General features: G+C 45.4%; 1 protein-coding gene and 1 non-coding gene across 3 annotated transcripts; both read left to right on the top strand.

Annotated features, from left to right (window-relative positions):
- Window positions 1-24,426: 24,426 nt before the first annotated feature.
- Window positions 24,427-70,175, top strand: LOC126528911 (uncharacterized). Of its 2 annotated transcripts, XM_055069810.2 has the most exons (8): window positions 24,427-24,545; window positions 25,761-25,940; window positions 35,029-35,105; window positions 45,379-45,533; window positions 49,660-49,686; window positions 56,342-56,415; window positions 61,978-62,073; window positions 69,974-70,175. In XM_055069810.2, the coding sequence occupies exons 1-8, from the start codon at window positions 24,482-24,484 to the stop codon at window positions 70,156-70,158; spliced, it is 858 nt and encodes a 285-aa protein (XP_054925785.1). In that variant the 5' UTR covers window positions 24,427-24,481; the 3' UTR covers window positions 70,159-70,175. The 2 variants fall into 2 exon arrangements, with proteins under 2 accessions (XP_054925785.1, XP_054925786.1); XM_055069811.2 differs by lacking the exon at window positions 61,978-62,073.
- Window positions 63,186-63,258, top strand: TRNAS-CGA (transfer RNA serine (anticodon CGA)). The gene has a single exon. It is a non-coding gene; the product is annotated as a tRNA-Ser (tRNA).
- Window positions 70,176-72,089: the final 1,914 nt, after the last annotated feature.

Here is a 72,089-nt window from a genome sequence, read left to right as displayed (position 1 = left end):
GACACGGGGCCCTTAAGAGGAAGCTTTAGCTCGGGCCCAACTCCGACGCGGCCTATTCAAATGCATGTAAACGGCAAAAACGTTTTTATGAGATAACCCCTGGACCGATTTTAATGACATTTGTTGCATTTGAAAGAGAAATCTAAGTTCTAGTGACTGTTGCAAGCGGAATTTCGATTTAGGGCTTGAATTTGGTGAAAAAAATTCAAATATTTGACCATTTGCAAAAAATAGAAGCGCGAAGTTTACAAATTCGTAGCTCTGCATAGAGAACTGATATCGCGGTTCTCCAAACGGCATCCATTAAATCATTCAAAGCGGACAAATTCGACATGTCATTTTACATGTTACGTGAACTTGTTACGTTGGTTACAAGAGTTCTGCAAAAGTTGTATTTTCCTATTACTAAATATATTTATATTCATGTGTAACATATCAATTTTGTCCGCTTTAGATGTACTATTAGATACAATTCACATAATTGTATTATCATTTTTTGTTATTGAGTTACAGAGTTGTAAACTTGATAGTTTCGTTTTTTGAAAATTTTCGATGTTTGCCAATTTTAAAAAACAATTGACGACCTAACTCGAAAATTCGAGACATACAGTCACTAAATGTTAAGTTTTGCTTTTAAATGCAACAAATCTCATCAAATTTGGTGCAGTGATTGCCGAGAAAAACGAATTCTCCTTTTACATGTATTTAGACAGGAGCACCCGAGCTAAAGCTTCCTCTTAACGCTATCGCGTAATTACATGACAGAAGTGTAGCACAATCGAAAGACGGCCGGAGAAGCTCGTGTCAACATTTACGCCTCGTCGAATCTGCACAATGCCGCCTCGACGCCTACTAGGCACGACACCTTAGAAATGCTGTGCAGAAGCTGCCGCACTTGTCCCTGTGTTCACCCGCAACAGGAACAATAGCAGAGGGAGGAGGTGGAGAGAGTGTTAGCGAGGCAATAGAGAGAGAGGAGGCATTTTTCTGAGCTACAGCTCTGCAACCCAGAATGGCACCGAAGCGTGCTCTTAGTGCCGACGAGACGAATGCTCGCATAAAGCGTCGAGCGGAGCAAGAACAACAACCAGAAGCGGAGCAGGCAAGGTAACATTTCAGATGCCGTCACGACTGTCGTATGCCATCACTATATTATGGTGATGTAACCAGCGCAAGAGTGGACACTAGTAAGGCGATATGGACAAGCGCTGACTTCCAACTCCGCTTGTCTTTGTCGTGTTACTTGTGTCTCGTGTTCCCTTTTGTGCTTGTTACTTCAGCATAGAGTACCAACTAGCCCGATCTCACACCTTGCTTCGGTCAATGTATCACCGCCAAATAACGTCAGTGAACGCAAACAGCAGACAAAGCTGCGCTTACATCAATTCCCACAGTGCGTGGTATCTTCATATCTCTATGTCATTTATTTTATGCCATTGTTTGGCATTAAATCAGGAGATCTGCGTTCGCGCGCGTATGTGCGTCAGATTCTCTAAAAGTGCCAACGGCCATGAGCGAAGGAGACCGCTACCTCGCGTATGCGGCCTGAAGTCATTCAACTCTAAAGTTAAAGTTAGAGACGTGGTAGTCCGTGTACTTGTTACATTTGACATCAATGAATAAGCACGTGAAAGTTATAAGCAAGTCCGAAATGCCTATCCATTTGCCAACAAGTGCGAGGGTTGCGTGCCGACTTGTGTTACTCGGTATTTACCACTGCTTATGTGCCGCTCTTCCATTAACCACTTTATCGCCAAGCTGGGCCTACGGGCACGTTCTACTGGGTATGCTACACTCTTCACTGAACCTCCTTGACGCCTGCATGGATCACTGGGTATGCGCCGCTGGGCATGGAGCGACATTCAATGAGCCTTTTTCACATCAACTAGGGTCACGGGGTTTGTGTCCCTGGGTATGCGCTGCTCTAGGATGACGTCGTTGACGGTAACTTCGTGGACTGCGTGCCACGTGGAACTTCAATGCTTCCGCCTGGCGAAGGACGCTGCATGTTATCAACAATTATACGCAGTAAGAACAAGATAGACGTGCATTATATCGACGCGTGAAATATTAAAGATGAAACTGCAGCGTCTAAACTAGACGCTTGGTTAGCGTATTATTCAATTTTTCACTTTCTTTAGTTTTCCCCTATTTATTGTGAGTCCTTGCACGAAGTGAACTAAACACCGAAATACTTTCAGACGGCAACGATCACTCTTGGGCACTGCATCCCTGAGGCTGAAGTTGAAGGACCTTCCTGGAAAAGCCTCGCGTTGACGTTATGAAAAGGCCAGTCATCCAAGTCATAGCCACATGTGAGGCATTGGGCGAAGAAACACTAGAAATAGCTAAATTTTGCTTAAATATTAAACGAAAAAGAGATGTGCATGCTGGCTTGACGTCAACAGAGGACTTGAAAAGAACAATATCTGAATGCCTCGACGGCTGCCACGAAAAGCTGGAAAGCCGCTCAAAGACTATAAAAAGACAGAAGTTGGTTTCCTGCTTTATTAGGTCTGTTCTATGTTAAAGATAACTGCTCCGGACGCTAACATCTGGCTCCAGTGAAGTGTATGACGTGCTCTGTGCCCATGCATTTATTGTGGAGATCCTTCAATTCTAAAGTCACCTGAAAGGTGCTGGGAAGGATAATAATGGAATGAGGGCTTCTACTGCGAAGCATTTATTTATTTTATTATTACTTATCATTGCAAATTAGCGGTCGATTTCTTACCCTTACATGGCTCTGTTTGTACATTCTAGGTCACGGCAGGCCAACTTCATCGATGCCGTCCTGAGACAGCTGACACCGTGACGGCTGTGGGAGCTGTGACTGACTATCAAGCGGCACGTGTGGACACAACGACTGACTTGGCGTCGTCTACAGCGAGGCAAGCAGGGCAAGCGCGTTTCTTAACGTAGCGCCGTCTGTTCAACTATATCAAGCCTTCACGTCTGCTATCCACAGGCGCCTTCGGGCAATTTCTTTTCTTTATACAGCTCTGTACATTCTAGGTGAGTGCGTCAATGGCTGTTTAGACACATTATATCTTTTTCGGCAGGAAAGTTCACTTCTGTGTAAGTGTACGAGGGCAAATGATAAAGTCTTTGTCGCTTATTTTTTAGCCAAAGTGCAGCTGTAAATGCGAAGTCAACATGTACCATCCCAGCGGTGGACCTTTCTTGAACCGGCCCGGCTTTATCTGCCGGACGTCCGCGGTGTACGAGCAACGTAGTGTGGCTATCAGAACCACCGACAAGCTGCGGTCATCTCACTAGTAAAGTCTGGACCACCTACCATACAGTCCCGACCACGCCCCTAGTGATTTCCACATCTTAAGTCCGCTGAAGAAGCTCCTGGAAGGAGGGCGACTCACGTGCAACGATGAAGCAAAGTCAGCAGTCCGATGGTGTTTCCACAGTCAGGCCGATGAATTCTAGCACAGGGGTATCTCCCATTTAGTGCTGCGATCGGTCAAATGTCTGAACTGGTGTGGGGACTATGTGGAAAAATAGTGTAAGGTAAGTAGAATAGTACGTATAATTGTAAGTGCCTGTGTGTACCTTATTTTGGCTAATAAAAAATAGAGGCGAAGCCTTTCTCATTCGCCCTCGTAGAAGTTTTTGTGTAGACACATTGGCGTAGATGTGCTTACCTACTGGGTCCAGATCAGTTGCTTCAGTGGTCGAGGGAGAGTGGTACAAATGCATTTTGCATGGCTGCGCCCAAGGGAGCTAAACGCAAACTTGCTTGCAGGACGTAGGCTAACGTTGGTTGTCTGTTTCTTGACACACATCTTTCATATGCTGGGGACACTGAAGGCAAGCACAGCCCTGACAACATATACCAACTTATTACTGTAGTCAGGCACCTAGCAACATCAAACGAAATATTCAAGTAAGACGTCTTGGGGAAGATGAAATAAATTTAGGCGAATATTACAGGCATAAAGTGACGCCTTTCCAAAGCAGAAGAGGTTATGATGCTGTCAAGAATCATTCCGACGACGTGAACAAAGTTGAACCCATGGTAAAAGATTTGCCCCAAGAAAGCTAAACGAAATTGAATCCAAACAGGAGAAGCAGCCAAATTAGGTCGTTAAACGATCTTAATAATCGAATGTGGTCTGATGACTCAATTTTGAAGCGCATCCCGTAACAAATGTTGAAAAATGGAAGGATGCGGACGAGCCTGTCGCAGACTTTGTCAAGAAACATTGAAATACAAGCCGGGGAAATTGAACGCAATCACAGAATAGGAACACAAATGGGGGATAGCGCGCGCCTTCTCATTGTGAAACTTTCGGATTTCAAACTTTTGAATTTCAAATTCAGTGATGTACAGTCACCTAGTGTTCGGATATATATTTTTCTATGGGATATGTTTTTCATATTCCATGACTCTCCAACGTTTCCTCAGCTACGAGCAGGGGCCGCTGTGGCTAAGTAGTCAGAGTCGTAGTTAACAAACATATAGCGATGATCAAACGGCAAAAAGATCGGGACCACTGATAGTAGATCGATTTTTGAGCAAGGGGACCTCTACGGTCGAAAGAGCTTTTGTAATGCCATTGAGGGTAAAGCTATATATTAAAGCAAAGCTTTGTTCGCTTTCTCTTTTGACTTTCTCGCTTCTGCTGCTGCTGCTGCTGTCTTGGCGAATAACTCTTGCTGATTGAGTGGGTCATAATGAAAGCAACGCCGTCGTCATGCCATCGTCCTCGCTCCATTGTCATCGATGATAGCTGCTGGCGTCAGTCTTGTACAATTGGTCGGTAGTCATCATCATCATCATCAGCCTGGTTATGCCCACTGCAGGGCAAAGGCCTCTCCCATACTTCTCCAAATACCCCGGTCATATACTAATTGTGGCCATGTTGTCCCTGCAAACTTCTTTATCTCATCCGCCCACCTAACTTTCTGTCGCCCTCTGCTACGCTTTCCTTCCCTTGGAATCCATTCCGTAACTCTTAATGACCATCGGTTAACTTCCCTCCTCATTACGTGTCCTGCCCATGCCCATTTCTTGTTCTTGATTTCAACTAAGATATCATTAACTCGCGTTTGTTCCCTCACCCAATCTGCTCTTTTCTTGTCCCTTAACGTTACACCAATCATTCTTCTTTCCATAGCTCGTTGCGTCATCCTCAATTTAAGTAGAACCCTTTTCGGAAGCCTCCAGGTTTCTGCCCCGTACGTGAGTACTGGTAAGACACAGCTGTTATAAACTTTTCTCTTGAGGGATAATGGCAACCTGCTGTTCATGATTTGAGAATGCCTGCCAAACGCACCCCAGCCCATTCTTATTCTTCTGATTATTTCAGTCTCATGATCCGGATTCGCAGTCACTACCTGTCCTAAGTAGATGTATTCCCTTACCATTTCCAGTGCCTCACTAGAAGTGGCAAGGGAATACATCTACTTAGGACAGGTAGTGACTTAGGACAGGTAGTGACTTAGGACAGGTAATGAAAAACATTGTATATATTGTGAATTGGGGCAGCCCGCGGTGGCAAGTGATGCACATAAGCTCGAATGTGAGCTTCTACACCAATTCGTCGTCATGATCATGTCATCACCTTCATGTCATTCTCATCATTCCTTCGTCGTCATGTCATCGTCATCCTTCCGCCATCTTCACTCCATTGCTCTCGCAGCGTCGTCATATGATCGTCATCATGCAGCAATTCACGAACAATCGTCGTCATGCCGCCATTGTCATTGGGTTTTCATTTATCCATTGTCATTGTGCCGTCGTCATTGCATCATCGTGGCAGAATCGCTGTCAAACTGACGTGGTCTTTCCCTTCTCTTCATAATATACTAGTGATTTCACTATTATCTCATTGTGACCATGTCTTTGTAATGAAGCCGTCGTCATCCTGTCGCGCCATTGCGTCGTCATCATTCCGCTTTTATATAAATGATTGCCAATAATTACCAACTATCCATGTCAATCGTTCCATCTTCAGCGTCTTCATGTCAATGTTGTCTTGACCATCGTCGTCATTCCAGCTCAATCATTTCCATCATCATGCCATCGTTGTCACGCCGCCGTCGTCTACATACCATCGCCGTTTCTACAGCATCGGTATCCCGTTGTCGTCCCGTTGTCGTCCACTGTCGTCACTTTGGCGCCATCATTCCATTGTCACCAGGGCATCACCGTCATACGAACGTCCGCATTCCATCATCGTTATGCCATTTTTTCACTGAATCGTCATCATGCCATCATCGTCGTTCCGTTGTCCTCATTTTTTGGTAGAAAGTAGAGTCTCGTAACGAGACTGTCATCGCACCGTCGCCCTCATTCCATCAAAGTCATTGCGCCATCGTCCTGCAGTCATCTTCATGCTCTCATGGTTGCGCCAACGTCGTCAATTATTCGTCGTAATTCCTGGCACGTGCATGGTCAAGCGCAATAAGTGTATATTGAGGGAAACGGTTCCCAGCCAAAATGTTTCCGACTGAGTCCTATGGTCTCTACATAGAAATTTTTACTAAGCAAATACGGCGTTCTCCATAAACACAAAAGAAAGCTTCGGTTGAACCAATTTCCACAGCGCCTGGAATCGTGACGTGATTTCTTATTTGTGATTCCAACGTCGCCATTAAGTTGCAGTTCCAGTGTCACCATGCTATTGTTTTCACGTCGTTTTCGTGATTCCGTCGTGATTGCACCATTGCACTTATTACAGCTCAGTTTTTCCAGTGTCATCCCGCCGCCGCCGTCATTCCGTAGTGGTCATGCTTTTGTCACCGTTTTATCGGTGTTCGTCGTCTTCCCAGCGTCGTCATCTTGTCCTGGTCATGCTGTCGTTGCAGCGCTGTCGTCCTCCTTTTAGCATCATGCTCCCCTTGTGATCGTTCTTTCATGATTATTCCGCGAAAGTCCTACCAGTGTAATAATCATCATCATCATCATCAGCCTAGTTACGCCCACTGCAGGGCAAAGGCCTCTCCCATACTTCTCCAACTACCCCGGTCATGTACTAATTGTGGCCATGTTGTCCCTGCAAACGTCTTAATGTCATCTGCCCACCTAACTTTCTGCCGCCACCTGCTACGCTTCCCTTCTCTTGGAATCCAGTCCGTAGCTCTTAGTGACCATCGGTTATCTTCCCTCCTCATTACATGTCCGGCCCATGCCCATTTCTTTTTCTTGATTTCAACTAAGATGTCGTTTACCCGCGTTCGTTGCCTCACCCAATCTGCTCTTTTCTTATCCCTTAACGTTACACCCATCATTCTTCTTTCCATAGCTCGTTGCGTCGTTCTCAATTTCAGCAGAACCCTTTTCGTAAGCCTCCAGGTTTCTGCCCCATATGTGAGTACTGGTAACACACAGCTGTTGTACACTTTCCTTTTGAGGGATAGTGGCAACCTACTGTTCATGATTTGAGAATGCCTGCCAAACGCACCCCAACCCATTCTTATTCTTCTGGTTATTTCAGTCTCATGATCCGGATCCGTGGTCACTACCTGCCCTAAGTAGATGTATTCCCTTACCACTTCCAGTGTTTCGCTACCTATCGTAAACTGCTGTTCTCTTCCGAGACTGTTAAACAGTACTTTAGTTTTCTGCAGATTAATTTTCAGACCCACCCTTCTGCTTTGCCTCTCCAGGTCAGTGAGCATGCATTGCAATTGGTCTCCTGAGTTACTAAGCAAGGCAATATCATCAGCGAATCGCAAGTTGCTAAGGTATTCTCTATCAACTTTTATCCCCAATTCTTCCCACTCCAGGCCTCTGAATACCTCCTGTAAACATGCTGTGAATAGCATTGGAGATATCGTATCTCCCTGTCTGACGCCTTTCTTTATAGGGATTTTGTTGCTTTCTTTGTGGAGGACTACGGTGGCTGTGGAGCCGCTATAGATATCTTCCAGTATTTTTACATATGGCTCATCTACACCCTGATTCCGTAATGCCTCCATGACTGCTGAGGTTTCGACTGAATCAAACGCTTTCTCGTAATCAATGAAAGCTATATATAAGGGTTGGTTATATTCTGCACATTTCTCTATCACTTGATTGATAGTGTGAATATGGTCTATTGTTGAGTAGCCTTTACGGAATCCTGCCTGGTCCTTTGGTTGACAGAAGTCTAAGGTGTTCCTGATTCTATTTGCGATTACCTTAGTAAATACTTTGTAGGCAACGGACAGTAAGCTGATCGGTCTATAATTTTTCAAGTCTTTGGCGTCCCCTTTCTTATGGATTAGGATTATGTTAGCGTTCTTCCAAGATTCCGGTACGCTCGAGGTTATCAGGCATTGCGTATACAGGGTGGCCAGTTTCTCTAGAACAATCTGACCACCATCCTTCAACAAATCTGCTGTTACCTGATCCTCCCCAGCTGCCTTCCCCCTTTGCATAACTCCTAAGGCTTTCTTTACTTCTTCTGGCGTTACCTGTGGGATTTCGAATTCCTCTAGGCTATTCTCTCTTCCACTATCGTCGTGGGTGCCACTGGTACTGTATAAATCTCTATAGAACTCCTCAGCCACTTGAACTATCTCGTCCATATTAGTAACGATATTGCCGGCTTTGTCTCTTAACGCACACATCTGATTCTTGCCTATTCCTAGTTTCTTCTTCACTGTTTTTAGGCTTCCTCCGTTCCTGAGAGCCTGTTCAATTCTATCCATATTATAGTTCCTGATGTCCGCTGTCTTACGCTTGTTGATTAACTTAGAAAGTTCTGCCAGTTCTATTCTAGCTGTAGGATTAGAGGCTTTCATATATTGGCGTTTCTTGATCAGATCTTTCGTCTCCTGCGATAGCTTACTGGTTTCCTGTCTAACGGCGTTACCACCGACTTCTATTGCGCACTCCTTGATGATGCCCATGAGATTGTCGTTCATTGCTTCGACACTAAGGTCCTCTTCCTGAGTTAAAGCCGAATACCTGTTCTGTAGTTTGATCCGGAATTCCTCTAGTTTCCCTCTTACCGCTAACTCATTGATTGGCTTCTTGTGTACCAGTTTCTTTCGTTCCCTCCTCAAGTCTAGGCTAATTCGAGTTCTTACCATCCTGTGGTCACTGCAGCGTACCTTGCCGAGCACGTCTACATCTTGAATGATGCCAGGGTTCGCGCAGAGTATGAAGTCGATTTCATTTCTAGTCTCACCATTCGGGCTCCTCCACGTCCACTTTCGGCTAACCCGCTTGCGGAAAAAGGTATTCATTATACGCATATTATTCTGTTCTGCAAACTCTACTAATAATTCTCCTCTGCTATTCCTAGAGCCTATGCCATATTCCCCCACTGACTTGTCTCCAGCCTGCTTCTTGCCTACCCTGGCATTGAAGTCGCCCATCAGTATAGTGTATTTTGTTCTGACTTTACCCATCGCCGATTCTACGTCTTCATAAAAGCTTTCGACTTCCTGGTCATCATGACTAGATGTAGGAGCGTAGACCTGTACAACCTTCATTTTGTACCTCTTATTAAGTTTCACAACAAGACATGCCACCCTCTCGTTAATGCTATAGAATTCCTGTATGTTACCAGCTATTTCCTTATTAATCAGGAATCCGACTCCTAGTTCTCGTCTCTCCGCTAAGCCCCGGTAACACAGTACATGCCCGCTTTTTAGCACTGTATATGCTTCTTTTGTCCTCCTAACCTCACTGAGCCCTATTATATCCCATTTACTACCCTCTAATTCCTCCAATAACACTGCTAGACTCGCCTCACTAGATAGCGTTCTAACGTTAAACGTTGCCAGGTTCAGATTCCAATGACGGCCTGTCCGGAGCCAGGTATTCTTAGCACCCTCTGCAGCGTCACAGATCTGACCGCCGCCGTGGTCAGTTGCTTCGCGGCTGCTGGGGACTGAGGGCCGGGGTTCGATTGTTGTATTCATATAGGAGGTTGTGGCCAAGTACTGCACCAGGGTGGCCAATCCTGCTCTGGTGAGAGAGTGCGTTACCGGTTCTGGTCACCGGGATCAGGCCGCACTCCAGGCCTGTTTGTGCAATTTTCTCAACACACGGTTTTTTTTTTTTTGTATTTTCCGGTGGAGAATAGCGCGGCACCGGGATTTGAATCACGGTCCTCTTGCACTGGAGACGGATACTCTACCGTCCCCGTAGGAGTTAAATTAAAAATTAATTATGGGGTTTTACGTGACAAAACCACTTTCTGATTATGCACGCCGTAGTGGAGGACTCCGAAAATTTCGACCACCTGGGGTTCTTTAACGTGCACCTAATTCTAAGTACACGGGTGTTTTCGCATTTCTCCCCCATCGAAATGCGGCCGCCGTGGTCGGGGTCCGATCCCGCGACCTCGTGCTCAGCAGTCTAACACCATAACCACTGAGCAACCACGGCGGGTCCCGCAGGAGTTGTACGCCTCATTTAACCTACAGTGGTGCCCTACTTGGTCAGTCAAGGTGGACCAATCTGAGCTCGGTTATACCGCATGGATGGCACTCGGCTAGAGAACCTGGTATTTATGACCTGCACATGTGAGTGTGAGGCCATACATATTTGAAGATATATATATATATATATATATATATATATATATATATATATATATATATATATATATATATATATATATATTTTATTTTTTTTTAGGAGGGTTCCCGTACAGTGATAAAATAAAGGACAAGACATTAAAAGAAAGAAAAAAAAGAAAGAAAACGGGGCGGAAAAAAAAGGAACATAACAGGTGATTTGAACTCGTGACCCTTCGATGTTGCCCGGAAAGATAGCTCAGTCGGTCGGTTCGTCAGGCCCCAGGCCACTTTCAAGCGCCACAGCTCCCCCTCCGAGCCTCACACCCACGTGGAAAGAGACTCATGTTGTCCGCGATAGTAGGCATACTTTCTAAGAAAAATGGCCGCTCAAGGAGAAGAGCGAACTCGAGCGGCTTTAGAGGCTAGGAAAACTGCCTTAAAATATAATAACCCTAATAGGACTACTTTCGAAAAAAAAAAGGAAACGGCCCAGAGGGCTATACTACGAGAGCTATGACTGATAGTTTTCTATATATATATATATATATATATATATATATATATATATATATTCATCTCATCTATGGGATCGCATTCGCGCGCTGTTTCTTTGTCTCTGCGTGTAGTACAGTTAAGAGAGCCAGTTTAAGGGCGGAGAAGAAGAAAGAAGAGAACCAGTGTAATCATGCCATTGTAATTGTGGAACCGTCAACGTGCCATTGTCGTCATAGTGCCGTTGTCATGTAGAGGTCCTCATTTGGTTATTACAATGCTGTCGTTGTCATCCTTGCATTGTCATCACTGTTGTCGGCATTCCGTCGTCGTCGTACCATTGTCTTCATTTCAACGTCGTCCCTCTTTCTTTGTCATTCGATCGGCATCAAAAGGTTGCAGTACTACATTCCTCATCCCGGCACTGTTTCAACTCATTGTCGTCAGTCTGTTTTATTGAATCAAGTATCGTCATATATTTGTGCCATGCTCTTGTCTCCATTCCATCGTAGAATTTGTGATTGTAGTATAGTCGTCGTTATGACCGTTTCGTTATTGTCTTCGCAGCTTTGTCATTTCGTTGTGATACCATCGTCGTCCACCCAGAGTGGTCATACCACCACCGTAATTCCTTCGTTGTAATGTGTGGGATCGCAGTCTGAGTGCCGCAATTTAAGTTTACATTGAGATAGACGTATGAGAGTGAATTTTTGTCTAACATTGTCCAGTGCCCTTTCCTTGCAAATGACCTATCAACAAAAGCAAGATTCTTTGCAGGAAATAATTACAGCTTCGCTTAAACCTATTCTACCAATGTTTCGTAAATGTTGAAGTAAATTTTTGTTTGCCTTTTGCCCCCATTTTGATTGGGCTGGATGAGGTCAGTTTGCTACTGCTCCTTTCCAAATAGACCACAAGTTTGGATACTTGCATGTAAGTGCAAATCAATAAGGTTGGCCTTCCCCATTGATAACTTTAGCGGTATACCGGAAGTAGTAAAAGGTTAGCTAGGAGCGTTTTAACAGACAAATATTTCAAGGTGGTTCACCATTGGAGGAGATTATATTCTACGAATTAACTGCTTTCTTACCATGCCGCAAGGAGGTGAGCGTCACTGGCAATGGATACAATCCAGCACCGCCTTAATTTTTTTCATTTTTTGTTGCTCAGAGCATTTACCGCTGCAGCGTTTCGCTTCACGCATAGGATGGATAACCTAAGAAACGTGTCATGCTAAGTGGCGCAGCTACAGCAGTGAGATTTATATGGCAGCACTTGTGCGTATAATCTTGGCTCTATGGCTGGGACGCAGCTTCCTCGAGAGGCAGGGCGGACGGCGTTTGGTTTGAAATTTCAGTTTCGTGGGCGCGTAGTGCTTTAATACATTGCAGACACGATCGTCAACGCGTTATGTATGCGCCGCCCTTGTCTGATTAAAATAGTCATTTCTGATGGGCAGGCATTTTAACGGGCCCACCCTGAAGTGATAATGACTAGCACTGCATGTCTGCTGTTTCTGTGACAAAAACATTATGCACTAAAAACCTCAATCTATCTTTCGTTCAACGGACGCTTTCTTGTAACTTTCTCACTGCAATTTTTCGCCACATTTCCCTGCTTGGGCTTCCGACTTGCTCACATCCTGGTCCCCGGCTTCTATTTCTTGTCAGCGACATTACTGCTTGCGTCGTGTTCTGCACGATATTTGGGCACATCGGCAGCGGCCTTTAATCATTCTTGGAAATGTTGATGAAGGGGCACATACACAGATGACATGACCGGTTGCGCATATCCCTACTGTAGCCAAATTCGCTATCGACCATGATGTAATCGCACACGACAAAAGGCAACCATCAAGTGCCTCTCGATTACTGCATGCTGACCCAAAATAGTGGACGCAGCTTCAACAAGCCAACGTACCACGCGATGTAAGATCTTCAAGTCTTTTGTTAAATAAAAACGGTTTTTATGAAAAGGGTCACGAGGAGGCGGTTACTTTTTCCATATAAATGCATATGGAGCCTCCAGAATTGAACCGGGGTATTTAAACAAAGAAATGCTGTTTTCAGGTTCATAATATACCAGTCGATAATAAGAATTTGCTTGAAACGTTATGCCCATAAGCGGGCTTTGGGTTTGAGTATGTTAATTATTCATATTTTGCCCGGACCATTGCAGACTAATAATTTGTCGGCAGAATCGGCGAAGTGCGAAATAAAGACATGCGCCAAAAGAAGTGCCACGCGGGACTAAACACTTCAACTACACAGTGAAGGGCGGTGCCGAACAATTTCGTTTGCTCACTCGTAAACGCTGAGGGGAACAACAATGCTATGCGGCCTTAGGAGCGTGGTCAGAATCAGAACCAGAATTTATTATTAAAAGTTGGGTCCCATTACATGTATTCGGTAAACAGATGAATGTCCCATAGTCAAAGAGTGTATCGGGACTTCCTGTTCAGTACCAATTATAATAATTAACATCTCACAGCAACAGTATACAGCATATAATAACGTAGTACACAAACAACTTTACAACTGTGGGTGGTTCAGTATCGCACAGGCTTAAACAATTTGCAAGCAGATAGGATGTTAATGTTGCTTTCACTGCTCCCAATAAGCTACGTAAGATATGCGCTGCCGTGCAGAGGGAAAAGCAGCAGGTAAAAGGCAAAAATAAAAAAAGAACAGATATTTGTCCTGTGAAGCACAATAAGAACAGCAATTTTACTGACGGTCGTATGGGCGTGGTTTATAAGGTTCCGTTTAGCTGCGACCAGCTCTACGTAGGGAAAACGGGACGGTGTATCAATCAGAGGCTAATGGAACATAAGAGGTCGTTAACTGGTGGATCGCCTTCTAATATTTCCCTACATTGGCAAGATTGTAACTGCACGCCAGAGTTAGATGAATGCGCGATATTCTACAGCCACAACAATGAAGATACGCGTCTTATGGTAGAGGCATGGCATGTCTATAATGATGGAAGCGCATGCGTGAGTCAGCCTTCGAATACTTTACATATGGAAGAGATCTCTCACGTAAACCGGCCCATGTACCCGACTGACACGTTGTGACACCATTCCAGAGCTTGCGCAGATGAGTTTTGTGTCTTCCTTTTTCTTTTCGCTTTAGTGCTCCCTTCAGTTGATAGTCGGCGTTCGTGTTGTTCACTTCTCTTCTCCTGTGTCCTGTCTGCACGCCTCACCTTTTTTCCATAATGTTAAGTGTAAGCTTATTCTACGTGAACCATTTCGCGACACGACCGAGTTCTTGATTTATTTTGCCCTGTAGTTCTTCAATAGTGCCCTCAACAAAAAATAAAGCCGTGTCATCCGCCTATATTAAAATTTCAGAGCACGGTAACACCGTTAGAAGATCGTTGATGTATAGGAAGAAGACGGGCCCAAGGACTGAGCCTTGCGGAACGCCCATCGACACACTGTGTGATGCTGACATGAGGTTATCAATTACAACATACTGCTTCCGCTCCGAGAAATACCTATGTAGCACATCCGATCCGATATACGACCCCCTAAAGCCATAAGTATAGAATTGATGCAATAATATTGTATGATTAACCGTGTCAAATGCTTTATATATATAGAATACAACAGCGGCAATCTTGCTATCATGTAATGCTGTATTAATCAATTGTGCAAGTGCAGCAATTGCAGGTAATGTGGATCGATGAGAACGAAAGCCATGCTGATTAGGACAAATATTGTTATGTTTACCGAAACATTCCTGCATGCGTGTACAAATTCTTCTCTCAAACAAAGAAATAAATATGCTCAGAACAGATGGTCTATAGTGGCTGGGGGCAGAATGATGTCCTTCCTTATAAATTGGTACTACCTTTGCTACTTTGAGGCCGTCAGGGTATATTCCCGCTACTAAGAAGTTATTAAACCTCTGCAGCAGATGAATACTTATATCTCAAATGTCTTTCAATAACCTGAAGGGAATTCCATCTAGTCCCGCCGCCTTTCTTACAGAAAGGTTTTTCACTACTGTTAAAATAAGCACCAACTCTGTATCATGCATCGCGAAGCTATCACTAACAGGTTGAATTGGTACGAAGGGTTCATAAGCTGGAGGAAACTGCGCTGCTAGTGACGGCTCTATGTTAGAAAAGTAGTCATTAAAAGCATCTACGGTAGCTTGATCGACTAGCTCGGGCAATACAGCCAGATTTGAGTGATTACCGATTACATCATATACAATAGTCCATATTTTATGCGTGTGTCTGTCGGTCTGCTGTACCATCGAGGAGTAATATTGTTTTTTTTTTTTTTGTTGTGTCCGCATAACAGATACTTTCCTGCAGCATTTAAATTGCTCCTGTAATAGGAGTTAGGCCTGTGTTCCTTCGATTTATTGTACCAGTTGTCTTTTTCTTTCAACTCAAATAAAATTTCATTGGTCATCCAGGGAGAGATGGCCTTACTGTAATTGTTACGCTTTATCGGGATGCTACTAAAATTTATCATATTTCTAAGGGTTTCTTCAAATTCCAGATATTCAATGTTAACGTCAATGTCATAAGATGTAAAAAATCAGATTCTTCAAGGTTTCTGTGAAGAAGCTTATAATAAACATTCGTACGCGTATGTTCAACCGGCGACTTCTGTCTGGGTCGATTGGTTTGTATAATAAGAAACATAGATAAATGATCAGCTACTACGTCAGAGTAAGATCCAGCACACACCCCAGTATCTATATTGCATAGAGCGTGATCTAATAGGGTGCTAGACGTGTCAGTAAGGCGAGTAGGTTCTAGGAAAAGACTGCGCAAGCCAAATGACTGGAGAAGTAGCGTATAACTGTTTTGCGCATCACAAGCTAAATCTATGTTAACATCACCAACTATAACAGTATTACTAGCAGATCCTCGAGATAGTTCTCCGAGAGTAAACCCAAGCCTGCTCAGGAAAGGTGTCATCAATGAGTTAGGAGGTCGGTAAACCCCACCAACAATTAAACCGAAATCAAGTCTTATAAACAGCGCTTACATATATTCATCAGTACTTGAGAGAGAAGGTAGAACTTGCAAACGGATGCTTTCGTAACAAAAAGTGTAACGCCTTCGCCTCGCGAACGAGAATCGCGGGGTGGCGACAACAGTTTGTATCCGTGAATATTGATTCTTTTGTTAGACATGAGCCATGTTTGCGAGACAGCAATTAGGTCACACGATGATTTATTACGTGAAATACATACAACTAACGAGTTTAAATTCCTATGAATACTGCGAACATTGCAGTGACATATAGAACATGTGTTAATGTTTCCGAACAACTTATCAACTTGGGAATATCGGAAAGCCGTACTTAAACAGAAAGAAAAACTATTCTTAGCTAACAAACTTTAGTATAATTAACACATGCGGGACAAGTCCGCTTCGCACGTTATGTGCACAACAGGCGAATCGTCCGCCTTTCGCGTAAGCACTTTGCCTTGGGAAATCCAAATGTATTTGCAGTTCTTCTCTTTCCATACATGTCGTGCCTTGCCAAACAGTATCTTGATCTCAATGCAGAGACGTGCGTTTACATTAATTGGCTCATGAGCCTCAAAACCAAGGTTGCCAGTATCCAGCCCTCATAGAAAACGTAACAATGTTAGGCCTCTTCTTGTCTTTTGACTGTACTCTGTGGGCGATTTCAACGGCACCCTCGCGTAGTTCAACGCCGAAGTACGTAGCGATTTCCTCCACTTCTTCCATTAGGACATCCTTTTCGACCACTGGAAAACCTTTGATCTCGAGGTTCGTATTTCTTCTATACTGTTTGATGTCAACAATCTCCTTATTTGCAGTATCACGTTCCCTTCGGAGCTCTTGAATTTGCTTTCTGGGCTGGTTATGCTGGAACTTTGCCACCGAAAGTTCACTATGAAATTCAGCAATGTCTTTCTTGAATTTCTCAGAGCCTTCATTAATGAGGGTGAAATAATCTCGGATTCCATATAGTTCAGCACGAATTTCAGTATTGGAACCCTACACGTTTACCACCCCAATTCTCATGGCATTCGCGAAATCACTCGGTTTCCCTACCAGATCCGTGAGAACCATCGCAACTACCTTAATGCTGCCATGTTGTTTCTCCCCGAGGGCCTTCGTCACGTCACGAAAGCCATCTGCCATTACCACACCAAGGTATCGGCCCAGTTAACCTGACGCGTTTGCACAAAACACGAACCTTCAGGAAAACATACCACACGTACACTGCATGTTCAACACTTGGCAGCAACAGCGGCGACAAGGCATGCGTGAGCTCAGTACAAAAGAGATACAACACGAACTTGCAAGATAAAATGGAGCCTCGTTGTCAGCGTGCATTCGCCGTCGCCGCTACTGCCAGAATGCTGGACAAGACAACCGCCCACTCGCTTCTAGCGATATCAGTTCTTGTTGCTGTTGCTTTGGGTAGATGGCGGTAGTGACGATTGGCGACACCAGAAAAACACTCGAAGGCAATGCCGTCCACGGCGACTGTGTCGGCGGAGAACAGCCTTGCCGCAGAGGAAGCCTCCCTCGGGAAAATCAGGAAGAATCACCAGCAACCGCCAACTGCAAAATACGATGGAGGCTCGTTATTCAACGTGGATTCGCCGTTGCTGCTACTGCCAGAATCAGCAGCTATTGAAAGGTGGGAAGCGATGGGGATAACATCTCTGCCCTGAGGTCTGACCGGTACAGTGCCCGTGGCCACTCCTCGTGCTGCCTTATCTTCCATCCTCTGGATGCGATCCACCGTCGAGACGCCCTGCTCTTGACCGTTTTATAGTACCATTCAGTTGAACGCAAGCACTCTGGGTAAAATTAAGGTGTACGTGACTTCAAGACGTCTAGCTCGGGATAGGAGAACGATAAGGCAAAAAAAAGCTAAGAAAATATTGGCCATTTCCTATTTCTTTTGCTGTTCCAACGCTATTTCTTATCTCAAACACCGCGTACATATTGTTTACGTGCATCAGTAAAGAAGAAAGCAAACAGTTTCTGTGTTTCATTAGGTGATAATTTCCCTCTAATCAAAGATGACTAGACAATTAGACATAACCGAATCTGCAAAGAACACAACAGACATTTACCATCTTTCACATTTCATCTGGCGTGCCTGCGTTTTCGGCAATATTGCGCCTTACGAACGCATAAAAATATACAACATTTAGGGCAAAAGACTTAGGTCTATGTTTCATGGTCCGTTTGTGAGGTAAAGAAAAACGAACTGCGCCGGGAAATGGAAACAGCAGCGCCGGAGGAGAGTTCAGAGAAAGGGCGATGAAGCACAGTCAGAGATTTGAGGGAAATGTCAGTGGCGGCGCCAGAGGGCATTGAGGGAAATGGCAACAGCGGCACTTGGGAGGAGGAGAGGAAAAGTACTGAAACTCAGTTGAAAGCAGTACAAAAAAAAATTTTAAAGCTTGGCGAATACCCGAGAGTTGGCGACAAAGTAGAATGAATTTAATTTATAAAGATAAGGGAGAGGAGGATAGAATTCACTCATATAAACCATTGACCATTACATCGGTAATGTACAGGTTAGCAATGCAAGCAATTAAATTGAAGCGGCAAGCATGGGCAAAGAATAATGGCATTTAAGACTTCAGAATAAGTAGGCGCCTGGATAATAACTTATTTCTCCTTACTCAGTGTATTTAAATATCAAAAGTAGGAAGGAAACCGTTACACGTGGCATTTTAAGATATTACAGGAGCGCATGACAACGTAGACCGCAACATTTTCCACAATATACAGGAAGCAGAAGTCTTGGACGCCGATTGTATACAGCTTTTAAAAGAGATTTACCTGGAAAATGACCTTTGTGTTTAATGGGAAGGGATGAGGAGCGAGTACAAAGTTGATATCATGAAGGGACTGAGGCAGGGGTGTCCTTTATCCCCACTGCTGTTTGTTATGTACATGCTGAGGACGGAAAGGGCGCTACGGGGAAGTAATATTGCGTTTAATCTTTAATACAAATAGGTGGGTACAATAGTGGAGCAGCAGCTTCCAGGTTTGTTTTATGCTGACAACGTTGTGTTGCTCGCTAATAAGGAAAGTGTCCGGCAAATACCTGTGAATACTGTGAATACCTGTGAATACCGCAGCGTCTGGCAAATACCCGTGAACAGGAATGTGAGCATTTAGGTCTGTAACTTAGCGTTAAAAATCGTCTTATGGTATTCAATTAAAACACTGAACAGACAGTGTCAATACAGGGCCAAGAAATAGCTCGCGCAAAAGAGTATTAAGACTTTTACCCGCCGTGGTTGCTCAGTGGCTATGGTGTTGGGCTGCTGAGCACGAGGTCGCGGGATCGAATCCCGGCCATGGCGGCCGCATTTCGATGGGGGCGAAATGCGATACACCCGTGTACTTAGATTTAGGTGCACGTTAAAGAACCCCAGGTGGTTGAAATTTCTGGAGTTCTCCACTACGGCGTGCCTCATAATCAGAAAGTGGTTTTGGCACGTAAAACCCCATAATTTATATAGTATTAAGACTTTGGTATATCGATAAACCAAGGGAATAGATGTGCCTATACCGCAGGCAAGAAAACTATAACAGTAAAGGGGAAGAAAAATGCCGCCATAAAGAAACACAAATCGCCATGGGGATACAATAGGTACGAGGAGTACTGGGGTATGTGGAAAGGTGTAATAGTTCCAAGACTTCCTTTTGTGAATGTGGTTGTTTGCCTGAAATCAGAGGTACAATCCAGACTCGATGGCAACCAAAGGTCAGTGGGACGCCTCGCATTGGGCGCTCACGGAAAGACTACAAATGAAGCTGTGCAGGGTGATATGGGCTGGAGAAGTTTTGCAGTGAGGGAAGCTTACAGTAAAATTGATTATTAAGCAATAAAGAGGAATACGAAAGAAAGTAAATGGGCTGGGAGAGTGTTGAAAAGGAGTACTGGGGTATGTGGAAAGGTGTAATGGTTCCAAGACTTCCTTTTGTGAATGTGGTTGTTTGCCTGAAATCAGAGGTACAATCCAGACTCGATGGCAACCAAAGGTCAGTGGGACGCCTCGCATTGGGCGCTCACGGAAAGACTACAAATGAAGCTGTGCAGGGTGATATGGGCTGGACAAGTTTTGCAGTGAGGGAAGCTTACAGTAAAATTGATTATTAAGCAATAAAGAGGAATACGAAAGAAAGTAAATGGGCTGGGAGAGTGTTGAGGCATTTGTACAGGAAAAACATAGAATCACAGCGGCGGAAAAGAACTACGAAGCTTGCCAGCAAGTATGCTGCCTGTATGGTGAGCAGCACAACAAAGAACGTCAAGCGCAAAGTCAGAGAGGCGGAAATAATTTAATCGGTGGCAGCAATTGAAAATAAACCTGCTATGAGTAACTACTTAACAGAAAAAAACGAAATCAGGAAAGAAACAATTTATGATACCTCAAAGGAAAGCTCATAACTTTTCAAAGATAGATAATGTTGTCTTAGAACACGTACTTATAAAGCGATATATAGGAAGGAAGATGAAGCATATAGTGGCTGCGCTAAAGCTAAGGAAACGATGGCCTCCTTGAAGATCTTGGGTTTAGCGAGAGAAGGGGGAATGTAACCATGTCCGCAACAGAGATTAGTAACAGGCGATTGGAAGATCGGTGTAAGAAAAGTAGGTAAACGACAAACAACAGAGGCGTACAAAAACAATGTTACCAATAGATTTGTTCAAAAACTTTGGTTATGAAAATTCTTTGTATTTTTTTCCTTATTTAACATAGGTAGGAAATTAGGCAATATAATAACAAGAGCTTAGTGCCGCAATCCACCACCCCATTCCAAAGGGAATGCTCATAGCGTCCATCCATCCATCCTTCCGTCCATCCAAATGTCCGCAGCAACGCAGTAGGTGCGTTGAGGGCAAGCGCGGTGGCGGCGCTGGGGAGGAGGAGGGAAATGTGGAGGGCGGCGCCCGTAGTACGTATCAGAAACAGCGGAAGCACCCTCCAAGTGTGCTCATACGCCTTGTATATGTCGCCGCGTGCGCTCAGAGCTTCAGTCCACATCCCTTTCAATGATGACGCACCAGGCCTTAGTCTCGGGCAGCGAAGACCGAGAAAGTACACCACTGCGGCAGAAGCTGTAGCAGCTCGAAATGCCACTCGTCGTCACTGCCGTCGAGAGTAAGAGGCTATAGATGAAGCTGCGGCAGTGGCCCTAATGCGACGCAGGTGCTCTGGGAATGCATAACTGGTGGAGAGAGAGGCCGCTGTCGCACGCGCAACACGAGCTGCCTTGAGAGGTGATGTCTATATAAAGTCTTACAGTACGACCGGCAGAAAGTTCGACAGCAGATCAACACGAATTTCCACAGAAAGTGCAGCAGCACATCATCAGAGCGTCCGTCATAAAGTTCAACCGCATGTCAGCAGAAAGTTCGACAGAAAGTTCAACACCAGATCCGCACAGCGTTCTTCAGAAAGTTCAACAGCCGATCAGCAAAAAGTTCAACAGAAAGCTCCACAGCAGTTCAGCGAAATTTCCAACTAAGCTTTCGCCTTCATATTACTAGAAAGTCCTAAGTATGAAGCATCCCCGTAACGTTTTACGTGCGTTTACAAGAAAAAAAAAGCACTGCATGGGTCAAATGCAAGCGCAACCGCATTTACCGCGAAAGAAAGAAGGCTGGAAGTAACGTTGTTTTTACTTGTTCTTAGGCAGCTAACGTAACAAATTATTCAAGCTATAAAGAAAGTAAGCTATAATGGTAACTTAATGGTGTTCTCAACGTGCTTGTCCCGTTAAGGCCAATTCAAGTGAATTTGCCTGTTCAATATGTGCACTAGACTCTTATCAGCATGACGATGTACGTTGAAATAAAACCAAATGTACAAGTAACGCTTCTCCTTTAACATCTCTTGTTTTGTTCTCTGTTTTTCTATAGTGAACGTCATAGCAACCATGCATCCAGTGGTGGGGCTCCCTAAAATTATATGGATGTATGGATCGATGGAAACAACCTTATTTTAAATCCCGCAAAAATTAACGACTCGGGCCCAGGTCTCCCATGAGTGGACTTCGAGGCCTTGCCTCGTCGCCGCCTCTTGGGCCTTCTGTACTGCGCACTCTTGCGTCTTGAGGTTGGAGCTGCGCAGAGCGGCGACGCACTTCGACGCAAGAGCCTCCAGTGCTACTTCCAGTGCAGCTGATATAACAGGACACTTCCACAACTTGTGTGAGAGCATCGCCCTAGTTGTCTGACATAACTTGCAAAGAGCACTCGGGTATTGCGCGGGGAAAATGTGCCGCAATCACACCGGACTGGGGAAGGTTAGTGTCTGCAGTTGTCGCCAGACAACTGCGTGGGACATTTCAGTTTGGGGTGAGGTGGGGGCGATATCCACCTGCCTAGTTGCTGGCTCTTGGTGATGTTGTTGTACCTGAATAAGTGTTCTCGCGTGTTTCGAACAAGGAGTTCCGAACTCGAAGAGCTCCAATTCTGCGCGGTGGCTCAGTTCTCGTGCAGAGCGGTGGGCTTCCTCTTTCAAGTTAGGGGGGCCCTCGTGGGTGGGGGTGGCGACGTGCGCTGGGAACCAAATGATCGCCGTGGTATCGAAGTGATGTCGACCAGCTCTCCTTAGGGTGTGAAGGGCTTCGAAGGAAATGCGCCTCCGCGCTTAGTTGCGAACTGCGGATTGTGAGTAGCTAAGGTCTACCTCGCAGATGGGATCAGTAAGCGCAAGGCGCAATCGCAGCCTCTTCCGCTATTTGCGGGTATTCCGTGCTGTAAGCCGGGCGTTAAAGTCTACGACTACCGCCGTGAACCGGTGTTGTCGTGTGTATTCTGCCGCGTCCCCGAAGCGCGTAGTCCTCTTCCCACCAAAGGAGCGCAGAAGGGCCTTGGCACTGGCCTGGCGTCTGCCCCCGTTATATTCGTGGTGCATGTATCGAGCGATAGGGGCGACGATCAGCATGTCGCTGAGGTCGGGTGGAATGACCTGTTTCTGACAGTGTTGGACGTGGTAATTGAAGCCGAGCTTCTGCAGGATGTACCGGCGCGTGGCAGTCAGGGACATGCGTTCCAGCTGCGAGGCTCTTTGCGCATCCACGATTTCCTCAAGAGTGTTGCGTGCCCCCAGCTGTAGCAGACGAGTAGTGCTCGTGGACTCCGGTAGGCCGAGGGCGTTCTTGTAAGTCTTGCTTATAAGGGTGTTGAGTTTATCCCTTTGAGTGACATTCCAGTTGCGGAAGGCAGCCTCATAAGTAATGTGACTGATTGCGAAGGAGTGCATTAGACACTTGTCCAGAATTCCGCTGAGATTCTTTATCCAAGAATATGTTTTCATGTCTTCTAGACTCTGACTACGTGTCATAAGAAGTGCCCAGTGCAGGTGTAGCGGTGATGAGGAGGTATCCGTGTCAATAAGTAACAGAAAAAAAATGGGCAGCATGCTACAGTTTTGCAACACGTGAAGCCGAAAGCCCGCTTTAATGCGCTGTTACGCATTATCACGTTGCTGCTTTCGCAGTTCGGCTTCTTCGGCTAGTTTTCGACTCTTAGCTGCGGCTTCGCGCACTCGTATAGCAGGGTCAGACGCGCGCCAACGAAGTTTCTCGTCGACTTTACGTTGCATCCTTGCAGCATGGGATTGAAACGTGTGTAGTTCTGTGTGCTGTGAGCGCTGACAGCCTCAACCTTACGGACGTGTAAGCCATTGCAGTTTCGCTTGCTTACGGGGGTATTAGCCATTGAGAAGGTAACATGTCTTTTTTTTTGTACCACTCGACTAGACACCCCGTTTCTGCACGTTGTATTCTTGATTCCAATGACTGTATACCCTGTTCATTTCACTTCCATGAGTGGTTGCAACATTTGTATTACGAGAGGGATAAGCAACTACATTTTTTTGCTTGCTTAGAGGGGTATGAGCCATTGCTCAAGATGATAGTTTTCGTACCATTGGACCGGACTGTGCACTTTTTTTTTCACGACCATCGGGAGTATGATCCACTTAAAGCTTTGGCTTTCAAAACAGACTTCGGTGCAACATGTGCCCCATTAATGCGTACTTATCTCGCCCCCGGTTTGCTGTGTAGTTTCTATATTTCGTTTTAACCATTATCTTCACGCGCGTCCTAAGCCTGAGGTCCTGGATTTTTCATGGCGATTTATTCAGAGGCAAAAGAGTGTGCCATATTTTCAAATCATTTGTCATCAAATGATAGTGAGTTGCGGCAAAACCTATGGCAATAAATGTAAATCTTTCGGTAGTAGTCTTTTCTAAACGCAGAAGAAATATCAAGAAAAAAAAAGCACTTCATGAACACTCTGCAGCAAATATTATTTCTATTTTATGGTAAATAGCCTTTATACTTCGTATACAAGAGAATGCCTCTTAAGGCTGGAAAATGTGTTTGTTTATATACGCTTAATATGAACGTTCTGTGAAGTTTTGACAGTAAGAGTCATCTCCTTTTTTTATTCCAGATCGGGGAGTGCAAACGTAATTCCTTTTTCTCCACAGTCTTCACAGGCGCAGGCAGCGCCATGATACGACAGCTTGTCTACGTCACTCTCGTACTCAACTGGAGGCTGCTAAGTATCGTGAAAGGTGAGTGGTAACTTAACTGATACCAGCGAACCTTTCACGACGTGACGCAACACTGCTGTGTCGGCTGTGGGTAGGAGTAGCATTCACCAACTCCTACAGCTATCGTACTGAAATGGCGGATTCACCAATATGCGCGAAGTGCAAGTGTGAAGAGACCAGCAGCCATCTTCTGTGCCACTATTCTCGCTTCGATAACCAAAGTGAGACTCTCCAGTGTGCCTTGAATAGACTGGATGGCAGGCCATTTACGGAAGCGAAGAGCTTGGGAGCCTGGCCTCACAGTTCATTAGCCTAAAAAGCAGTTCGAGTACTTTTTCACTACCTGAAGGCAACAGACTTGAGTGCCTGACTATATACATCCTACACCTAAGTTTTTCTCTCTCTCTCTTTCACTCTCTATTCCCCTCCCCACGTGTAGGGTAGCAAACTGGACTCAGTCTGGTTAACCTCCCTGACTTTCCTTCTTCCTATCTCTCTCTCTCTCTCTCTCTGCAGAAATTTCGGGATCCTATACATTCTGCTTGCTTTTCAGTTGCAGAAAATACAATCACTGCAACGAACGGGAGCAATGCGAATGCAATGCTGACGAAATGGAATCGTTTGCCATTACGACAACTGCAACGCTGACTAATTTAGATTTGCCTGGTTAACAAATAATATTCATCGTTATTGAAGAGTCCCTATTGAAGAAAGCTGTGCCACAACGTCGATATTGAAAGAAAACAACCGAGTTTAAAAACAAACAAGCTACTTTTTACACGGAAGTAACTTCAGAAGGCACATTAGCTGATGCAATGTGACTTTAGCACCCACCACTGTTTTTCTTTTCTTACATACTGTGGGCCCTCTTTAATGTACTAGGAATTTTTACACACGTTTTCGTATGAATATATTGAAGATACGCTACAGGGCATGCAAACGAGGTGAATGCCGAAAACGGGGAGCAGTGACGGATCGCGGAAACGAAGCTACTAAGAATATGAGCAAAACTTGTCATTGCTTCACTTTAAACGTCTTAGGTAGGGTTTGCGGACGATTTTTGATAACGCCGCTCACACTTTCTCAAGTTAAAAGTGTTAGATGTTATGCTGTCGTGAATGCCAATTCAATATGAAGGAAAAAGCAGGTTTCGTCTTTTGCATTTGCCTCATTTATTGGGTCAAGTTATTTCTTGTGTCTGTCTTTGAAATTCACAAATTTTCTTTCTTTGTTCAGGTTCGAGCTGTGAAAACGATGACCAGAAACGTGTTTACTGCACTAAAAGCGGGTTGATACGTCAAGACATGTGCCCCAATGTCGCACGTGTCTCGTGCAGTACCGGGACTTGGCCATGCGCGTGCAAGGAACCGCTTCTCAGGAGTTCAGATGGAGTATGTGTCCGTAAAAATAAATGTGGTAAGAACTGTTAATACATATATATAATATAGCATGCTGCAATAGCCCAACGCCGTTGCGGAATAAAAAAATAAATAAAAAGCCATGCGGATCCCGCGCACTCTGGAAATGGATCTTAGCGAAGCTTTCTGTGCCGTTTACTTTGATTCATGATCATTTGTGGTGATTTCGACGGCTAACGTTTATTTACTTCAGCGTTTAGCGCAATACGAGAGTGGTGAGTTGATGGTAAATGTTTGCTTGCGACACCATTGCTGCTTGTTTGCGTAGTACACAGAACACACAGAGAGAGGAGTTGCTTGAGGCGTTGTTGTGCGCCATTGTTCATAACCTCCGAGAAGGTTAACATTGCCAGTGCCTCACATGGCGCATCGCATCATGGCAGAAATGTTAAACTTTGTTGGAACTATAGGGCTGTGTGTGGCAAAAAATACAATTTCATTATGAGCCACACCGCAGTGGCGGACTGTGAAATAGCCTCCCCACGTCCTTGGGTTCTTTAACATGCACCTAAATCTAAGTGCACGGCCGTTTTTTTTGTATTTCCGCCCCGCCGTAATGCGGCTGCCGCGGTCGTCATCAGACCTTTCACCTCGAGCAATGCAATAGCCTCAAAGCTACTACGGCGGGCACAGAAATGCTGATCTGATGTGCGCTTGTTTCCATTTTGTCGCCTAGAGACTATGCTGCTTTAATGCGGCGTTGCGTTTTCATTGCCTGCGTCACTTGTAGGCTTGACAAACTTGCACGGTGTTTATTTTCAGAAATAGCTGAAGCGTACTGGACCACACCTTAAACTTTTATTTGCCCAGTTTGCCAGCAACCACGTGCCGTGTTTAATAGTAGCATTTCCTTGCCTTCTTACGCAACCTTTTCCTTCTCGATCCCTACCCCTATGCATGCGAGCTGCGAACGAAGAGCGGAGGAGCTGTTTGTTATTCACTCATTTCGTGATTGCGTCAGTCTATCGATTTTCTACGTTTTTACCATGATTCCTCTCTACTATTCTACTTTCCCTCGGGACTCGCGCGTTAGTAGAAAGGAAAGCTCTGCAGTTTCTGTTGCCACGTTCATATGACACTTATACAAATGAAATATGTTATCAACAACACAGACAGCGAGTAACTAACCAGCAACACACGCATATCTTTATGCAGCAACTGCAGTGCCACTGTATATTTTGATTGTTTTTCCCTTTTGCTCTACGCTTGAAGCGCACGCATTTTCGCAGGCGACACCAAGTTGCTTTGTTTTACCTCTTTCTTGTACCTGTGTGAAAGCTTAAAGGGAAAATCATACTTGTGGGATCAATTCCTTGTTTGGCGCCGCCGTTTAATAGCCGCATGATCGCGAGTCTCTTCAGCATCAACTCGCGTCAAAAAGTGATATACGCGAATTTATTCTAAGACACAGGGTGCCAACTCGCCCACGCAGCGTTTCATTCCAACGGATGCTCTTTGTATCTTGACTGCGTCTCTAACACAGCATTTCGATAATCATTTTTTTTTGTGTTCCTCTTACACGTTGTCGTCCCTCTTTTAACAAGGTTTCAACAAGCTTTTAAATTTTAATGTTTTCTTCCGTTTTTGCGTTCCCAATCTTCACTTTGGCGTGGACGTCACATAACACGTGACAATGTCGCTCCACTTGGTGTAGCGCAGACCGAGAGCTACCGATGGAAACCGCAGGTGCACCATTGGCTTTGTTGGGACCCCTACACCGTAGGCGCATGTATTTCCTGAGCAGACGGTTTGCCAGCTCACAGGCTTGCTCTTGGCTTCAAATACTGCGGAGCACGAAGCTCCTGTCAATCCAAGCCACCGTCTCTCTTTCACAGACCCCTAATGGCTCCACGTTATTGTTTGTAGTCATTATAAACGCAGCACCCACGGAAGGAATCAACGAATTTGCGTTGAGCCTTTCTAGGAACCTTGAGATTTAGCTGACAGAATTGCACCTGCCTTTCGTTGGCTAAACAGTGCATTAGCACAGCCAAACGCAGTTATTCTGCTACTTTAGCAGCGTTTCGCTCATTGGCTCACTTTTCCCTCTGACTGGCCTGAATTTTCTTGATACATAGCCGAAGTTCCGTGCAAGGTAATCCTCTGTGACAAAAAGAATTACCTTTCCTAGGTTTATGCCGGTAGTCTAGTGTTGCATTCATATACCTGAATGTCCCTGCTTCTTTATGGGGAGGGCGCATCCTGGCAGGCTCTCCAGATGTTGATGAACATGTTGAGTTCAGGATTGCTTTACTACAGGGAACGAGCTGTCAAGCACATGTACACCACAAGGGATACATTCTGGTTCACGGAACGAGGACACAATAGACAAAAAAACGCATATGGCTACAGTTACAAGTGCAGCCTTACACACACGCCTAAGGCATTATGAACTTTCCCACTCGCCGGAATGTTCCCGCGGCGGTTGCCGTTGCGGTTAACGCGGTGAACGGCGCTGTGGACACGCCAATGATCTGTCGGTAGTCTGCACACGCACTTTACAGTAGATCGAGCATTGGCGTCTGCTTTTGTTCCCATTGGTACCCCACCGGTACCACTAGCAGAATGTCTGGCCACCCCACTAGCAGAATGTCTGGCCACTCCTGGCCAGAAGGCCTGGCTTGGCGCCAAAGCCGGCATACTTGTCAGACCTTAGCCATGAGGTCGAATGGACGGGCAGCCGGACATCAGGCCGCAAGAGCAGCTGGCCACCATTTCAGCAGGGCGAGGAGTTGCACCAAGCATCAATTACAGCTGGCCACTGGTGCGCAAGCAGGCAGGAAGCCATGGACTCTACGACGCCGCTAGGTCAACAAGCACTGATACGTCGCCTACCAGGTGTTCACGCCATTATTATACTCCGTATTCGAGGGCCATTATCTCTTGGAACGCCGGTAAGCGACCTGTTGTGCCATGTTCCTGACGCTCATTCTCTCACGCCACACATGATACTTCTTGTCGGGGCCGTAGAAACCCCCATCACGTTTCTGTAAAAAGAAATGCTGGGCCAGACTGTAAATTAAAAACATGATAAATAAAGATTTAGCGACTCCTAGGCAGAATGTTTATTGCTATTATTGCTGAACCAAGGCATTTGATTTGATTTGAGCTTGTTGGGTGTGTTGGTTGAGCATTGGGACAGTGTGCACGCTCATAACAGATGTGGACGAAAGAAGCGCAGTGACACATGTAGTGTACACTTTCAACTAGGTTATTTGAAAAGCCTGTCATCAAATGTATTACACAAATGGGGCACTCGAATATGTGCACTGCACTCAGGTGGCATTCCAAAAGTAAATTTCCTTTTACATCAACCTTACGGAACCTACGGACTAATACCTTTTTATTTTTTCTGGCGTATCTTCTTCGCCTCGATAATAAGCCTTGTATATTAATGACGATTGCGAGCTCGAATTGCCCACCTATCAAGCATTCAAGTACAGGTGCAATTTTTCCAGTAGATTGCGAGATGTCCGTTCGTTTCGTTCCAACAAATATTCTTGTATTGAATTATATGCTCATTTACGCAATGACCTGTTTGCCCGATATATACCATTGCACAGGAGAGCGTAATTCTATGAACTACCCCCGTCAAATGCTGAACATCAGTTTCTTTGTGGTTCCCAGTGCGACCGGATGGCTTTCTGCTGCATTTATCAGTTAGCTTACACAGCCTTTACAACTTCAGGGAAGCGAAAAATACGACCTTACCATTCCACCGTCGCGCTACTTCCGTAAGGTTGTGTGATGCCCGATGAATGTACGAAATTACCATTTACATTTCTTTCTGTTTCCCTTCATCGCGCCGTTGCTTAGAGGAAGAATGTTTCCTGTATCTTTTTAATTCTGCCTCAGCCCGCAAAACTAATCTGCGGTCATGGTAGCCAAAATCCTTCAGGCGAGCAACTTGCCCCTTGAAACACGGCTGCGCCCTAAAGGGCATGATCTTTATGTACATTCGAGTAAAAGTGTTAAAAAGAGACGCACGCGAATTTCTTCTGAGGTGCGAACTCGCCCACCCAGCTTTTAATATAGCATTTATTTGTTATGCTTGCATGACGAGCTTCGCAAGACATAGTCGGTTTCCTTCGCGTGGGTTTGGCTAATAACTCCAGCACGTTTGTTTATTCAATGGAAGTTCGTAACATCACATATTTCTAAGATGTGCCTAAAATTTATCAGGTTCCCATCTACTTCAAATTCTGAGGTAGCCTAGATTTTCTCGAAAGGAGTAAAACAGTCATCCACAAGCTAGAAAATTTAAAAACATTCTATCTTTCAAAATTAGGGCAAAGGCGGGTATGGGCCTTGCCTAAAATTATTTGTTTAAGGGGGGATGATAGACAACACCTTTAAAGAAGCGTTTTCCCTATTTTGCTACCACAAAATACATCATTTGACGACAATTAAATTCTTTAATTTTTATGTCAGAACTAGCATTAAGGTGCTTCAAATGTGGCCCAAGGTTGCTTCCCGCCTATAAAAATTGCCTGGGCCTTGAAGCGATTTCACAGAACTTCTTCAAAACAACTACAAATGTGCAAAAAGTTGTATTTTTTCCTATACAACTGAGTATTTTCCTTGATAGATGATTCTATCGTTATGGAGTTTATAATATCCGACAGAACTGTCATTGCTGACCGCAGTTGGCAGCGCGCTCGTTTGTGCACTCGCAATTTCGCTCACCGTGGTTAAAGTACTCTAAATCTTTCCATAACGAAGCCGTCGCGTTCATGGCGTCAAGATGCTCAATCACTGAATGTTACCCGGCACCAAAAGTACTGCATCAGGTTCTGGGAAATTTTAAAGTTTGCAATTTTAGCCGGCACCTTTTTCGACCTAAAACAATACCGCAAAGGTGACCATGTTTCACCATTAGTTTTGGGACTGTGGGTCCCATGCAGAATGATTATTAGAAGTGTGATGGTTTGGGCTAGTTGGTTTTTCATGAGAGTGTGTGGTCCTGAGCGAAGCCTTTTTTCTATATAACACCTTGTATAAGACAATAAAATTTCAGTTTGCAGTGCGCTTTTCCTCGTATTTTCCTGTGTCCCTGTCTCGCTGCGCACGGCACCACGCAGTCTCAGAATGTTTCATTGGGAAGCTCACACGCATTTCCAAAGTTGATCTCTGCGCACGGGGGCCTATGTCACCTCTCTCCGCTGTATGTTTTAACCTCTGTGGAAAGGACAAAGCCACTGACGGTGGACAAGCGCTTTACTTCTGCGCACACGGGGTCTGTATAGAGAGAGCTTACGTGAGCGAGGGAAGACCACGAGACACCTGACACAAGGCTTGAGATAGAGATAAAGAATGCAATAATGGAAATATAATGCACCACGTTAAGGTGCTTGAAAACTTGCGTAAAGCCGCGTTGCGCACAGCGTCTGACAACTCTCAAGGTGGCCGCTGAGAGCAGTGTGGAGATCATCAAGCGCACTGGTGAATTAGCTGAATCGTAATGATCTCTACATTGCTCCCACCACAGAATTCCTGATATTCTGAGATTTATCAGTTTGCTTGATGGACACTCTTCATGGCACCATATCACGCGGTCATATATAAATCGTGCACCTTGCCAGTTACGAAGGCTTTCTGTGAACTTACATATTCCATATAAAAATTAAGTATCCAAGTGATTTAGTAGAAGCCAAATCTTTCATGCTTCTGCCTCCCTGCTTAGGATACAAGGTATTTATTTTCACAAATGCATAATTAGCTAATGTCAATTCGAATAACACTTTTTACGTCACGGCACATGAAACAGGAAAAAGAGTTCATGAGTCTTAAAAAATATCTGCACCAGCAGGACTACCTCTTATTACAGAATCTGTGACACTTGTAACAAAAAGTGGTTAGTGTAAAAATTTGTTAGCTAACTGTCAATCTAACGCAGCTATGCAGAATCAAAACCATTTAATTTTTAAGGTCAGAATTCCTTTTCTTTTGCTGTGAAATGCATAAAAAGAAGAAATGCTATACACTACTGATTAGTTCACCATGGTACAAAACCACATTAGAATAACTTGGGCCCTTCAGCCACACTTCCGGGACTGAGGCGTAATGAATCAAGTACCATACGGTACGATGAGAAGAGGAAATTCTTGCTCCTGTACAACATAGACCATTCATTACGCTTCGAAGGAATCCTGAGTATATAATGGAGTGAAAATAATTGCGTTATCTACATCGAAAAGTAGTGTACACGCCTCATTTTCTATATCATATTGAAAAAAAAAAAAACTCCTGAGTGCGTACATTTTCACACCCCGTAAGCTATTCTGAGAACATCCTCATAACATGACCACAGTTTTACATGAACATCGCGGCATTCTACCTAGTTGTTGCGGTGTCTTAGAATTGCTAGTCTGTTATAGGTTGCTCGTAGCCTGGTTCGGTTCCCATGCATAAATGTGTTGCGGGCTATGACCAGATTAGTACCTTCTGAATAGTCTAAATGCACAAATCTGAATCTAACTCGCCATTATATGCTTAAGTTGTACAGCCAACCACAAGAGTTTACGGACAACAGGGTTTCTGAAAACATTCAATTTCCGACGAGCCTGTAACAATAGTTAGTAAAACCGAACATCGCAATTAGTTCACGTAGAGGCTGTAAATGCCAATACTAGGCTGCGTTGTGAGGCTCCGCAGATATTCAGCTTTTTGTCAGATTTCGTGCATGCTCCGTAAAATTTTGGGGTCGAGTGTAAAGTTTTATCGACACTGACAAAGTTTCGCATGACAACACAGTATCACTCGGGCCCTTTTAAATATGTTGCAGAAACCAGAATTTGAAAGCACTTTCTCTGATAGTTATACTGCTTCTGGGTTGTTGTTAGCACAGCATACTTAAATATTGAGCAGGAATTACCACTCGCAAACCTTCCTTTTATGAAGAAATGCCTGCGCCCCTCCCATCATTTTAAGTGCAAAATTCCTTTAGGCTCCACCATTATGTTGTAACTTCATTTTTTTATATGAATGCTTTAGACTTTCACAAATTTATTGTTTACTGTAATTTTCTCTGATGGGTCACCTCTGTGAACTTACTGAGTGTTTGTGTTTACCCTTATATTGCGTCGTAAAGTGAAGGCCAGAAACCTCGTAATCAAATTTGATGGTTCAAGGTACAACCGTACGTCTGTTTCCTAGTATTTGCGTAAACTATAAGCCACATGTACAGTGAAGCTTGGCTTGTCGTTGTCGTAGACATTCTAACTGCAGTAGAGTTCTCTGACTAGCGTTGTGTGGCAGCCAGAACGTCGAAACATATATTAGCATTGGAACAGCTGGAACAGAATTTCTTGCACTTGGGCTTAACGACTGAAATTTTTCTGGAATACTTGTAACTCTTCCACGAGCCGGAACGCCCAAGTGGGGTGTTTGTGCTTGAATAACCAAGCTTCTTGAATTACTATCGCAACATAGCAAGCATGCCTGAGCGTGAATAAAGCGACGAGATATTGCAACCAGTGCTTTAGTGTGCTATACAAGCAGTACTTATCACCACTTCTCCTACACTGGCATGATTACTTATGCACTTCTTCATCACTTTGGATAGAATGACCCGTTTTGTGTCACCGATTGCCCAGAAGAAGAAGTATTTTAATGATTGGAAATGTAGAGAGGTCGACAGGATAATGGAGCATCTGGCCTGCTACTCTACGTAAGGGAAGGGGAAGAGGGGAAGAAAAAGGGTCACAATGGGGGATGATAATGGGAGGAACGAGGTGAATGACACATTACACAATTGGTATCACAGGCGTGAGTCCAGGCCCGTGTCACCTAGAAAACGTGAAAGTGCACGCATTGTCTCTGTCGTCTGCCAACTCTGTGGCCACGCGCCTAGCAAGAGGTCCTCCGACAGTGGTCCATTGTGTAAATGTCTCAATGTATCTGCCAATATCAGTCTTTCTCGCGCATACTCAGGGCACACCACGAGCACATGTTCTATAGTCTCTACAGCGCCACACACTGAACAGTCCGGGGAGTCTGTCCGTCCAATAATGTGCAAATATTTGCGCGTGAAGGCGACGCCTAATCGTAGTCTGTGTATCAGGCATGTATGAGGGCGTGGAATTCCACGCAGAATAGGAAATTTCATATCGGGATCCAGACTTTTAAGGCGGACGTGACGAGCGTCTGGCTGGGCCCAGTATCTTCTCGTCGCACTCCTCATTAATTCCGACAGGAGGCATGTGACGTCCGGTCTGGAGAATGGCACTACAGTTCGCAGGCCATTGCTGAGGGCGCGCCTTGCTGCAGCATCGGCCATCTCATTACCGTTGAGCCCACAGTGTCCCGGGATCCATTGGAACACTATGCGGTGGTGTTTTTCTTGAGCGTATGAAAGTAGCTCGGTGATCTGCAGGGCCAGAACCTGATATGCGGTGTGGCGCAGGAAGCATCTCAAAATTTGCAGCGCGGGTTTTGAGTCCGTGAAAATGCACCACTCTTGAGGTCTTTCCCCGCAGATGTGGCGAATCGCTTCCCGAATAGCCACAAGTTCTGCAGCGGTTGATGTTGAATTATGGTCTAGTATGAAACCTCGAGTCATCTGTTGGGCTGGTATCACCACAGCTGCTGTCGATGCCTTAGGTGACGCGGAGCCGTCTGTGTAAACATGAACATATGTCTGGTATTCTGACCAGATTTACGCGAGAGCAAGTTGTTGTAGTCCACTGACGGGAACCAATGATTTCTTTAGTATGCCGGGGCCCAATGTTTCGCTATCTCGGAGGGCTGAAACGTGAACGCGGCCATGTGTGGGATATTACATAGATCCGGCCGCCATCATATCGGCGACATTTCAAATCTATGCTCCGAAGGTAACGCGCCTCTCGTAAATGGTGATAATGAATGCCATCGTAGCTGTTCATAGTCTGGGTGCGCAGAAGTGATGTGGTATAGGCTGTGTGAACACACGGTTTACATATAGAGATAATAAAACAGCACAGTTAGACGCGCGTTCCATAGAAATAGTTTACTCGAGAACTTTTATCCAGAAATAACAACGGCGCTGCATATTAAGTGTTATGCTTAGAACATACAGTGAGTTTTCAATTATAGTTTGCCCTTTTCAGATCCAAAGCACAGGAAGCCGAAACCCAGAACTACAAAGTTTCCTCGTGGAACTTATATTCCAGGAGCAGCCATGAAGGTACGCTTCTGCATTTACGAATTTGTTCGTTATCTTTTCAAAAAAAGGATCAGGCTGCCACTACTATCGCGCGTAAAAATAACGCTGTAAACTTTAAATCCAGTTTATATTTCCGCCAGAAACGCTGGAAGGTTTTTACGAATAAACGCCATATCCGGATTGTGGCAAGTCTTCTTGAAACACCATGCAGCAGCAATAGATAATAATATAAATCAAAAAGAAGTGCATCGCAATCTCGAAAACTGCATGAAAATGCATCCGCTCGGTCACTGGCATCGACTGAACAACACTTTTTTACTTAAAAGAAAATACTCCGTAGTGATTATTACATACGCGAAACTATAGCATCACCCGTTTGATCAAAAGATACATAATCAAATTGCAGAAACTAGGCAAAAACAAAATTAATTGGGCATCCATCAGAGATAGCATCAGGAATAGCTTGTGAGTGATGAACGCTGGAGTAATCTTTGTTTAGGCGGTGTCATTTGTGGGGCGTTTCTTGCCATGAAAGGCAGAGTGTTTGCATGCGCTTGTTCAAAATGCCTGATAGCCTTGCGTTCGCTTTGTTACCAGTACAAAAATGAAGCAAAAGTGCAATGCATTATGCATTTGTTTTTGGTAATACTGTTTTGGGAAATGAGGATCATCTTGTAGGCAATAAAAGTATCGAGGTTTGATGACAGGTTGTAATTATTTTTGCCCAGGACATCCTTATTTCGGGCAATAATGACAGCTCAAGTAGGTTATAAATTTTTTCCAATGTGTACAGAATTTCACACCGTATGGATTTAACAGTAAAGCTCTGTTTGGGTTGTCTCCGTGGAGTTGCAGCCGAATGCTGTAAAGTGCTAATGCTGCGCTCTTAAGTGCCTAATGCGCCAAATGATCCTAGAGTGGTACCCAACGTGATGGATGAAACACGGAGTGAGAGAGAGAGGCACTCGTGGTCTTATGCGTTACAACGTTTTCGGAAGTTGGGAAAATGCGAAATTATTACGTTTTCATAAATTCCATCAAAATAAGCTCCAGTTCATTCTACTTTGGTAGTCCCAGCACGACAGCTAGATTTATTCTAATGGTAGCTTACTCCAGGCTAAAAACAGCTGGACAAATCTTCACGCTAGAAACTGCATATAAGCAGAATATTCAGCAACGTAATGTAGACGGGAAAGAGAACTTTCATAACATCTACGTCAATAATTCTGTAGTTCATCCATCACGCATTTCTTACAATGCATTTGCAGAACCTTAGGTAGCAACTACTAACCATTGGCTAAAAATTAAATTCGGGTATTATACAACGCGCTTAACTTATTATCTTATGAGGCACGCAGTAGGGCGATTTAAGATTAATTTTGTCGTTCTGAGTTTATATAACTGCATCCACTGCACGGTAATATAGTGCTGTTGCATTGTGCCCCCATCGGTATGCGGGTCCCGCACCCGCGATTGAACTCCCAATCTCAAGCTCCGTAACGCAACGCAATGGCATAGCCACTCGACTACCGTGGCAGCTATAAACCGTTGCTTCCCTTTGAAGAATTTCTATATTGTAACGTTTAAGAAAAACATATGGTACATGTCGCCCCGAATATAGTAACAGAACATTCAGCAACGACGACTTTCATAACTGTAAGGTGTCGGCGTTACATACAAAAACAAAAGTCAATGCAACACATCGCCACGTTAATCAGTATAATTACCATCTTCTGCCCGCCCCCCACCCCCACTACGAGAATACGCTGGACGCCGTTAATCACCATTCACCCAGGACCGTGGAGGCGGTGCGCGCTTGGCGGCCTGGAGCTTGACCGGTATGCAGGGGCCCAGGCAAAAACAAAAAGCGATCCAAGTAACGAGCCAGAAAGACGAACGTTTAATACATTGCTATAGAGCGGTCAGCTAACAAGCTTTCCCGCAGAGAGTGACACACCGCCAAGCTTACTCAAACGCTTAAGGCTGAAGTCCGTTGGCGGAGGCGTCCTTCGCGGAGTCTAGAAGGCCCTCGCTCAGGAGGAGAGATCGAACGCATTTCACACTTGCGGCCGCCGTCTGTACACGCAAGCCAGTTCAACGAATTCTCTCAAAGCCACTGGCGCAGCAGAGTGAGAGGCACTGAAGCGCACACATGCACACACAGACACCACCGGCGTCTTCCTCGCGGAGGAGGAGAAGAAACAAATGCACACGCGAAGCTTAACCGCCTCGGTGGCTGAAGAGCGACAGCACTGGCGGGCCTACGCAAACGTCATGGAGCCGCGTACTCCGGGGGAGGGAGGCCATAATGCGTGCACAAACCCTAACGTCTTTTCGTCATTGCGGCCTCCTAAGCGTTTCTTTCTGAACGGTTAGGGGTAGCTCGGCGTACTTAAACCGCCCGAGCTTTCGCCGTTGCTTCGACAGCGCGACATGGAATTCTTCGCCACGCAGGCCAGTCGTAACAGATTTCCCCGCTGGAGAAGGGAGATACTGATGGACGGAGGACTGTATCCGCTGTCCGCACTAACTGCGCTGGTCGTCATAGCCGCAGGTGGTTGTCCCACAGCTTGCATCCGGTAGACAATTCGCGAATGTCTTCCGACGGACGTTTCATTCCGCATTGAGAACATCGCTGAAGGCCTTGCGAGGTCGAGCTGCAGTCAACGGTTCACGGCAAGCGTCCGTCGGAACTACGCTGAAAACGGAACCACTCAGCCGGCAAGCACTAGACATACCCTCGCCAAGCTTCACCAGGCTTACTTCCCCATTTCAAAGCCACGCTAAGAACTCAAATGAACGCAGCACCACTAATATCACACATGAAGTTGTCGCACTGCAAAATATTTTCTGGACGACTATTGCAAAAGAAAAGCCACAGCTCAAAAACCTGTCTCGTGGAGAAAAATAACACAAAGTTGGTAGTATCGAGCTCATTCGTCCCTTAAGGGTTTTGACTTGAGCCATCGGCTTTGTCTTCGAGGCTCCCGTTTTGTTACCCACCCCGAAATATTTTTCTACTAAGTAAGGCTCCAGGGCAGGAGACCATTTCTGGAAAATTTTGTTAGCAGTTGTCGCAGAATGGTGAGATCATTGACCTTTCTCAAAAAGTCTAAGAACATGTCCATGTCCATGTGAACATGTCCAAGAACAAAAATTCTTAGGTGTTTGGCTTGACGAACATTTATCTTGGAGCTCGCATATAAGGATTCTATGCAATGACCTTTCTAAATCTGTCGGTATCATTAACAGGATAACCCAGCTGATTCCGCTTTGACTCAAACAACAGTTATACAATACTCTCCTTTACTCTAAACTTTGCTACGGGGTCTTGGTTTGGGGTACAACTTCAAAAACAAACTACAACAAATTAATTATTTTACAGAAACGAATCCTTCGTATATACTGCAACAACCATGGCCGTTTTGTAGACCTTGAAACAGCTCCATTATTTCAATATTACTCTCTTCTTCGAGCAGACAGAATATATTATAAGAAACTTCTGATGACCATACACAAACAAAAATTATTCACCAACATAGACGACGATGAAATACCTCGTGATTCACTGCGCTGGAATACCAGACACTTACCGAAAACATGAACAAATTATGGTAAACAAACATTCATATATCAGTCGACAGAAATAGTAAACAAGGTAGGAGAACTGTTAAACTTTAGTGCTTCAGAAAGCTCCTACAAAAGACAGCTTAATGCATTATTACTCGCCGATGACATTTGCTTTCACTAATTATTAACATTTTCGTTTTATTGCATCTGTGTATAGGCATGTATGTCCTAACAAAGAGTGCATACTGATAGAATTTGTGCTAATGTTTATGCGGCTTACTCGTTCTAACGGAGAAATATTGTAATCATTTTTGTTACTGAAATTATGATCTCTTGTGCGAAATGTGTGTACGTTATATGTGTATTCATTTGTGCAGATTTTATCCGCTGTTGTAACCATGGGGTCTGGGACCTCTGTCAGGCCTTCGTGCCTTTAGTTCCAGTCTCCCCTCGCTCGGACGAGAAATAAAGTACATATGATGAAAAAAAAAAAGTCGCAGTGACTTTAGCATACGATAAAGACGATGAAGGCGAAAGCCGGCGCGCTCACGATACATTCATTACATTAGTTGACATTTTCATTCTAGTGGGCTGTATACTTCCTATTAACTTGTTTCCTCCCACCAAAGGTCGAGGGTCCGAGTGCCATAATTAACAGTAATTTGATTAACTGTATATTAATTACGGTCGCCTTAGTTAAAACCAAGCGTAGTGGGTTCGACTCTCGACCTCCATCATGTCTTTTGGAATCAAACTTGAAGATAGGACTTGTTCACTCATATCTCCATGTTAGGTCATGGGTTCGAGTGCCTTAATCAACTTCGCCCTAATTAGCGCCATGTTCGAGGGTTTCACTCCCAGCAAAAGTCGAGTGTTCGACTGTCGACCTTCACGATGTCAATTCAAGTCGAATTTGGAGATATCGCCACTTTACCTATATCTCCAAGTAGGTTCGACGGCCACAAAAGCTCCCGGGTACGAGGATGTTCTTAGTGAACCGAGCGGTCACCACGGAACGTCCGATACAAGAAGCCAGCGTAGCAGGCTTCTAGAACAACCCTACGCGAGTAGAGCTTGGGCAGCGAGCACACGCTGCCATCCCGTCATTACTTTCCTCTTCTTTCAGGCGGCACTGGGTGCTCCGTGATGGGCGAGGGTCTCCATCAATGGACGGTAGCTGTTAGGAGGAACGCGCCAAATTGAAGAAATGACGCTCGGCAAATGCGTCTTAAAGACGGAGGAAAGGCGAAGCTTCTGAGGTGAATGGTGCGGCGACGGTGTTTCCACGAACGTTGTCGGCGGCGAAACACTGACCGTACCGTTGCACGGCGTGTAGGCTGCGCGCACGAGCAATGCACTCGAAGTGCTGGACGGGCCACGACGCGTGCGTTGCGGTTGGACGTGGCGCAGCTGTGTCCGGGGGCAAAAACTATCCGGCGCAGCTGGCAGAGGGGTGCATTGTGAGTGAGCTAAGGACTGGCCGGGCAGAGTGGTGCTAGGGCTTGTAGGAGTGTCTGGCCATTCGGTGACGATGATTGACAGGAGATGCAGCGTAGCTGGCATGCTGAACATGCGGCTTATTCGATGTCCACGGTCGAGACGATCGTGGCTCGTGTCTGCGGTGGCGCCCACTGGAACGGTTGGAGGCAGCAGAGTCGGTCAGGTGCAGACCCTACGGCTGGCTCAGCGGACGGCGTGGACAGATCAGGAATAGGGTTGGTTGGCCGCGATGTTGTTTGAGACGATGTTCTTTGAGACGGTCTGGGAGCCGGAATCCGGTCGGCGATGTCACCACCTTCACGTGCCATCCTTGGTGGCAAGAAAGGCGATGAATTGGCCGGCATCACTGTCGTGCCGATAGCCGTGATGAGAACATGGGTCACATACTTACCCAAAGGAACTGTTGAAGGAATTTCGTTGGTTGCTAGGCGGAGGTTCCGTCCTCCATTCGAACAGCACATACTGATGATGATTGCTGCACATCGTATGTGTCATAAGAGGCGTTGTACAGCGAATTATACCATTTACTTATAATATTTTGTCTTGTTCGTCTGTAGCGTCAGAGAAAATGTTGATATTCAAAGTAACCTGTGAGTACACAAGTAGTCAACCCGAAAATTTCTCGCCAGGAGCCTTCAAGAGTAGCCAATTTGGCACAAAGTGGCCAATCCTGGAAACGATGGTCCATTGGCGGAGGCTTTCTTTATTCACCCTTTTCGAGGAGCAGTTTGTTCTAGAGAAATGCGATGGCGCTTTTTGCGGCACGCCACAGGTTGCCTTAGCGACAGCGCACAAATACGAAACCATTACCGCGGTGTGATCAGATGTCGGAAGTGCAACTTAGTTTTCGCTAACACACTGTGCTGCAATCGTGCCGCATTGGATCATGTGGATTGAAGACGTGTGCAGTAGTTGGCTGCAAAAATAGTGACTGGCATATTAAGGAATGCGATGAGTCTGTGTAGCCAAGTTCGCGGACCATTGCTGCAGCTGTCCGTACGTGTTACCGGCACTTCGAGATGTACGGCTTTCTTCGAGGATACAAAAATTTGCTCATCCTCCAGTGTTGTATCACTAAAATTCAAAGAAAATTCTTCTGCCTCGGAACGTTGGCAAGAGTGAATACTTAAACAATGACGAAGTGAGTAGCGCCGCTTCATGTCACAGTACGTTTTGCACACAGTATCTACACACATATATCCCAACTGGAACGGAATCTTACGCCCACTCTATCGCCAACGTGTCAAAAGTGAATGGGCGCACACTTGAATATATGTGCACCATATAAGCACAATGCATCGATGGCGCACGAATGGTCGAAGCTGAATGTTTTGTGATGGTCCACAGGAGTAAGCGAGTTACTAGCGATAATACAACTTAGGGACAAGTATTACAATGCACAAACCGGCTACGCTTTAAGCGTTCCACGCAGCAAGAACAAATATATCGGAAATGAGCACACCCGCGAGCGATTAGGCAGAAATAATCTGATAGTGACCGCACCAAGAAAATTTCCTGAGTCAGAAATGTGACAATCCGCCGCTTCAAAATATTTGACAAATAAAGAACGAAGAGCAAAACACGCTAATCCTGATTCAAATAAAAAAAAAATTAAATTATGGGGTTTAACGTGCCAAAACCACTTTCTGATTATGAGGCACGCCGTAGTGGAGGACTCCGGAAATTTCGACCACCTGGGGTTCTTTAACGTGCACCTAAATCTAAGCACACGGGTGTTTTCGCATTTCGCCCCCATCGAAATGCGGCCGCCGCGGCCAGGATTCGATCCCGCGACCTCGTGCTCAGCAGCCCAACACCATAGCCACTGAGCAACCACGGCGGGTCTGATTCAAATCAGGAGCACAAAGTTTGCATAGCTTGGAATACATATCTAGCCTCGCTTTAATAACAAGCACCATATACGCTGCCCCCGCCGTTTGGACAGCTTATTGAGCTTCCAACGCACCTTTGCATGTTTAAAAGGTTGAAAGTTTTAAAGTTTATTTAATATAATGAACGTATACAATGGCAAAGTACATACTTTTGGGTTCCAACAAATTTCTGTGAAGCTGTGGCCAAAACTTCGTGTCGTACACCCAAACACCGCCTGTGATATCTCCTGAAACAAAGGTTTGCTAAGCCACACCGGTGTTATACAAACCCCCTGTAAGCATGGAGGCAACGGAGGCAGTTGAGGCAAGCAATGGACGCTTCACCACTTGACTAAAGAAGGCAGCGCCCACGGGACCGCCGCGAAAGGGTCAATAGAGTCTGGATGGAAGTCCCTCGCTCGGGCGAAGAAGAGAGTGAACGCACTCCTCCACGCTTTATGCCGCTCTTTACGTTTGCGGCAGGTTCTCGGTACACGCAAGACAGTTCAGCGGATTCACTACGGGCCACTGGCGTAACAGAGGGAAATGCACTGACGCGCACGCACTCACACTGACACATCGCCGGCGTCTTCATTCCTGAGGACAAGGAGAAGGAACGAGTGCACGCGCGAAGCTTAACCGTCCCACTCACTCAAGGGTGACAGGACTGGCGAGCCTACGCATACATCAGGCTGCCACGTGGGGGTAGGAAGCCAGTACGCACGCAAAAACGCTAACATCTTTTCGCCGTTGCGGCCTCCTAGGCGTTTCTTTAACGCTTGCGGTTTCCACGGTGCACTTAAAGAGTCTGAGCTTTCGCCGTTGCTTCGGTGGTGCGACATAGAATTTTTCGCCACACAGGCCCATCGTAACAACGCCAATCGAGAATGCAAGGCTGTGTTGCACAATATAAAGCATAGATACATTTTTATATACGTCTCATTTGCACGTTTACTTATAAAAATAAAAGCCCCTTTCTTGAAGAAAGAAGGTTCAATGCGAAGCTCTGCCCCAATACAAACTGAATCAAAGTCAAAATCCAAAGCCAACGACCTCACAATGAACCTAAGAGGCTTGGGTAGACCTTCGAGCATCGAGGGTACACGTAAACGTTCGCAGTGCTGAATGTAGGTAGCTTGCCACACACCAAGGTGTCCTTGCACGTGCCACGCACTAGAACGCCAGCTGGATCGCCGAGACCCAGATGACACCTGCGAATCACGTTAAACGCCTTGCCACGCTTATCATCGGAGTGAACACCTCACAGCGATTGTCGAACCAGAGTCGATCGCAAATGTCGAACGCCGCCCCGAACTCGTGGTCCAGGAAATCACACTTGAACCTTTTTGGGTCCCTCCTTCGTGCTGGTGGTGGTTCTGGTGTCGCGCTTGGCACCGTCTCATCAGGAGTTTCCGCGTCGAGTCGCTGGCGTTCGGCTGCGTTCACCCGGTCTCGAAATACGGGATCAGCAAACGACGACGTCTGGCTTCCGCCTCGTTAATGCGCACGCTAGGATCCCATGCTTGAAGGGTACGCAAGGCTTCTGCATGCAGTTATCCATAAACGGGATCGGCCTCATGGGCACCGAACGGGGTCGCGCTTACTCTCGCGCACGGCAACCTCTTCTGTTATGCGCTGCACCCTTGGCCTACGCGTGCTGACCGCGGGGAATGCATTACGCGCTCGCGGACACGATCGCGGTCGCGCTTACTCTCGCGCCCGCCAGCCTCTTCTACCGTGCGCTGCAGCCGTGGCCCACCCGTGGTGACGGCTGGTAATGCATTACGCGCTCGCGGGCACGATCGCGGTTGCGCTTACGGTCGCGCACGGCAGCCTCTTTTATCGTGTGCTGCACCCGTGGCCTACCCATAGCGGTAACCGCTGGCAATGCATTACGCACTCGCGGGCACGATCGAGGTCGCGCTTACTCTCGCGCCCGGCAGCCTCTTCTACCGTGCGCTGCAGCCGTGGCCTAACCGTGGTGGTGACCACTGGGAATGCATTACGCGCTCGCGGGCACGATCGCGGTTGCGCTTACGGTCGCGCACGGCAGCCTCTTTTATCGTGTGCTGCACCCGTGGCCTACCCATGGCGGTAACCGCTGGCAATGCATTACGCGCTCGCGGGCACGATCGAGGTCGCGCTTACTCTCGCGCCCGGCAGCCTCTTCTACCGTGCGCTGCAGCCGTGGCCTAACCGTGGTGGTGACCACTGGGAATGCATTACGCGCTCGCGGGCACGATCGCGGTTGCGCTTACGGTCGCGCACGGCAGCCTCTTTTATCGTGTGCTGCACCCGTGGCCTACCCATGGCGGTAACCGCTGGCAATGCATTACGCGCTCGCGGGCACGATCGAGGTCGCGCTTACTCTCGCGCCCGCCAGCCTCTTCTACCGTGCGCTGCAGCCGTGGCCTAACCGTGGTGGTGACCACTGGGAATGCATTACGCGCTCGCGGGCACGATCGCGGTTGCGCTTACGGTCGCGCACGGCAGCCTCTTTTATCGTGTGCTGCCCCCGTGGCCTACCCATGGCGGTAACCGCTGGCAATGCATTACGCGCTCGCGGGCACGATCGAGGTCGCGCTTACTCTCGCGCCCGGCAGCCTCTTCTACCGTGCGCTGCAGCCGTGGCCTAACCGTGGTGGTGACCACTGGGAATGCATTACGCGCTCGCGGGCACGATCGCGGTTGCGCTTACGGTCGCGCACGGCAGCCTCTTTTATCGTGTGCTGCACCCGTGGCCTACCCATGGCGGTAACCGCTGGCAATGCATTACGCGCTCGCGGGCACGATCGCGGTCGCGCTTACTCTCGCGCCCGGCAGCCTCTTCTACCGTGCGCTGCAGCCGTGGCCTAACCGTGGTGGTGACCACTGGGAATGCATTACGCGCTCGCGGGCACGATCGCGGTTGCGCTTACGGTCACGCACGGCAGCCTCTTTTATCGTGTGCTGCACCCGTGGCCTGCCCATGGTGACGGCCGAGAATGCATTGTGCGACGCGCGTAATGCAATGCAGATATATACACTTCGTCTGGGTAGTCTGGCATTTTCCTATTGCTTGAGAGCATGACATTGTTCCCATTGTTCTTATCGGCATAACTGCGAATGTAACCTGTAGTGTTCTACACAGATATGTAAGTTGGCTTTTCTGCACTGCCTTTTCGGCTTTCACGGACGAATCAGTGAGACATGGAAAGCTTCACTTTATTATATAGCCCTAAAAAATTATGTGAAGGTTGAATTGAGAGATTCTAAGTTTTCATGTAAAGTTGAAGGGGAAAGGAAATTTTATTTCTGCGCTTAGAACTGCTTCATAAATAGTGATAGTCGTACTATTGTTTTTATTATTGCAGGTTCTTCAAAGCAAGAGAAGACTTGTGCGAGTCTCAGCATCAAGACACCTATGGCTTGCAAACGATTGCTTCTGTATGGACTCGGATCACGTTGCAGATTTTGTGCCCCGAAATGTTGTCCGCACAATGACGTGCAAGATGTTCGGGCGTTTTGGGTAAGCATTGGCTAGTAATCCTTAAATTGTGACCCAATCTTCCCGAAGGAAGCTTGAAAAGCAAATTTAAGCTGCCTAAAATGTCATTATTAGCAATTACTCTGCAGTACTTTGCTACATGGAGTTGAAAACAATTGCTAACCGTGAGAGAATGGAACAAGAATAGCACTAGTTAATGCAGTAGAACATTAATGCATTAGCGCAGTCTCTTGTAGCATGTATGACGCTGCCAATAAAATTTAGAACAAAATCAAGCGAGATGACAAATTTTGAGCTCCTTTCATGGAAATGATGGGATCTTAAGAAATGTAAAATATAATATATTAAATATATTCAAAGATTCGATATTTAGACAGCTTACAAATAAAATGTATTCAACGACATCCCACAGAATAAAACTTCAGTACGGTAATAGCAGGCAAATCGCTTTCCCTCGTAGCAGGAATTAAAAAGGCTGGCACTGGGCATAGCGGCCAGTGCTAAATAGTGATTAGTGAAAAGTGAAATAGTGAAATAGTGAAATAGTGAAATAGTGAAATCGACAACGAAAGAAAAGACGCTTTCAATGTGGAACGTTGCAGATGTTTTATTGGGACTGCGACGTTCATGTCTCACTTCTGCGGAACTTCGTTCAAATGCGGTAGAAAGGTCAGCAGCTCGATAGAAGACTTAGCTGATGCAGCAGAACGATTTAGAAGCTGAGTCGAATGCCTGGCGCGAAAGTGAAACCTAGACCACAGGATGAATTGCAGAACATCTTAGTTCAACACTTTGATGAAAAAGAAGAAAACAAAAATAAAAGAAGTATAATGGCTTCCAAGAGTAAATTGCTAAGGGTAAGAATTAAGAAGAACGAGCCAGAATGATTGCAAAGAAAGAACTTGCAATCATTTTCCGAACACGCAACCAATGTCAGGTCACTAGTTTTTTGGCAGGACTTTACCCGTACATTGAATAATTTCAAGATAGCTTTCACAAGAACCAATGCTTCCTAGCTAACTTCCATTTCTTGGGTGTATACATGTCAAATACCAAAATGCTGTCATTGAACAACTGATGCACAAATTTACGTGAAACTTATGGCACTTCTTAAAGACATCCTAGTTTATGCCGGCTGCAAAAGCAAAATCTTTGTTTACTACATCAAAATTTTTACAGACACTGCCAAATTTCAGTAAAGATGGACTGCTTGCTGGGCCACTTGGTTCATGTTGACGCTTGATAAAACCAGCGAAATATTGAGACGCCAGCACGACCGCGTTGTCGTGTCTCTTCTTTCTGTCATGTTTGCGTCTCAATTTTTCGCTGGTTTTTTCAAGAGAAAGAGAAGAATATAGGAAGGCAGGGATGTTAACCAGTGAAGGATCTGGTTAACTACCCTACGCTGGGGAAAGGGGGAAGGGGAAGAGAGAGAAGGGAGAGAGAATGTGTGGAGACGTATACGGACAGTACTTGAGTTAAAGCCGGTCGCTCAAACAAGACGTTCTGAGAAAGCACAAAAGTGCCTTCACTGCCTTCTGAGCCGATGATCGATGTGGACGGTGCGGTTTTCTCAAGTGTCGGTAAAGAAGTCACAGGCTTCTCCAGCCCATGCAGCACAGCCAAGCATAAGCTGCAGGAGTGGCTCCATAAGAGATCATCGTAAAGTTCTCCCGCCGAGGCGAAGCGCGACCCCGGGCCTTATTTTCTGCGGCGTGTACATGACGGTCTTCGCAGCGAAGGTGTGCCTAATTTTAGGCTACATACATGTGATGTTCTTCCTGAAGAAACTGTTGTGCCTGATTTTTGGCAACATCCACTTCAGCGTGTTCGCGGCGAAGCTGACGGGCCACATTTTCGGCAGCAGGTTCTTGAAGGTCTTCGCGGAGAAGCTCTCGTTCCGTACATTCGACTGCACGCTCCAGGGTGACTTCGCGGCGAAGTCTGCGTCGTGCTCACTTGTACCAACTGAATTGTACACCCGGCTTCGGTGGCGAGCTGCCGCTTGGGTTGCTCTCTCCACATTGGTCTGCTGAGCCCGACGTTGCCAGGTTGCAGCTACGCATGTAGCTCGACGATTCGCTTCTTCAACAGTGGTTCGTACCTTGCGAGGTGGCACCACAACGTGCACTGAAGACTGAACAAAGGTGTCGAGACTACGCGACGCACATGTCTGCCCTTGATACGTGGCACGATAAGTTTTGCAATGCAAAGTTTGCGCGTGTTGACGCTACGCTGTGCTCATCTCCCCTCACGTGACAAGTGACGCGATAGAAAATGGCGTGCTACAATATGTAATATTCTAAAGCTGCGATGTATGCTATGCACGTATCAATGCTAGAAGGCACACATATCACAGCGCGTTACTCCTCGCTCGCAAGGACCGCTGTATAGGGCATGCTTCCGCAGCAGTTAGCAAGCGCTGGCCGGGTGCAGTGTCAGAGTTGCTGACTCCCACGCAAAGGGCCCGGGTTTGACCCCGGCGGGAACTGGGTATTCTCTTTTCTTCTCATTCTTGGCGACAGTGGCGACGGGCACTGTCGGTGGCTCCGGCTGTCAGCATCGCCTACAGAAGCGGCTATTGTATCGAGCTCATAATTCTTTATGCTGTAACAAAAAACTGAAGCAAAATGTTTATGTATCGGTAATACTGTACCGAAAATAGGTATGCCAATTCTGAAAGCCTCAGTTGTTCATAAAGTGACCAACAAATGTGTACGTGATATATGTTTACAGCTTAGAGGACATATTTACAATGCGCTCAGTAGTTTCGTTAAAACTTATATTTGCGAAGTATAGTGTATAATTGTATATATCATAGCGGTGAGTAAGCACACGTTGCTATAACCCTCGCGGGAGTCCAAGATTCGGTTGAATTATCCTAAAGGTGAAATTAACCGGCAGCTAATTAAACTTATTGAATATTTTTATTACTTGAAGCACTCTGTAATGCCTTTTTTTCTTGCTCTTGAAGCGCGATTGAACCAGCATGAGACCGAGAATGCCGACATGTTTATAAACTGATTCATCGTGTGAAACCAAGCTGTTTCAGATTGCTTCAGGGTTGGAAGGGGCACGGGGAACAAAAGGAGAAAAATAGGCTTATCTGAATCACCTTCGCACCTATGGAAGCAGGAGATTCACGAGCTGAATTTCTTGTGTCTTTAGGCTTATTGTAACTGCTGTCTGCCTGGAACTAAGGGGCTGGTGCGGGACGGGGTGCGGACAAAAAGAACCAAATTGACATGCTTTTGAAAAAGTTCGAACTAAACGAGGTGCCTTCCAAAGCAATGTATGGCTTCTCTCAACTATTTAGTGCATTCGAATCAAGCCAAGAATCAAATTAACCGAGGTCAAAATGACTGGAGTTGACTGTACGTGAATTTCTTTCAATTTGTACAGCTCATGGCACAATAATATGGTTTCGTATTGCCAAGTTACCGGCTTGCAAGCTTCAAGAATTTGTGCAAGAATACTGAAGGCATAAAACAATCAAATCCATACAGTTGATAACTTTTAAACTTGCTTTTTAGGCGGAATAAAAATTATATGCTGAGTGGTGGATGCCTGGCAATCGTATTTCTACTTTCCCATTTGTTTCTTAATGATGGACAATGCCATTGTGCTGGTCTAGAAGGTGCATATTACGCTCCGTTATCGCGTGAGAGCCCGCTACGGCATGCATTACTGCTTAGGTTGCTGCCTTATCTGACACTATTCAACAACCAGTCGGTAACTCCATAGGATCTCGTCTGTGTCAGTCGCTTTAGCAGGCTTCTTAGTTCAGCAGAGAATTAAGCTTATATTTGCCGGTGTTCTTATGTATAAATTACAACGGTCTTGCAAATACAACGGTCTTGCAACGGTCTTGCAAATACCGAGTTAAAAATACATTTTCACGCAAGTGCCATTTTCATGGAGATGACCCTAAATTGACGGTCACTTCAAAAGTCTCTTTAATGCAAGGCTCAGAATTTCCTAAAATTAGTAGCCCATAATAATGATTTACCATATCAATATTGTATTTCTTCTTACTAGGTTGACCGCACAGTCGGTAAAATTCTGCATGCTCACGCTGGCGCCTTGATAAAGTTCAATAAAAATATGAATTCTCCAACAAGGCTAATCTCAGTGTGTTTTATTTCAGGAAATTCAACAACGCATTGATGAAATTGTGAGTCAAGTAAAATTTTTTCTCTGGCCTGTCATGTTGCTCAAATGATTCTAGAGCTTTGAATCATGCTGCCCGCAAGAAAACGCACCGTAGATTAAATGGCCACACAGCAGTGCTATAAAAAAAAATTTGAGTCTTTGAGTAATGTAATTACTCGAAGTAATTGAGTAATTGAGAAATTATTGCGTCAAGGGCTTTTTCTATAGAAAAAGTTATAACAAAACGACTTTTTTCTGGGTTCCACGCTTCAATAACCTGGCGTAAATTCAGAAAGTATTTTCTGTTTTAAAATTGGGTTCATAACAGATTTCTTAATAAAAAAGCTGATGATATAAAATGTCCAGCGCTATCTACGCTGTGAAAAAAAGAAGAAAGAGAGAAGGAAGGAAGAGAGCCAGGGAGGTTAACTAGAGTTTGTCCATTTGGCTACTCTATGAAAGAAAACAAACACTGCTTAACTTCCGCTCCAGCAAGAAAGCGTTCGGAAAATGACAAATAATCAGTAAGGAGGCTGCTGCGTCATGAACAGAAAGAAAGATAAGAATCGCTTACGATGAGATGAGGTCACAAACATAGCTTAGGGTGTTATTTGTAAAATGCAAAGGGGCAAAAGATCTATTCGCCACATTGCGGCTCACGCGAGTTACTCCTCCACAAGCGGAACCACCACGGTTGTTATTTGGTGCCACCATAACTTTTTTTTCATTTAGCTGCACTTTACGTAACTTTAACGTGCTCTTCTTCCGGAAAGATTATTGCTCAATCTTGCAATACGTTACACTTCAGAGCTTGCGTCAGTCCTTTGAAGCTGTTTGTATTCGTCATTTTTGGTTAACCCTTTAACTGGTAAAATTCAAAATACTTGGTCTAGAATATTTTATTGGTTTATATCCTATTCATATTGAACAAATACTTACCAATGAAAACGTTTCTCGAAAAAAAAGCTGAGTCAGATAGAGTAGGTCAACAGTATTGTTAAGCCATCAGTTAAAGGTAACACTGTGGCGTAAAATTGTGGTTTGGTGTTTGCTTATGTAAGGTAGAGTGCACCGCTTTTTGTAGTGTTTCTAGCAATCAGAAATAGGTGAAATGTATTCTGTACTTGTCAGACACAGAAACACATTCCATTGTGAAGATGATAAACTAGAAGCGCCTCTGTGCCATGAAACCCTGCAGGCCTCCTTGCTAAATAGGGTCTAAAGACAAACTAAAGGATTACATTCGTGCCGAAGCTAGGCAGCCTGCCAAAAACATTTGGGTGCATTTTGTTGAGTATTTTGATGTCTTTTTCGTAGATAAAACATAGCTACGTTATATGTTCTAGATTTGGTAATAGGTCCTTTGTCGCGCACCATGCGTTTTCGTCGGTGACGACACTCAAGCGGAAACTTTAGCTCTTCGGTGTCGTCGAAGAAGAGTGACTTTGCTCAGCCTACACAAGTGAACATTACGCGTAGGAGTGAATTCGGCAAGAATGTCAGCGAAGTCGCATTATTGCAGGCTGCAGACTGCTTTCTCGTTTTAGGATCCACTTTTTGATTAGTTACATTATCGCCACATGAATGAAACTATTAGTGGCTCGAAAAAAAGTTGAATTTTTTGTTGCGCCTCAATGGCCTTTTGATATGGCGCAGAATAGCGCTTTGTCGTTAGCTCGGGAAGACATCATAATTACTAGGCGTTCACAAATCGGCGTGTTTATTGAAATTAGTTCAACAGTTTCCAAATGCATTTTTTTATTTCTCAATAACTATTGTTTGAAAGATGCAATTCGATGTCTGTCTGGCGCCAAATAATATTTGCCCGGCAGCTATAATGTCCGTGGAAAGACACACATGTGCCGCACTGCACGGGAAGCCTACCTGTACCCGTAGCTGGAAGTTGAACAATTATGTTTAGTCCAGACAAGCACGACCTACAGTAATTGTGAATAACCAATAATCAGTTATTGAGGGTCTTCTCTATGCGATCAAAAACTGACTCGTCATCCCGACCCTGGGAAAGTGGGTGGCCAGCGAAGCTGTTTGAAAACCACTCAAATACCTTCGATGGAGATATGAAATCTTTTATTTTTCTGCCTGGTCTCAGCACGATACCGTTCTTGACCATTACGATTTTGCACTCCTCAACGCTCATCGTATTCACTCTGCTCTTCGGGAGCCTTGGTTTCCGCATAGGGGTCTCGCAATGCACTGAATGAGTTGCTAGGCAAGCCACCCCTTTATATATAAAGTTCGCTGACGTGAGTGGCTGGTTCGTATGCTGCTGTTGCCTCTTTCCCACCGGAGAAGCTTATGCACCGTAATCTTTACCGAGAAACACACGGCGAAAAAATGAACCGGTTCGTATTGTTCACAGGCGCCTTATCATCTATCATGTGGTTTTTATGCTTGTTTTGTGCATTTCATTATTGAAATGAATACTGATATGTTTGTTGTACGCCTGATTCCAAAGGAGATATGCACGTTTTTGTTAAGTTTCCTTTTATTTTGTTGACGGACGCAAAAAATTCCGACCAACTTGAGCCTAACAGCTTCGCTGTAGTAAGAGCTCGGTTAAAGAAAGGAAAACATTTTCGTAGTGTCGAGAGTATTACCACAGCTTGCGCTTAGAAGAGAACGACGAAGCCGACATGATTTTTCCCCCACAACATCGGCTTCTCCTCACAATCGACATTTTTGTGAATACCACCAATGCGCAGGCACCTAAATTAACGTTACTATAAAAGCCCAGGCTAACCTGTCAATTTGTGTTGCTTTTGTGCATGTTTTTGTTGGGCTAACGATATTTTTTAGCCGCCACTTAAGGGATTCGACCCCCGGTTAAGTTACGGATCTATTTAGCAATAGTTGAGAATTTTTTTCATAAGCTTTTATTTACACCATAAATCAAATATCGCGAGTCACCATATTTCTAGTTATTGGCATCCATTGAGTCTCTCCCCGCTTCGCACTGTGCCAGTGTGTCTTCACTCGTCACTTTTTTTTCTTTGCATGTTTCCTTTGCCCCTGTGATGCCCTAGGAACACTTCAGTTTAAGGGTTAGTCTTTGGAATGTGCGATCGCGAAAGCTTTAGACACCTACATTGTAGTGATGCGATCATCGTCAGCCGATACCATCGTACGTAGTAGCCTATGTCTTCACAGCTACCCTCAGTTTGTGTGCTTCCCCCCCCCCCCTCCTTTAGCTCTATCAAAATAAACCATTCCGCTTCTTATGGCACCAAGCTCCATCTGTGTTCTAATTAAACGCGCTTTTTCCTTGAGTCCACTGCTAAACACTCCATACCGTTTATCCTTTTAATTTGGAAAAGGTTATAAAGCGTGTCAAAAACAGCGCCATTCCTTGTTCTTGAGTTAGATTTGGAAGCGGTGAAATCACTTGGATTCTCTAAGTATCTAATTGCACGGTCTGAGCATATAATTCAGAAGAACAAATGTTTACCTTCTCCATCATTCACTTTCTATGGAACCGGAAATTGAGAAATAGAAACTGAGCAGGTAGTGAACTTGTTTCTGCTTAGGTAAAATACGAACACTGGCACAACCTGAAACTGAAAAAGAATACAATATACACGCCTTGAAGTACCAGGCACTGCTGTCCCCAACTGCCAGGCGCAGGCTTTCGTGAAAGTGTGAATTGCGGCGCCAATGTGTGTTGTAGCACATTTCAGTGAGTAATAGCTGCGCTAGTCTTGCGATTACTGTTAAGCATACTACTTCGCACTTTATGAGCAATAACATCAAAATTTCGGAATCTGTCTCAAGTAATGTCCGCCTCGTCCGGTACTCCACATCAGGTGGTTGACTTGCGCTATGTGCTTCACGCGATCTGAAAAGCAGTGTGTGCGCGCGCAATAAAGTCAGGACATTTGAAAAATCCTCTAGACTCTTGTTCGCTAAAATTAGTTCCTCCTACAGCTGCAAACTCCAACGTAGGCGCCCCCATATTTATGCTCCGCGTTGCCAGTGCTAAAAGACGCGACACAAGACTATGGCGCAACATAGCGTCGTGTCGACTTCGTCGAGTGTCCTGTCTCATAGCGACGGTATTGGATCTTGTCAAACGGCAACGCAATGCCTGAATGGCGACGGGCATATTGTTTTATTCAGAGTAAAAAGAGCAACAAAAAGCGCAGTAGAGGCATTCATCTCACAGAACTCGAAAAAAACTTACACATTCTAGAAATATTCAAAGAAATAAACTAAACTTAATGTGAATACTGATAACAGGGTCTGATTTGCCAGGCTGCACTGAGGAAAAAATGTGGACCATCATCGGTACACCTACCAGCACCACCAACTGATCGAGGACATCTTATATGCGCCGCAGATATTGTCGTGCTTCTCTGCCAATGTATTGCTTCTTGTGTCCTCCAAAATATAAGTACAGACGCCACCACTACCAGAGTCTACTTTGCACACTAAACACCGCACAAATTTTGAATAGTGAACGTTTCAGATAGGCCCTGGGATAGTGCTTGCCGCTTCCTGCAGATAATTTACTGGGAGATAGGATGGTGGCATTGAGGAAAACTTTGTCTTCCGTCTTACGGTTAAAGAGAGAGAGAGATACCGAGAAACAAAGACGCAAAAGTAGGGAGGTTAACAAAGGACGTTCCCGGTTGGCTACCATACATTTGGCGAGGTTGAAAGGGGAAGAATAGCTAAGAACGCGAAAGAACAAAGTTACAAAGTGTAAGGTATTCACAGAGTCAGTCCTAGAGGGATGTCTACTGTCACTAGCGCTCTTACAGTCGAGAGCCTTCAAGAAGTGCAGAAGTGCTCTGGTGGCCTTTCACATGCACGAATCCATAGGCCATGGTCCCAGGATCCTTTCTTCCGAGAGCACCCTCTTACCTAATAGGCTGAGTTTAGTTTGTAGAGTACGTCGTTGAGCGTCAAAGGACGGGTAGTGACACAAAAGGGTGTCTATAGTCGCATCCCACCCATACGAATTGCACGTCGCACTATTGGTCATTTCTATTAAGAATGAATTGGCATCGGTAAATGCGACGTCCAACCACACGCGACACAGTAAAGTTGCTTCGAGATAGGAGAGTCCAGGTGGCAGGCGAAGTCGCAAATTGGGGTTGAGAGAGGGCAAGCGTCTGTTGGTGAAACCCGGTCAATTCCAACGAAGGGTGACGTGATGAGCAAGTGAATGAATTTGCCCTGCAGCATCCGTTCTTGAGAGAGGTATAGGCACCCGCCGGTATTTTTGATACGCCGAGGAAGGAGCTCCATCTGTGCTGTCCTTGCGGACAATTCCGCAGTGGCTCGGCAACCATTGAAACCATTGTAATCATTGTGTAGCTTGTTGGGCAGCGACAGAGGTCAAACCGATAAAAAGAGGACGGACCGGCAATTCGAACGGAGTTTTTAGCTTTCAACTTTGATAGTAGTAAAATACGCCAAAATTTAGTAGATTCCAGCGCTGGTAGTTAATTCTATACCACTGTTTCTTTCTAGGCCTCACTAATTGCGTGCGCGACTCGCTTCTCTCTGCGCCGGTAACTTCGCGTATAGCCTCAACTGAGTACACAATAGTTACATAATCGATTTCACTAATGTGATCATGAGACTACTATTTTGGTCGGTTCTTAGCAGCGTCCGGAGGTAAGTGGAGGCGACTGCTAAACAGCTGTAAACGCGACCGATAAAAGGTGCTTGGCCATTTAGAGCTAGTTTTCTTTTTCTTTTTTTTTGCTCGAACGCTTCCGCTCTTGACAAACTCCATATCTCATTTGCACTTGTGCGTGCGACGGTGACGTAGCTTTGGTGCATAAATCCCGCGGTTTCACGGTTCGCGGTTATCATAGGCGACTGTAATGTCATAGTGAGAAACATTTCCCTAGAACATTGTTTTATGCAAGTTGCCTTAGCGTTTTGTCTAACTTAACACTTCTGATTTTGCATAAAAGCCTTTGGTGATGCTACGCTACGTCTTGCGCATGAAAACGCGCGCATGCATGCGTTTCCTCGGGTGCGAAAGATGCACCCGAGGAATCTTCACTAGAGGGTTACAGTAGTAGGCGTGTATATTTGGTTGAATGCAAATACTCTGTTGGTGTAAATATTAAAAAAATTAAGAACGCTACGTCCTACGTAGCCTGTACTTTTAATTTTGCTGTTGCTGATGCTCATAGCATGGGATATTTTTAATGGTGGTGTTTCTTTCTTCACGCATTATCAGGGTGTGTGGCGTAACGTCACCATGTGACGAGGTTGTTGTAAACCCAGTCGCTGCCAAAAGAATTCACCTTTGCATCGCGGCACTCGCCACTGGGGTGGAAATATTATAACAAACGTAATGCGAAAAGAAAAGTTGTCATCCACAAGATCGATGCACGGGGCTACACAGGAAACCTACACCGGTCTTTCAAAAAATAATATCTTTTTTTTTTTCTCAGAAACATGAGCGTGCTTGCCGTGTATCTTAATGCTGCAGTCTGGTAGACGACAATTTTTCCTTTTATGAACGTTTCTGCGTTTAACCAGTTTGACAAGCCAGTCTAGAATATATGCAAGCGAGTAGGAGAACCATGTTATTACAAATGGCACTTTGCATCTTTTTGTAGGTGGAATGTCCCTGCAGTGCACGAATATGCAGTATTTTCATTGCGAGTAAGAAAGTGTTGTTTTATTTATTCCAGTTCGGCACAAATTATGTTCGAGCTTGACGTCGAAGAAGGCGTCACAGTATTTCGCCTAAGGAGATACAGAGCTGGTGCTGTATACTTTTACTAAATTTTTGGTGGTTCGAAACGCTAAATGCGCTTCTGCTCTGATAAGTATCAGCCAGTGAGATGAGATCTTGCGTTAAACTGTAGTAAACGCACAGTAATATATAGAATTAAAAATATGCACGACTATGCAAGAATGCTAAACTGTGACCGTACTTTTAATGCTGAGGGAGATATATTGTGTTTTTGTGCATCCATAATGGTAAACGTTGAAAAAAAGGCGAATGCACATTGCATTGTTACTGTGAGGTTGACTTCAACAGGCGTCCACATTTTCTTTTACTTCATTATTGTACTATCCCACTGCCAAGAGGAAGCGCGATTTTTTTTATTACTGTGAGTGGGATGAAGAGTAAAAGACACCCTGTGGCACATCTCAAGTGACCCAAGTTCATGAATACTTTGTTTAGCGCAAAACGACAGAGACAAGAAAGACGACAGGACAAGGCGCTACTCTCAACTGACATCATTTTATTGCGTCACTCCTTTATAGACCGCTCAAACCAGTGGAACATGCGCAGTGAGCACCATGCGGTGGAGCCACCAACATCCGATCCCAAGAGCGCACTCATGCGACAGAATCCAAAAAACCAAATTCAGCGCTGTACAAGGTTAAGGAAGGCACACTAATGCACTGTGACCCCAATGACTGAATGAAAAAAGCTTCCGATAACTCTCGGGCGGTGGTGTCACGGCTCTTTTTCAAAATCGTGGTATCACGAAACATTGGTTTGCACTTGCATGTTTTACAATGCTGAGCCAAATGGGAACCTGTGCCTGTTGGTATGGATCGCTCATGTTCTCTAAGGCGCTCGTTAACACAGCGGCCTGACTGCCCTACATACACTTTGCCACATGACAAGGGAATCTTATAAACCACACCGACTCTGCAATCTACAAACTTCACGTGGTTCTTTTCACAATCAGGTTTTTTATTGCCACAGAGTATTGCCACAGAGTGGCTCACAATCTAAAGAATGTCGCCACTAGATATCAAATTCCGGTAGTGTTTTCCGCTCCTCAGAAACTGTCAATGTTGTGCAGCCGTATTTCTAAAACAAGTAAAAAACCTGATTGTCAAAAGAACCACGTGAAGTTTGTAGATTGCAGAGTCGGTGTGGTTTATAAGATTCCCTTGTCATGTGGCAAAGTGTATGTAGGGCAGTCAGGCCGCTGTGTTAACGAGCGCCTTAGAGAACATGAGCGATCCATACCAACAGGCACAGGTTCCCATTTGGCTCAGCATTGTAAAACATGCAAGTGCAAACCCATGTTTCGTGATACCACGATTTTGAAAAAGAGCCGTGACACCACCGCCCGAGAGTTATCGGAAGCTTTTTTCATTCAGTCATTGGGGTCACAGTGCATTAGTGTGCCTTCCTTAACCTTGTACAGCGCTGAATTTGGTTTTTTGGATTCTGTCGCATGAGTGCGCTCTTGGGATCGGATGTTGGTGGCTCCACCGCATGGTGCTCACTGCGCATGTTCCTCTGGTTTGAGCGGTCTATAAAGGAGTGACGCAATAAAATGATGTCAGTTGAGAGTAGCGCCTTGTCCTGTCGTCTTTCTTGTCTCTGTCGTTTTGCGCTAAACAAAGTATTCATGGATTCGCACCAACTAGCCCGCCAACGCATTGTGCTGGACCCAAGTTCAAATCAAATGGGTTCATTCAAAAGCGGCGCAGACACTGTGGCCCACGATGACTTTGGTTGCATAGCTACATAGGAAGGGAGGGTGATGTTGGGTAGGCTAAAAGAAAACTGGTCGAACAATACGAAGAATGCTAATCGCATGGAAATATTAGACTTCTCCAGAGGGCTGGTCACTACATTTTCTTTACTTCAATGGCAGAGAGGGCTCTACTTTTTTCGAAAACAGTCAGCATTAGCGGGGCTGCGTTATGCTGTGTCTAAGATAAAGCAGGCCAAGCTGATAAAAAACGAAAGCGCTACGGGACGCGTTGATCTGACATTAAGTGTGTTGTTAGCAGTCAGCTGGGCACGCTGGTGAGTTTTTCCTGATGCCACCTTGATTAGCAACATCACACTGCTCAACTCGGTCGTAACCACTGCCCATAACCATACATGCCTCATATGTCGTACAGTCCCATCAAAGCAAGTTTTACCACAAGTTATACCAGTTGTCAGGCTGCATGCTGTGGCTGGTGACCACGGCCCGACTTTTTCCGCAAGCGTCTGCTCCAACCCTTCAACATAACCCCTGGATGTTATTTGCCTCGACGCCACACTCATTCTCATAAATTTCTGCAGACAATTGATCAATTGAGCATGCAGCAGCTCTATGCCGCCTTTTCGTTTCCCACCAGGACAACTTTAACCTCACAAATCGACAATTGGGTCATGTTTTACTTATTAAGCATCACATAAATACTGGCGATGGTAGTCCCACCCATCGCTGGCCGTATAAGGTGTCTGGACCGGATCGCAATATAGTTCAGGAAGAATTGACCAAGATGCTTGCCAAAAGACATTATCGAAGTCTCGTCAAGCCCTTGTGCGTGGGCCATTGTGCCTGTAAATAAGGAAGATGGCACGTGGTGCTTTTACGCCGATTATCGTCATCTCAACCAAATTACCAAAAACAATGTTTGCACCGTAGCTCGTATTTACGAGGCCCTCGATTGTCTCCACGGTGCCAACTACTTTTCCTCAGTAGAGCTTCGGTTGGTTTAGTGACAGATCTCCGTGGATGGAAAGCACCAAGACAAGAACATGTTCATCACTCCTGATGTTCCATAGCAATTAAAATTATGCCATTCGGTCTATGCAACACAGATTGACGTTGGAACGTATGATGGACTCATTGCTTCAAGGGTCCAAATGGTCAACCTTCTTTTGCTGTCTAGACGGTGTTCTCGTATTTTCCCCTAACTTAAGAGCGCTTATCAGCTATTCTTCTTCATCCGAAAGGCTGGGCTTCAAATGAATTCGTCGAAGTGTCACTTCAGCCGCCCACAGATTGCAGTCCTGGGCCACCTCGTCGACACTTCCAGTATTGAACCAAACCCGGAGAAAATGATGCTGTCGTGTTTTTTACTATATCTCAGTCTGTCAAAGACGTCCAAAGTACGGTAGGACTATGCTTTTTTTATGCTCCTACTTCCAAGGGTTCGTGAAATATTTCGCATTGATTGCCCCACCACTTACTGATGTTCTGAAGAAGCATGTGCCGTTTACGTGGTCTCCCGCTCAAGCTGCCGCTTTTGCTCACCTCAGCACTATTCAGATCATGGCCACTATAATGGCCCAATTTGGCTCGCCCTCTCCTGCAGAGTTCCGTACCGATGCCAGTGATCACGGGATCAGAGCCCTCTTATCACAACACCGAGGGGGAGAGGCAAGGTTTGGTTAGGGGCTACTTGGTATTCCATTGTTTCAAACATCACTTACAGCGTATACGAGGGCAAGGAACCGAATGAATAGTGCTTGTCTTCGTCGTTCATTCGGTCCCTTGCCTTTGTATGCACTGTAAGTGATGTTTGAAACAAGGGGGAGAAGACTGTTATTCTGTATATCCCTGCCGCCTACTCACCGCTGTGGAACACATATATTTGATTACATGGCGTGAATGCCTTGCTATCTTCTAGGTGGTTTTGTAATTCCGCCCATATTTATACGCCACGCTATTCTCTCTAAGTGCCGGCAATCATGTGGTCTAATGGCTTTCGTCACTCAAGGATCCTAGCGGCCAGCGTGGGCACTGGGCTCTGCGGCTACAAGAATAAATTATTCCTGCACAGTAGTGTACGTGCTCGGCCACCTACGTGAAGACAGAGTCTATATATCACGTTAACCAGCCGCCGTCCCTGGCACCGAAATTAACGCTTGCGTTTTCTCCCTTTCTCAACTACTCCTCGTCGCCGACAAGTAACGCCGCGATACCTTCTCGTTTGCCGTTACTGATTGCCTAGAATCTTCGCCTTACTCATCGTCCATTCACTTGGTTGCCCGGAAAAAGGTTGTATCAAATCGCTACAATCTTCACCCCAACGGTTCTTCCCTACCTCTTGTCATTCCCAGGCACCTTCGGCTATCTGTTCTCCGTGAACTTCCCGACCTAACCACTGACGGTCACCACGGCGTCTCCCGCACTTACGAGCGGATTCACCGTCACTTCTTTCGACCAGGTCTTGCCCGTTCCATCGGAAAATACGTTGCGGCTTGTGAAAAAGGTCAACGCCTAAAATCATCTTCGACGCTCCCTGTAGGGGACCTTCAACCTCTTGCGCGTTGGCTTGGGCTCACTAGGCTCTTTTCCTCTATCAGTTTCTGGCAACAAGTCGGTTACTGTTGCAACAGATTACGCCGTGGGCTAGACAATCACCAGAGCGTTTCTGACAAGCTGCGCCACCGATATCGGCGATTTTCTTTTTCATGGCTTCATTTTATGGTCTGCAGCTTCACACCAACTGTTCTGTGACCATCGCCGGACGTTCCTTTCGAAACTCATCACCGACGTCCTTCAGTCCTGCTCATCCAGGCACAGGCTATGTCTTTCCATTTACAAATAAGTGGTTTCCAGAAGAGCTGGAATTAAGTTGTGAGGGACACGTTTGCAAAGATGGTCTCGCCCTTCTATACTAACTAGGACCTTCCTCTATCCTACGCCATATTTCCATATAACTCTTTGCACCAAGACACTGCCTGTTGTTCCCTGTTCTTTCTGTTGTTCGTCCGACCCTAGACACATTCCCTTCCATACACCACAGCAGAGGTTAGGGAATAGGTACTTGACGCCATCACCAGGGTAGACAAAGCACGCGAAATTTTCCACGCTCGCCTCCTGGCCTACCAAGAGAACCAATGGCGTTTATACAATCGACACACAAAGACGTGCACTTTTCGCTAGGTTATCTGGTACTGCTGTGGTCTTCAACCCGTCACGTTGGGCTATCGGAAAAATTCCTTTCTCGTTACACAGGCCCATACCGAGTGCTGCGTGCCGAGAACAGTTACATGCAATGTTGCCCCATTCAATACCGCTGCCTCATCTGCCACGCAGTCTACTGACGTTGTGCATGTCGCGCTCCTCAAACAGCCTGACTCGCCGGTTAACATCGAGGTTTAGACACACAAGAGGATGGTGCTTTTGTGGCCCAGCTTATGTCTACAGACATACTGCGTGTTTTATTGGGACGATGCGTGTGGGCTCGCTGACGAAGGAGACGAACAACTCCTTGTGGTCGAGCTGCCAGCTGAACTGGCCAGTGCTGCAGTTGTTTTTAAATATATTTGAATGTATCTTGTTAATAGTCATCAGTGTAATTAATCCCTAGTTCCCGTAACATTATGATAACTGAAATATCCACCAGCAGGCGCAAGTCAACTGCTAAAAGGCATGGTTGTTAAAAAAACACGATTGGTTATTGTTGTGTCTCGTAGCTTCTTTGAAACAGCTTGGCTCGCGTTATCTTGGACACACACTATGTAAAATAATGATGTAATATACCTTGAAATATTCAGTTTTAGAATGAATTGTATTGAATCCTAACGGTGTGAATTCGGGGTGGCCTTGAAATGTTGCAGCTACCAATAAAATTCCGTTCGACTTTCCAAATAAGGTGAATGTGCTTTATGCCAATGGTTACTGCATTGTGTTGCAGTTCCCTGGAGCAAAGAAGGGTAAGGACAGCTTTCGCTACACCTATTTTTACCATCCACACTTGAAGTATTCAGTTTTCAGTACTCTGCACGAGCTTTTTTCTCATAACGTGGTGTGCGCAGAAACTTGCAGCATGATATGTTTTTTTTTCCTATGATGAGTAAATGCGTGCAAGGTAGTGGCTCTGAGACCTAAATTAATATCTATACGTAAGTGCACTTGGGTGCCGTAACTGGACAAATTATTTCGCTTTCAGCTTGTAATGCGCGAACACTTCGTGCAGTGAAGCTTCTTGTTTCTATCGTAATCTGAGGTTTAAACTGTGACGCCCCCTGTGAGAACGTGCCATATTTTGCGAGTATTTTCGGGCTTCTTACATGAATTGATGCCTAGCTATTATGCTCGACTGAGGTTTCGTTTCAATGGCGACGCAATAAGAAACGCGATATTTCTTATCGCCTGCATATCGAATATCTTAAGGTTCTCTATGACTTCCAGTCCCTAAGTCGGACGTACTCCATACACTCATATCCAACGTGAATTTTCTATATGGACGTTATTTGGTATCAGAATGCGTTTTGTGTGTTAACAATAAACTTCTTCAACACTTGTTCGGTACCATTTTATTGATCATGGTCTGGTGATGCCTATCAGTGCTATGTCAAAAGATGCTCAAATGTTGACGAAGCGATAGGTGGATAATCAGCAGCATGTTACACTCCTGCAACATGAACGCCTGCTCTACACGAAGTAGACGTAGTACAAGAAAAGCCAACAAACACTGACACCAAGGACAACATAGGAGAAATTACTTGCGCTTAATAAATGAAATAAAGAAACGATAAATTAATGGAAATTAATGTGGATGAAAAAACAACTTGCCGCAGGTGGAAACCGAACCCACAACCTTCGCATTTCGCGTGCGATGCTCTACCAATTGAGCTACCGCGGCGCTGTTTCCCCATCCACTTGACCAGTTGCCTTCACCCAAAAATATCACTTTCTAGTGACGCCTGCGGCAAAAAGGACGTTCCACGTCCGCCGCCAAGGTCTGTGAGTGGTGGCGCTGGCTAACACTCCCAGGGTTCTACTACTACACATAAATACCCAAGAAAGTGGATGGGAAAACGGCGCCGCGGTAGCTCAATTGGTAGAGCATCGCACGCGAAATGCGAAGGTTGTGGGTTCGATTCCCACCTGCGGCAAGTAGTTTTTTTCATCCACTTTAATTTCCATTAATTTATCCATTCCTTATTTCATTTATTAAGCGCAAGTAATTTCCCCTATGTTGTCCTTGGTGTCAGTGTTTGCTGGCTTCTCATGATATGACTAATAAAACTGGGGCCCTTCGGTTAACCCCCTTTCTTCTCGTTATACGTAGTACAAGAAGTAACACGAAGGCGAAAGCCTGCTGTACACGTTATCTGATCGGAGCGGTCAGACTTCTTGCAAGACTTAACAAGCTGCAGTATGAAGTAAACATATTGCGAAGTAGGTCGATCTCCTCAACGACACAAACTAGCACCTAATGCACCATATAAAGGTTCTTTCGTTCTTCTTTCTGTTCTCTGTTTCTTTCCGCCTTTTCTCTTTCATTCTCTCTTTTGTTGTTTCTTTGCTCGTTCGTTCTTCGTTCTTTCATTCGTTCTTTCTTTCTTCCGTTTCAACTTTCATATTCAGACATTGTATGACTGCTTGCTTACGGGATTATGAGCCATTCCTGATGTTTATATTGTCTTCTTCCTGCCTTCCCTTCGTTTTTTTTTTTTTTATTTCGTGTTTTCATTGATATTAAGCCATTGCATCTTCGATTGCTTATAGGGTTATGAGGCATTCCAGACTAACTTTTTGGGGGGTATGAGCCATTGCTGATCGTGATATTTTTGTACCACTCGTCCTCCTCTTTCATATCACTAGACCAGACGCCGCTTTTTTGGGTATGAGCCATTTCAACGAGCCCCTTCGGGCTTTTGCCTTAAAAGAAAACTAAACTAGTGGCAAGGAAATTTGTTCACGAGAGAAGGGAGTCACTGTTTGCATATTCCGACCAACAGTAGGTCAAAAATAGGGTGCGCTTGAATGTTGTAATCACAGAGCATGTGATTAATTAATTTAATGTTCGTAAGGCTTAAATATCTACCAGACGCGATGCCGTAAATTCGCGCATGAAACAGAGACACCTAGTGGGAGTTTAGAGAAGGGGAGCAAATTAGTATTCCACAGTTATAATTGCTAGGTAAACCATCACATTTACAGCGTTTACTGTTAGAACTAAATGGCTGGACATTGAAACCATTGGGATATAGATTTAATATTTGCACCATATGGAGAGATGTTCTCAAGAATAAACAAAACGAGCTCTTGGTGACTACTTCTATGTAAACCAATATGCCTAAAACGTACTTCCAAGATCTTCTACAAATATAGCATGAGCTGCATGAAACTGCGGTGTTCTAGGGAGCCGAAATATAGTTTAATTCGGTGGTGCTTTTGTTGTTTTTGCTCCTGCCGCCAGACAAATAAGAAGTCTTGCGCGATTGCGTCCTCCAGAAAGAACATTAGCAACATACAAAAAGACGCTTTTGTGTGAAAAAGAACAAATTGTCATCCACCCGAACGTAGCACGAAGCTACAAAGAAAACACAACGGGTTTCCCCCGAAAGAAAGCTTCGCAGTTGAGGAAAATTTGCTTGGTCCGAGGTTGGAAGTAGCCTCTAACACCTTTCCGGGGTGGTCGCCCTACCAACTAGTCTAAACAGGAGGGTCGCAGATCGCAAGTGAAATGAGTGTTCATGCAAAGAAAAAGCTGTCACCCACACGCACTCTAAGAACAGTTTACACCCTTTGGCTTGCCCCTTCTGCCACACAAAAATAATCGTCATCTGCCTTGATGCGTTTCCTTTCTTTATCGCTGCGAGCCCGGAACTTTCCAGTAACGAACGGCACGCGCGTTACCAGCATAGAACAATTTACACCCTTTGGAGTGCCCCTTCTGATAACGCGCGTGCCGTTCGTCACTGGAAAGTTCCGGGCTTGCAGCGATAAAGAAAGGAAACGCATCAAGGCAGATGACGATTATTTTTGTGTGGCAGAAGGGGCAAGCCAAAGGGTGTAAACTGTTCTTAGAGTGCGAATCTAGCACGAATCTACAAGAGAAACTCATATGAATTCTTCACTAGGAAATCTTCAAACTTGGGGAAAAATTTGTCATCGTCCTGCATTTAGCCATGGCGTTAGTCCTATGTTGGGGAGACTGGCGTTCCCACGGCGCCAATTTCCCAATGGGTGGGTGTCATTCGTGGCATCTGACCATTTCGTAGTTGCTGGTCACAAGACCGGGAGCACGCTTGTACCTATTTTACCGCTAGGTACCTAGCGTCCACACTCGTTTGCCTGCCACAGAAGCGGCGTATGCTGGACTGTTTCAACACACGGCGGAGCTGAAGATGGGGGAGATCCAGACTTGAGTGCACCACCATCCCAACAAGGGCACACCACAAGGTGCTGTCATCTCAAGCACGCTTTTAAGGAGTTCAGATTTTTGGGCTAGTTGGTTAGGTGCATCAATTGAAGTCATAGTACTGGGTTGACACGAAAAAGAAAGAGGACAGGATGTGCGCGCGTCCTTTCGTCTTTCTTGTCCGTGTCAATCCAGCACTATAACTTCTATTGATACACGCTTTTCAATGTCGCCATGATCGGCCTCGCAAGAAAACTGCAGGGCGTTGAAGTTCTTCGCCATGTCAACTACGCAGATGACATAACACTCTCGATCAAAAGAGGGTCCCTCATTGAAACAGAAGAACGGGTGCAAACGTCAGCTCACCTAATCCAAGAATACATCAGCCAACGGGGAACCAAGAAATCTCAACGCCTACAATTCAGGCGAGGTTGGCGTAACCACACGGTCCCCAAAGACCCAACACGAGAACTCGAGGTGCACCTCAACGGGGGCCTATTATAAAAGAAGTCATTGCTCAGTATGCTGGGCATGTGGCTGCAGTCTAACTAGTCGGCCAGCCACACCCTTACTTTCCTCAAAACCAGTGTCAAGGTGATATCACGCATGATATGCCGCGTAACATCCAAGAACAGAGGCATGAAGGAAGGGGACACTCTCCGACTGGTCAGAAGCTTGGTAATGAGCACAATCACAAACAGCCTGCCCTACTACCATCTCACACAGACCGAGACTAAACAGGCTGACACGCTCTTGAGGATCGCTTTCAAGACCACTCTCCGCCTGCCGATCAGTACATCGACTGAAAAATTATTGGCGCTGGGGTTACACAGCACCCCCGGCGAGCTGTGAGAAGCCCTTTGCGTCTCTCTGCAACAGTGATTTGGGCGGACTCGACAGACCCTACAAACCTTGGGCTGCCAAGCTACAACAAAACGAACCCAATAAACGTGCTTGATAGCTCGTCACGTCTAGGGCAGTCATCATGTTGCCCGGATACCACGCAACATGAACCCTAACTTTCACTTTGGCAGGAGGAAAGCGAGGCCCCAGTATATGGAGAACATCCAGGTTCCATACGACGGCACGTTTTAAGGACTCTCCATGTACGGGATCAAGAACAAGGGTGCAGTGGAAGTGGTCTGCGACCGCCAACGTCACGTTGCCTCCGACGCATCATCCAGCGCCTGCATCATCACGGAAGCTGAAGAGCTGGCCATCGCGTTAGCCATCCGCGAAAGCCAACATAGAAATAAACCAATGACGATCATCACGGATTCCCAGCAGGCCTGCCACAACTTCCTACAGGGAATAATCGGAAGACCTGCTGCACAAGTCCTAGCCCAAATGCTCAAGGAGGACACTGAGGAGATCACCACCTAAACCATCATCTGGATACCGGACCACACTGGCATCACGGGTAACCTGCGCACTGACAGAGCAGCTCGAGAACCCGTACATAACCGAGCACTCATCACGCCGGCTGCTGAAGACCCGGACCTTGTGGACCTAGAGTATTCAGCTATCGTGAACTACCACAGAGGGAGTCACTTACGAAATCCACCACCTCGTCGAAAACTAGACAGAGGATGCCGCTGCCTGGCGTAGACTCGGGACAAACACTTACACGAACCTACACATATTACGTCGCACACACTCCACAGCCTACAAAAACGAGTACCCGTGACGCGGGGCCACACCAACCCTATACCACATTACGTGGGAGCGCACGCTACACAACAAAAATACCACGACAGCGCTCAATCTGTCGTTTCGTACTCTCCCTCCCAAGTCTTTATTTTTCCTTTTTTGGTGCATCAATGTATACAAATACCTCGAGGGAGCAATGGGAGGCACTGCTGTGTACCTCGGCCACGACGACTAGATCAAGCTGATCCAGAGAGCTGAGAAGATGGCAAGAGTCAACGGAACCCTGGACTAGGGGCGCCGACCATTAGCAATTACTCTGATTACTCTTTCAATAAAGTTTATCTATCCTATCCTATCACCAAAGCTGTGGTGGGGAGGAGGGACGCCCAGACCAGCCTGTCGGAACGAAACGTTTTCCCTTCTGGTTTTAGTTTCGTTCCACTAAATAGCGTTCAGTTCCGGTTTTGCTCCTAAACGACAAAAATATTATTCGTGGCGGTTCGTAACGGTTTTGATCCGCATGTAAATAATTTCTAAGCAGAGTAACATTAAAAAAAATTAATAGTAATGTGTCAGAAGGTTAATATTTATTTATTATTTTTCTGTAAGAAAATTATTTATATCAAGATCTGTATTATGAATTCTGAGATCATGTTCAGTACCTTGAGTCAAAGTACTGAGCATGATCGAAGAACGAGCCCGTCATCGAGGGTACTCGCCGAAATGTGATAGCGCTGTTGCCAGAAAGCGAACTTAAGCGAACATAAACGAATGATAAAACTTCCATGTCAAAGCGTTGGTACCCGTAGAAAACGAAATGATAAGCTCTTCAGTGCGCAAGTCCTAGGTTTCGTTTAGTAGAGAGCTCCACCTGATATCGCTCGCACTATCCCTTCTTGAGATATACGCGCTAAAATCTGACGTTGCCTGAAGTAGGTTGTTTCGAATTACCGACTTCCGCTTGAACCGAAAACCGATCTAAAATAATTGTTTTCACTCCGAAACAAAATAATATATAACAACTCGGTTAAGTTATCGTTCCGGGCAAAACTTTTTTTTTCGTTCCGACACACTGGCCGAGACGCTCTCGTAAATATCTATAGGACCCCACTTGGCATGAGAAACCAAATAACAACAGGGCACCACGTCGTGGCATATCTCTACCCATCAGTAAAAAAAAACTGATGGCGTTTCGGCGGCGCCAGGATTCGAACTAGGTACCACACGCTTACGAGATTCACGCTCTGCTTCGTGTTACCTTCGTGTGGATGACAATTTTTGCCTTTCATGAACATTGCATCTGCTTTCCAGAATTCAGTAGAACTGTTTTGGCATAGTCCATGTCCCATCGCTTTGAGTTGTCAATTAATTTGACCTCGAGCTGTGACCTACTAGCCTCGTGGTTAGCTTAGTTGGTAGAGCGACCACCCTACATATGCGTTGGTCCCGCGTTAGAATCTCAAGCGGAATTTTTTTCTTCCAAGAAACCCCGAAGGCTGTTGTTTGCACCTTCCTGTAACATTCGAATGGACGGCAACTTTTTTTCTTTCATGAACATTTCCTCCACCTTGTGGGATATCGCAGAACTGGCTTGCTATATTCTGTCTTCCTGTGCTTAGAGTTGTTGAATAGTTCGCCCTCAGGCCGCCACTTGCTAGGCTCCTGGTTAGTCTAGTTCGTAGAGAAACCATCCCGAAAAGCTGTTCGTTGCTGTTTTGAATCCCAGACCAGATCAGTTTTCCTCAGCTGTGACGCTCTCGGAGAAACGCGTTGCGTTTTCTTTGTAGCTTCATGTTACATTCGAATGGATGATGTCGTAGTTTGTTATTTCTGGTATAGTGAATGATTACTGCAGAGCTCACTCAAAAGGATTTCAAGCCTTATTAATAATGACAAAATGAAACATCGACCCAAACGCTGCGAAGTGCTACAAGGAAAACCCGTACGGGTTCCTCGAAAGAAAAGCTTTGCAGTTGAAGAAAAATTCGTCCCAGCCCAGGACTCGAACCCAGGACTACCGCCTTTACGGGGCAGACGCTCTACCATCTGAGCTAACCAGGTGGCTAGCAAATAGCAGGCGAAGTCTAATTTAACAACGACTGAGAAGCAAAGGCAAGAGTCTGACGTAATATTTCGGCGGAAACCCGCAAGATGGACAGAAGTAATTAATGAAGGGAAAATGAGACATCCACCTAAATGTAGCTAAGTGTTACAAAGGAAACCCATACGGGTTCCTCGAAAGAAAAGCTTCGTAGTAGAAGAATTCGTCCTGGTGCGGGACTATTACGTCTACTGCGCTTGTCTTTGCTTCTGAGTTGTTGATAGCTTTGACTTTGCCTGCCAGCTGCTAGCCGCCTGCTTAGCTCAGATGGTAGAGCGCTTGCCCCGGAAAGGCGGCGGTCCCGGGTTCGAGTCCTGGACAAGGACGAATATTTCTTGAACTGCGAAGCTTTTCTTTCGAGGAACCCGTATGGTTTTCCTTCGTAGCACTTATCTACGTTTCGGTAGACGTCTCATTTTTCTTTCATTAACTACTTCTCTCCACCTTGCGAGTTTCCGCAGAACTATTACGTCAAACCTCAAACCATACTGTGCATAGTTTACCGGTGCCCTATCAGAAACTAAAGTGGCGCGTATATAAATTTATCCAGGAATCGCGGCCACATTAAAAGTTATGAACTGTGAAAGTTAAGAATGTGTGGCTTACGCATAAATTAGGAAATAATAACTGAAACCAAGTGCACTGCTAGAAATCAAGTTGTAAATTTGCCAGGTCGGCGAAGTCAACTATGCCTTTTCTTTCATTGTAGACGAAGAAATGTGCTCACTTTGGGGGCCAGAGAACGCAAGCGGAGTAGATGAGCGAATCTGCTTTGATATTTACAACAGAGATTGCCCAGGCAAAAAAACTGCGTCATATCTAATTCATCGTGAACGCTGTGACCTACATGACAAGTTGGTTCAAGAGCCCGGCAAGAAACGTGGGAGTAAATAAACAAGGCACCCCAAATATATGTCTTTCTATTGCTCAATTTCTTACTTTGAAGCTCACACGGAACGAAATAAACGTTAGCCGCGATCTAGCCTTTGTAGTTCAAGCAGTTCTCTTTTGTAGTTGTGCGCCTATCCTAAATTTTGAATGGCGCATGTGTGTATGTATGAGCGTTATGGGACAACACATTTTGTTCGTTAAATGCACATATTCTCTCGTCTTAGTATACTTGCGTTATGTTTGTACTAAACTTCTATGCTGAACTTCTTGAATTTACACGAAACTTGTAATTGAACAGGAAAAAACGGCGCACATTTTACTTAATTGTGTCACATCATTGTTATATTCTTGTCGAAGAAAGGATTTCGAAAGAGATGTGGTTGTATGTTCTCGCTCGCGATCTGCATGTGGTAATGTCATCTTGCACATCAGACTTTTGGCTCGCGTGGAACGATATGCTTATTAATGCAGCACATGTTACATAACAGCTATGTTTTGTAAGAACGCACGAGCCCGACTGAGTAACTAGGTGCAATCTAATATTAATTTGGAAACGCTTTCCAATTTTAGTTCTTTAAGCAATGCAATGCAACTCTTTTTGCGATAAAAGTTGAAATTCACTTTAGTAAAGGCTAAAGAAAATGAAAGCAAAAGCGTGCGCACTCGCGAGACGTTCACTACATGACGAAACGAGCTTGACGAAACGATTCGAATGCGTTCTTACTTCCTGTTACTTGTGTTCTCCCACTAAAGGTCGCGGGTTCGATTGGCCTAATTAACTCTACCCTAATAAACTGTACCTAAATTAACTTTGTCCCAAGTAACATGAAATGTCGTGCGTTCTGCTCCTACCAAAGGTCGAGGGTTTGCCTCCCATCAAATGTCGTTGGTTCGAGTGCCTTAATTATCTCTATCGGTATTAACTGCTCATTAATTAACGCCACCTTGATTATCGCCACAAGTCGTGGGTTCGGCTCCCACCAAAAGTCGAGGGTTCGGCTACCTACGCATTTTGTTTCCATAACGCCAGACACTGATTTTAACGCCGGACATTGGTTGAAAAATACGTCTTGCTATATTTCAAATATTTTATCTGCGCAGTAGCAACATAAATCTGTTTGCAAATGGCATGACACAAAATATCTACGTGCACCAGCTCTCGGCAATGATACAGCAAGGTCAGTGTGGTAGGTTAATAGAACAGTTCTGAAGCACAAGCCGTCATCCTGGCAGCGAAGAGTTACGTGGTCACAATATTAACAACCAATATATTCGAGTGTAACACAATATCTGCTTCGTGGAATGTATTACTCGTCTTTAAGTTATCAATTACTCGTCGCAAGATCAATAAACTCCTAAAGAAGTGTTTTATTCTTAAACAAGTTTCCCCATTACATAGTAATGAGGTAAACCTGAGCCCGTCAACCGAGACCAAGACTACCGGTTACTTTGGCCTGGAGGGCTTTCTGCCAATTTGCCTCAACCTTGATTAGGCCAAAGACCAAAACAAAACAAACTTAGCACAAGTAGCGCTGGCCACCATCGCCACCACGTCAGTCGTGTTCATGGTGTGCGTGATCCACAAGGTGGGCGTCATTTTGTATGTTCACTCTCGATAGTCCGGATGTTCTCATCTAATGATCTTGCCAGATGTTCAGCACGCTAACGATCACACGGGTGGTAATGGCTGTCAGTTGGAATTTGTCGACAGCTGAAGAGGCAGACGGGAAAGGGTCAGTCTCGCTGCCAAATAACTCTTGCCTGACTTTGTCTGTGGGTATTGCCCTTAAGCGACGCAAGACTGGATAGTTGGTGCGAGGTAAGACATGGGGAAGAGGTGGAAGGGTTTCGGAGGCATTTGAGAAGACTCATAGAGGCTCGTCCGCAGCCTTCTGCCGCGACTGCCTCGTTCCCCGGAATAGCCGTGTGGTCAA

This window comes from Dermacentor andersoni, chromosome 8 (genome assembly GCF_023375885.2).
Source record: "Dermacentor andersoni chromosome 8, qqDerAnde1_hic_scaffold, whole genome shotgun sequence".
In the NCBI taxonomy this organism is placed as follows: Eukaryota; Metazoa; Arthropoda; class Arachnida; order Ixodida; family Ixodidae; genus Dermacentor; species Dermacentor andersoni.
Note: the sequence above shows the minus strand (reverse complement) of the source record. Positions and strands in the feature narration are given on the sequence as shown.

What these genes read in the sequence shown, in the direction of transcription:
- LOC126528911 (XM_055069810.2), top strand. Translation starts at nt 24,482, where the DNA reads ATGATACGACAGCTTGTCTACGTCACTCTCGTACTCAACTGGAGGCTG. An exon ending in TGTCCGTAAAAATAAATGTG is followed by an intron (nt 25,941 to 35,028) that starts GTAAGAACTGTT and finishes TGCCCTTTTCAG; the next exon opens with ATCCAAAGCACAGGAAGCCG. An exon ending in AAGATGTTCGGGCGTTTTGG is followed by an intron (nt 45,534 to 49,659) that starts GTAAGCATTGGC and finishes GTTTTATTTCAG; the next exon opens with GAAATTCAACAACGCATTGA.